Below are 72,089 nucleotides of genomic sequence, written 5' to 3'. Positions count from 1 at the left end.
CCTCATGCCAAGCTCCCCCATTTCCCACATTCTGCACCCAGAAGCCAAGCTTTCTGTGAGGTTTGCCCTGGCCATGCTATCTAAATCTCTGTACATCCTCCTGTCTCAGACTCTGTCATGCCAAACTCTCCCACAGTGGAATCTTATCCTATCTGTTTCATCCACTGTGCTTAATCTACATGTGTTAATTGTCCTCTGCACCCATACCCAACCTTGAGATATAAACTTACTAGGGAAAAGCCTGTAATCTACTTTGTACCTTACCAGCACATAGTAGGCCATCTATGAAAGCAGTTTCACAATTCCATGTGGTCCTAACAGGACAAGTCTCTAAGGTGTGTAATAACAGGTGCGGCAAGGCACAGCTTTGTGGCTTTGTACCCAAAGCCCCCCAACAAAACTTTGCAAACAGATACTCAGCTAAGTAAATGAGCACAGTAACAATGTTGATCCTGATATTCAAATGAAATCACATATTCCGTTAACTCATAGCCAATAGAGACATGTGCTCCTCCCAAGCCTGGGTCATGGCTTAAGTATCAGAAGTATCCAGAGTGAAAAATTATATGGTTTCCCTTGTGAAGCTTCAGGGTGTGAATTGTGATGGCAGCTCAGAGGACTGACAGCATCTTCTTCAAACACAGGCATGAGACTGAGGGGCTCCCCATTGCTACAGGGAGCCCTGCGCTACGCTGAGGATGGATGGTGTGTGATACCCTAGCTATGCTGAGGATGGTGTGTGGTGCCCTAGCTATGCTGAGGATGGTGTGTGGTGCCCACGCTATGCTGAGGATGGTGTGTGGTACCCTAGCTATGCTGAGGATGGTGTGTGGTACCCTAGCTATGCTGAGGATGGTGTGTGGTACCCTAGCTATGCTGAGGATGGTGTGTGGTGCCCAAGCTATGCTGAGGATGGTGTGTGATACCCTAGCTATGCTGAGGATGGATGGTGTGTGGTGCCCACGATATGCTGAGGATGGATGGTGTGGTGCCCAAGCTATGCTGAGGATGGTGTGTGGTGCCTAAGCTAGGCTGAGGAGGGATGGTGTGTGGTGCCTGAGCTAGGCTGAGGAGGGATGGTGTGTGGTGCTCCCACCATGGGCATCTTATTGCTTAGCCTCATTAAACACTAACATGGGGTCACCATCCTTCCTGGGTGGGCAGTCCCTTCTAGGTGACTCTTCAGTTTTCATCTGAGGCAGATCATAGCACAAATGTTGAGGGAGGTAGCTGGTCCTGCAGTGATGACTCCCTGGCCACTGGTCATTCACAAGCTCCAGTAAAAATTAAAGATCTAAAAGCGTTTAGAAATAAAATGTTGCACTCCTGACTTGGCACAGTGGACGTATGCTATTGCCGATAGTCCTGATAACAGGAGTTCAGTTCCTGGGACGCTTCTGAGTGAAATCCCTGAGACTCACATGGTAGAGAGGATAGACTCCCACAAGTCACCCTCTGACCTCTGCTGGTACACCATGAATTGTGCATTCCAGTAGACATACATAGACATGCACACACGTAAAAATATATCTTTAAATGAAAGCTGATGTCCTATCCAAGCGAGCACACTGTAACAAAGTAAACAGTATGTGTCAGTATGCCCTGCATTTTTTTTCTCACCCAAGGGCTGTGTCCCTAGCGTCCCTGTCAATACCGTCTTGATGAAGAAGGTGCCACATTCATCTCACCGTCTTTCCACTGCACAGACTTCAGCTCGGTGATTTTTCAATCACCTTGTCCTAATGACAGGACATTTATTTTTCTCCTATGCCATTTCCTCTATGTTGAATTTCAAAATATGTCAGCTACTTCCCACCATTTGTCTTCTTTGACACCACGGACCTGTGAAGGTTTGCCTTCGTTGCTCTGAACATAAGAGCGTTGCTTGGCTGAGTGACCTCCTTGGTCTGCCTAGTAAGAAGGCTAAGTGCATCCTTCACACCGTTCCGACTGCGGTACAAAAAGAGGTAGTCAACAAAGACTCCGAGCTCTGCCCTCAGCCTAACAATTTCCAGAAGCATGGTGTTGCAGAACTCAAGTCCTTGAAATTTGGCAGAAGGAAACCTGGGCTTTTAAGGAATTATGTCCCCAAAGGATAAAGTGGCAGGGCTGGGAACGAACAATGACAGCGGGTTGTTCATCACTGCCTGGCAGAACCATGCCAAAATCTGTAAGGAGAGACCTGCAGAACTTCCCTGGGCGACCAATTCCAGTGCCTGTCATTACACTCAGGAAAGATAGATGCTGAACACTGGATTCCCTGTGACCTCAGCCTGTCCTTCCACAGCTACAGCTGGACGCCTGCATGTCAATGGATGAGCCTGGTCTTTCATGCCCTTCCCTGCTTCTGCAGCTTAAGAGTCCACAGTGACTTCTGGGTTCACGGAGAACCAAGTGGTTGACAGCTATTATTAACCCCGTGAGAACAGAATGACAGCATTACATGCTAATGATATTCAGAGCTATTTTATCATGGTGGCTTGTTTTACCCAGGCATGGGGGTGCATGCCTGTGATTCCAGCATCAGTGGAGAGGTAGAAAAGGAAGATCTCCAAGTTGCAGGTGACTCTGGGCTACACAGAGAAACACTTCCCAAGAGAAGGATAGGGGGAGGGAATACAGAGGAAGAAAAGGGCAAACAGAAACATAAAAATGTTCACACAGTTTCATATCTCACGGCTTCAGAATGCTGTCGGTTTTCACGTTTTGATTGGCCAAACCTTTCTGTGAGCTCCTGTGGTTGTTCCATGTGAACACCCCATCACCTCTTGGCACCTAACTTAGTGACTCCAACCAGAACTCAGGTTTTCATGGATCCTTGCAGAGAGACGGCATCGATTTGAGAATGTACCAGGAGCTTATAGCTCTTCCTTTCTTATGATGTAAACATTGTGTGTTTAATGTTGATGCGATACTCACGCCCCCACTGCCAGTTTCCCTTGGGTCCCATGCCATCCTCACCTCAGACTTTGTTTAAAATGTGATGTATAAATGTTAAGGTCTAAGCTCATTAGATCTGAGGGCATGTGTGTGGTGTAGACTTCCTCACTGGGTAGATCTTATCTCTCCCTGTGTTTTAATTTATTTTTACTTAATATCTGGAAACAGCCCATTTTATAAATGATCCTCAGGGGGTCAGATACCTCAGCAGCCTCTCCTAAATCGCTATATAATGACTACTGTATTCAAAGCCTGGTTACTAGGGGCATCAGGAAAAGATGCCAGAAAAGAACTACACTTCCCTATCTTCAGTTTCAAGGCTCAAAATCATTGGCTAAATCATGCAAGTAAATTAAGTTTATAGGCACAAAAGTAATGTTTGCTAACGGTAAAAAGACTGTTGTTTTGTTTTGTTTTGTTTTCCAAAATACTGCTGCTTTGTTTAAACTAGTTGGTAGGGTATGCTTGGGGCAGTCTATGCTGAGGGGGAGATCATCCTTAGAGTACCAATTCCTCAGTAAAATCACAACTTTGGGGGGCTGGAGAAGCTGTTCAGCTATTGAGAGCAGTGCCTTCTCTTGCTGTGGGCTCCTGCTTGGCTCCCAGCATTGACATGGGAGCTCACAACTGTCCACACTCCAGTTCTGTGAGTACAAGGTATGCACACACTTCATCCACATACATGCAGGTGAAATACACATCAAATATATATAAATAAACCTGCAAAAATAAAAACTATGGATTTTTCACTTCAGAGCTGTGTGACTCTAGGAAAATTACTAAATCCTGTGGAAACTTCAAGGTCCTCATAAACAAAATAAGGAGACCTCTGAATCCAACAAAAATTGAGGATGGAAAAGTACACACTGCTTTTAAAATACTTGACTAGCCAGCCAAGTGAGGTGGTACACACCTTTAATCCCAGCAGAGGCAGAGGCAGGTGGATCACTGTGAGTTCAAGGCCAGCCTGGTCTACATGGTGAGTTCCAGGACAGTCAGGACTACACAGAGAAACCCTGTATCAATATCCTCCCCCCAAAAAACTTGAATAAACTTAAACTTGAATCAGATTTCTCCCCTCCGAGTCCCCTCCACACCCTGCCCAGACACATTCTGCATTCCGCAGTTCGAATGCACTTTAACCACATGCTTGTCTTTGCCTTCAAAGACTTCCAGACCAGCCCTTCAATTAGTCATTGTGTGTCCCAGCTGGCCTTCACCTGCTGCCTCAGATGGCTGACAGCTGCAGATGCAGTGTGGTTCTGTCAGCTGTTGCCTCCTTTTGCAGACACAGTGTCTTCAGGATGAGTAGTGTCCCTTCCTCTCGGGAGCCTCTAGTGGGGTTTGAACCTTAAACTTCAGCTTCATCCAGCTGACACTGGCTGTACATCCACTGGGCATCATAAGAGGAGGAAGGTGTAGACAATGGGAGTTGATTTGCAGAAATGGAAAAGAACCAGAGTGCAGAAGAAAGACGGAACATGGCTGAGGAGAAGAAGGGCTCGGGGTAAAATGAGAAATCAAGCCACAGTGGACTAAGGTGTGGTCTCTTCCATGATGGTGACCATTCTCCTATCCTAAGACTCCTGAACCTTTTCCTTTCTGACTCAACCTCTCTGTCTTCAGTGCTTAATTTTCTTCAACAAACAATTTATATCTGGTCAATGATTTTCTAAAACATACATATGGTTATCTTTCTCCTATTTAATGGGGGAAAAGCATCTCTCAGTTTTCCATGACTGATTTTACTCTTTGTTTGCCAAATATAGAATTTTACAGCATATGATAAAACTTCCCCATGGCCAGTGTCACCCCCTTCTTGCCCATGCAAAGACACTCAAGAGGCCAGACTAAGAGTTTCTTCCTGGGTAGGCCTTAGTGTTCCTGTTCCTATGGAAAGGCAGTGGGCCGACGATGTTTGTTAGAGAGCTAAATACCATTTGTGTTTAATATTTCGACCCATGGGCACTGAACTCTGTGTGTGGCTTCTGTGTGGTTAAAGCTATTTGATTTACTATTAGGTTAAACAAATCTAGTTATCGCTCGTCGCGGCAACCCCACGTTGAGTTGACGCCAGCAGGTTTATTGTATCTGCTGACATCTGCTAAATAGATTTCAGAAGAATTTCTTTGCTATTCCCCAAGGCTTACATTTCATACAAATTTTAAAACCATTTATCCAATTGGAAGACAAATACATTCTCTTGAAAGTTTGACTCTAATGTTATTAGATTCCCATGTTTAGATAGAGAAAACCAACTATTGGCATATGGATACTGCTTGTCTTTGTATCTGACTTTTTGAAATGTCAGATACATTTAAATTTCCTTACGAAAAGCCTTATTAGTCATTTTCCCACACAAACTTAACAAAACATAGTAGCTGCTTGGGCTTGGCAAAGCTATTTTGCTTTGTTGTTGTTGTTTAGATCGTGGATAGAAAGATTTTGAAAGGAAATATTTGTGGCCACCGGGAATTGGCAATCATTTAAATCTCAGTCATTGTCCGTAGCCTCTAAAACACCGTGTGCGCCACCAGCAAGAACAAAGAACATACGTAAGTGTGCGGCTGCAACATAAGTACCACATAGTGTGACATACAACAAAAATACACGACGAAGCCGAGATCGGTGACTACAGCCAAATCGGTATTTCCAATTTGTCTCACGCAGAGTCAACTTCACTCTACGTGTGTGAGTCATCTTAAACAAATAACTCAGAAGAACTCCAGGATCTACAAATACACACAGAAGGAAAGAGAGCTGATAAGAAAGTCAAGTAGATGACCCCGACCCTAAGATGAAGCTCAGGCACGATTATCAATCAGAAATAGTAAATATGAATTTCCATAAATGGTTCATATTTAGACATGGAGAGTATAAAGACACACGTGCCAACCACCACACCAGCTTCTCCAGAAGGTAAGAGCTGTGGGGGATCCAGACAGGGCAGACATACAACTCAGTGCAGGCAACGTCCAAGTGTAAGAGGAGACATGGGACATTCGGGAACCAAAAGGTAATTCTAGACAGGTCTCTTCTTTTCCATCATAGAGAGTAATTCATTGTATATAAAAGAGAGAGAGAGAGAGAGAGAGAGAGAGAGAGAGAGAGAGAGAGAGAGAGAGAGAGAATAAAAAAATAAAATTCAAAAATTGGGGGAAAAATTTCCTCAAAGGGGGCATGTCTGAGTGACCAACAGTGAAGAAATTTAGAGAACAAAAACCTATAAGGGCTGGGAGTGGCTCAGAGAAGGATTTGCTTCACAGGTTGAGGCCCTGAGCTTGATCTCCAGACCCTGGGTAAAATGCCAGAGGAGGTAAGATGTGCTGTGGAGAAGGGATGAGTGGATCCCTCAGGATCCCTGGCCTTCCAGCCTAGTCAAAATAGCAAGAACCAGACCAATGAAGAGAATCAGTCTCAGAAAAACCAGATGATAATATTCCTGAGGTACAACATTAAAAAGGTTGACTTTTGGCATCCACATGTATAAAAATACAACAGCTCACAACAGCACATAAATGCATACATGCACACACACACACACACACACACACACACACACACACACACACACACAAATAGTATTATAACCCAAATATCCCCGAGTCCATATGCTCTAAATATATACATTAACAACACAATAACAAATACTGGAGAAAAGATCAATATACCATGTGGAAGAATTCCAAACAGTTAAGTAAATTCATCCACCCTCCAGGAGGTGCACTGTGTCTCCACAGGCCTGGGCAGCTGCAGACGGTGGCATCCTTCACAGCACTCAAAGGAAGCATCAGTCATAAAGCATCATACTTTTTCTATAAACTCTGGATGTGATGTGCTAACTGCACCTACCTATGAGTCCCCTGTTCTCATGAGAACATCAGACAAAGCCCAGCAGGCTTATGCTGTGAGGTACCCAGGCTTGTCAAGGTCCTGACTCACAAGGAAAGCTTGAGACCATCCCAAGAGGCCATCAAGGAGAAGGGATGATAGTGAGTGATGTACTGTACTTGACTGTTTTCAGTTAGGGTTGCCTTTAGAGATCATGTCAAGAGACTCTGCTCTTCTGAATGGGCTTATGCTACTGCTGTCCAGATGGGTTACCACTGGGGTACAGCCTCTTTCTTATTGCTGCTTTCTGCTCATGTGGTATCTTCCATCATGCAAGGACCCATTGTAAAGGTCCCCAGTAGCTGTGTCCTCTCAGTCCTGGACAGTAAGCAAGCACACATGTGTTCACTATGGAGCATGCTGCCTGAGGTCCTGTTTCAACAGCACAATGTGGACTGAGACAAGAATGCTCTAGGAAAGACGCATTAGGTAGGAGACAGGACAGCATCATTGTGGCTCATCAATAGCTGAAAACTGTATAGAACCTATGAAAACCCTACCCGAGTTCTCTCCCCAGGTTCCCCATGGTAGAAGGGGAGCAGGGGGAACTGACACCCACAGTTGTGCTCTCACTACCTTGTGTGCCTTGTTAGGTGAGTAGCCTCCATCCCCAACACTAAACAAGTAATAAATATTTTTTAAAAGAATCAAGAGAATAAAACTTTAAGAACTTTTAAAAAGTTTGACTTTGTCTGTACATAGTGGTAAAAGCCTGCAATTCCAACACTTCGGAGGCTGGGACAGGAGGATTACAGTGAGTGTGTTGTCGATATAGGCTACATAGTGCTTATGAGAAAACGCAGGGCTACATACTAAGACGCTGTCCCAGAAAACACCAGAACCAACCAACCAAACAAAAGTCCACTTTGCACAAGGCTAAATCTCAGATCAAATTTGATGTGTATAGTTTTAGGATTGCCTGGGCTATGGAGTAAGTAATTTGATGAATTAGGAAATAACGAGATGCAGTCAATGTTAGTAGCATTAAGTACTTAATCATGCAATCAGAGTATTAAATAGCAAAGCATTAAAATAAAGAGCCATCCATCCGTAGGGATGCAGTGAGCACTATAAAGTACCATCCATCTAACCAGATGCAGAGTGTCTTTCAGTTGACCAGGCTGGGAGGCAGGAGGTCATGGCATCTGTCTCCTCTCATTCTTCCTTCTCAGCCAAGTTTAGTGAATGAAGTGAAGTCCCTGCCTCCCCTCTCCTCACACATCTCTGCATCTGCTGCACTCAGCTTGGTGCTCCTGTTGGGGTTAAATCTGCATCTTTTCAGGCATGGTGACCCCAGTGGCTGAGATGGACAGCCAAGGAATGCTTGCTGATGTGTCACAAAAGCTTCTGAACCAACCACAAGAGATAGCCAGGGCTCCAGAGGGATGGAAAAAAGAATTGCAGTATAAAGTGAGGTTGTTTTTACTTGAGCTTGCCGTGAATTCAGGAGAGGCACACACTTGATGCAGAGACACAGCAAGACCTCAGGTGAACATGATGGTTGCTTGCCTCCCCAGGTCCTCATGTGTGCAGAGGACCTTCTGGGTTAAGCAAGGCTGCAGGGGCCAAAGAAGCCAAACCCATAGTCACACTGATAGTTTTTAATTGGATGGCTCTGAAGGAATACCACAGTCTGCAGTAGGTTATATCCAGCACTCTGGGTTATGTTCTTCCTATGGCTGCTTCCTCTGAGCCAGTAGCTTGAATGTAGTCTGCCTGCTACTCAAGGCCTCCTGTAGTGCTTTCTCTCACCCTGACAAACCACCCACTGCTGGGAAGTCTTGATAGTCTTACAAGTCCAGGTTACATAACAACCTATGTTCCTGTTCAAATAAACCATTCATTTGCTCCAGCTACATCTAGCATGAAGGTTAAGCCAACTGAGCCAGCAAGGACACAGCATGCAGACAGCATCCTGTCTTCTCCAGGCTGACTTGCTTTATCTGAGGCTCCCTCCTTCCATCTCAGTTCCTAATCCCCTTACTAACGCCTCACCACAGGGTTCTGTAAACCCCTTTGCATTCAGGAATAGAAAGATGGCAGAATTCAGGTGTTTAGTTGGGTATTAAGAGTTTTAACCTCAAGAATTGACTCAAACCTCTCAGAACACTTTAAAATTATACGTGTTTAATTTTAAACGAAGAATACCTTTGGCAGAGATACTTAGCAAGTTTCAACCACGTGTTTATTAGAATAAGATTTGAAGAAAATGCTAGATTCCTGACCTTAAGCTCGCAGACATCTCCACAGGAGCAAATGAAGAAATATCTAATCCTCAAGTCATGAGGGCAAGAAAAACAAGTAAATTATGTTTTATTCACAGGAATATTTCTAACTACTTCCAATTTATTCCTTGTATGAGTGGGCCATAGGAGTGTAGAAACTACACTCCCTGGCCTTTGAGCAGGGTTTTCACAGGGGTCCTCCCATGGAGAACACTGGATGCAAAAAGTGAGGATTAGCCTCATGGAGAGCAGGCCAATGTGTGAGCTTCACCAACCACTGGAAATCTACCGCTAACCTGTGTCAGAGACAAACCAGCCTCAGGCCCCTCCTTCCTAAGTCTAACAACTATGTTTCTTCCTCCTGGCTGCTCACTGGAGGTCTCCGGGTTTCATAGCATGAGTTTCCTATGTTGGATCGTTTCAGTTTGGAATGTTTATGAGAAACCTCTGCTTCCAGAATAAGCTTTGTTGATCTTCATTAGTCTGCAAGGGCTGCTTTGAAACCTTACCGACTGGATGGAGGAACAATAGTGAGTGGCTCTCTACAGTTGAGGAGGCCAGGCGGTCAGTCAGCTCAGCATGCCCCTGCCTCCTTGGAGGGCACGCAGGCAAGGACTACCCTGTGTTCACCTCTTCAGTGGAGATTCATGCCTTGCTCACATGGTATTCTCCCCACGCAAGGCCAAGTCAAGATCTACTTTCCTCATCTGTCCAATGAAATTGAGACTCACCCTTGTGAATGCAGAGTGACTTGAATGTTGCAACACTCGTTTCTAAATCTCTAAACTTGATTGTGCCTTCTTTCGGAAGACATAAAAAGTATCCCAAATGCTGTAGTCAGTAAAAGATATTGTTCGTTACTGTATAATCCATGAAAACCAGACTACAGCTTGCTCAGGAGTCCAAAGAGCCAAGCAAGCCCTTACCTCTCAGCTGAGAATGGTCGACTACCTCAAATTTGCCTTACACAGTTAAATCCTGAATTTTCCAATCTGTTTTCCAATCAGCCACTCTATGTCTTAAGATTAATTTATTTTAACTTAATTGTTTGGGTGTTTTGCTTGCATGTATGTAATTGCCCCGTGTATGTGCCTGGTATACACACAAGTGAAAAAGTTATTGGTTAGATCCCTTGGAACTGGAGTTACAGACAATTGTGGGCCTTTGTTGAGGTGCTTGGGGCTGAAGCCTAGTCCTCCTCGTGAGAGCAGCCACATTCTTAATCATTGGGCTGTTGCTCCAGCCCTAAATCTGTCTCTTAATTGAAAAGATTTGATGCCCCTCTATGACCAGCCCACAACAAATGTCTTTTAACAGCTGTAAATAACTATGCTTCAGACCTAAATTATCTTGATGGAAAAGGGTAATTTTTCTTTCAAGCAGTTATGGATGTTCACCACATTTAAAGTGTGAAAATTTAAGAATTACACTTTTTTTTTTAATGAAGTTCATAGTCAGATATCATCAGTTTCAGTATTTTAGAAACCGGAACCCCTAAGGGTGACCACAGCTTTTGGTCTGTCACACTAGCTCCACTAGCTCCACGCAATACTTAATGCTAGGGCCCTTGTTGTCTCAGTCACATCAAAGAAGCTAGAGAGACACCTCAGCAGTTATGAGTCCTTGCTTCTCAGGCGGAGAGTTGGGTCCCAGTACCAGGTCAGGCAGCTTACAACTATTTATGACTGCAAGCTAACTCTTCTGGGTATTCCACATGTACATATGGAGAGAGAGGGGAGGGGGAGGGGAAGAGGGGTGAGAGGAGAGAGAGAGAGAGAGAGAGAGAGAGAGAGAGAGAGAGAGAGAGAGAGAGAGAGAGAGAGGAGGGGCGACATACAGAAGCGAAAGCAAGGTTAGGTCAGTTTGTATTTCTACAATTCTCATCAAGAATGTCAGGTCCTAAGTGCCTTCCAAAGGCTTAGTTTGTCTTTCTCCTGCTTGGCAATAGATACACAGTATCAGAATGAATCTCTGCTTTGCAGTGTTAGTGATCAGGTCTCTGGTCTTTGAGATGCAACACTGTTGCTATGCTGCCCTTGTTCATCAACACTCTCCCTATGTCTTCTGCTCTGCCCTCAGCACCGCAGGGTGGCTGTCTTCTGCTGCAGCCCCTGTGAAGGGATGAACAACGCAAGAGAGTGAAGAAGGTATGGGGCCAGGCAATGGGCTTTCCCTAAGCAGAACAGGTGACATGGAGGAAAGAGGTCCCTGTAATTAAATTCAATTCCTCTTTCAAAGGGGCTGCTTACAATTAGCAGAAGCATTCCAGATTGTGGTTCCTCTCTATCTCTGAGAAAAGCTTTCTATTCTTAGATGCTCTGTGCAGAAGCAGCTGCTGCGCTGCCCCCACCTAGTGGCAACCACTACAAAGCCTTTTATGCTCGACATTGAGCCGCTGGATGGGACTGAAGCCCAATTTCCTCATGGTCTTAATCTTTCCCAGTAATAAATTAAGCTGCTTGAAAATTTACATAAAATTTTTAATGATGAGAATATGATCTTGTGAAGCTTTAAACTTGTGATTAATAAAGTGTTTCTTGTAACATTAAAATTACAGGAGACATCATTTTCAAAGGACATTATCGCTCATAGTGAGTTTAAATAAATAAGAACTCTTTCTCCAAGCCTTGCCTCTCGCCTGAGAAGAGGGGGGGTTTCACACAAGTTCCTAATACTAGAAGTGAGTTTTATCCTCAAGGGTGTTTGCTCTGAGCAGCTCTCTCTCTCTCTCTCTCTCTCTCTCTCTCTCTCTCTCTCTCTCTCTCTCTCTCTCTCTCCTGAACTAAACCCAAGTTTCCCTAAGCAGCCAGGCCAGTCAGTAACTCTACCACTGAGCCATATTCCCAACCCCACTTAGCATTCTTAAGCAAGTAATAGAGCGCAGGGAATACCCTGACAGCTGACAGTAGGGAACTGTTCTGTATTCTGTTTTTTCTCACAAACACCATAAAAATGACTGATCCCTGAAGACAATCTCTCTAATGGAAGAGGATCTTTAAGGCTGCTTCAATTAATTGCTAGTAGTTACAGAAGGCTCCGTATTAAGAAATAGCATCTGATTAGGTTGAAAGCAATTTAGCCAAAGTAATTTGGCTCACTACAACTGGGGTGAACATGAGACATTCCACTTAAAAGCCTAATTGAAAATGAATATTTAGCAAATGATTTCTCAATCATAGTGCTTCTTAAATAAATTGCTAAAATATCTGAGACTACTAAGTATTTGGAGGCCAGAACTCTATTCACTCTTTGTAAACTTATCATTTATTCTGGCTTTTTTTTTTTGTTTGTAACAGCAAATATATTGACAGATGCAGGTCCCCAAACTTTGGTAATTGTGACACTCTGGATAGTCTATGGGTATTATTCGGGAGATAATTTTTCTACTTCAATATATTACAAAGATTTAAATCAATTATAAAAATGTGTTTAATAAATTGTCAAAGATATGGGAATAATGCTAGATAAGGCATTACAGACCAGTAGACTGAAGGAAGTGTGTCATTACAGAAGTGTGTGAGTGCTATTTTACTTGATTGTCCTGGGGCAAAGTGTACACTTGGTTAAACAGTATTGATCCAATCACCTGTACCCATGCATCGATGGATGGAGAGGTCTGGAGATGGAGCTTCAGAGAGCATTGGCTGGATGAGGAGAATGAGGGGCTTCTAGAGGGACTGCCCTGGGAACAACCCTTCTCTGAGTAGGTTAGTTTGTTCAAACATTAACAAGCAAATGATGTTTCTATAAACTAAAGAAACAGTGTCAGCGCAACCCTCCACCTTTCTGCCACAGTGAAACAAAGATGTCATGAAGGAATCCCTCAGGCAGCATTTGTTAAACCAAATTTCCATCTGCACCCATTCTGGAAACAAGTAGGTTTTGTTACTGTGTAAACATTAAAGCAGGGTGTGGCTACTGCATCCAGTTCTCAGCTGCTTTCTTGCAATGGTAGACTGTATGCTTTTAGACGGAGAGCTTCAGCACAGTAACAAAGCAAAACTGGGACGGATAAAATGCACTCCGAGCTCTCTGCTTCCATCAGGGAATTCTCGACACAGTCTTCTCTGCTCTTGTCTCTCCTCATCTTTCTCCGGAAGACAGCTGCCAGCTTCTGCAAAGTCGGAAATGCTTTAATGATGCTATTCTTACACACTGCCACTTATTAATGATATGATGTGATCTGTCATTTGTTGGCACACGTTGTGTAGACAGTAAAGCATGTGTGTGTGTGTATGTGTGTGTGTGCATGTGTGGTGTATGTTGTGTATCTGTGGTCTGAGTGTCAGAGGGTAGGATGGTGTGTGTGGTGTATGTTGTGTGTCTGTGGTGTGGGTGTCGGGGCATAGGATGTGTGTGTGTGTGTGTGTGATGTGTGGTGGTGGTGTGTGTGTTGTATGTGTGTGTGCACGTGTGCGCATGTGTGTCATTTGCCTTTCATTTATAATGGAGGATGGTAACACAACTTTGGGGAAAATCTTGGGTGGGAATATAAGATATTTGGTCTGCATTCCGGAGTCCAGAAAGTTAGGAAAAGTTCTGAGAGCAGAGTAGCTCAGCTGCACTAGACGATAGCTGCTTAGTCTCAAGAGAATATAGTGTACAGTGGAGAAATGAGTGCTGTTCAAGATCAGTGATGTCTCTCTCATCTTACAAAGTCACTCAGCTAACTTCCTCGAATGCTGACCAAAGATCTTCATCTCTGGTCAATCCCATGGCCCCAAATTTTAAAACATCAGTGCATCCTTTCTTTGGAGCATATAAATATGCACCTGCAAACTGTACAAGCTGCCTGTCAGTGTGCTCTACACAAGAATGTGGCTATAGGTTTGCCTGGAAGCAAGCACTCTCTCCTGCTATCCTTCCTTCATGTCACTGTATGTGGTGGTAGCAATAGGGTGTCTACTTTTAATTATTAGAAACCAAAATGTTACCACAAAGGGTGGGACCACCATTGTGAGGTACCACAAGCATCCTCGCCCGTGTCCAACAGATGCAGCCATGTCTTAGAAACTGTCTAACCCATTGGACAGTTAGATAACAGGCTGTATGTGCTGATGTAGAACATTGAGGGAATACAGCTAAACTCAGAAATGAAAGGCAAAGCCTAAGCGTTTCCCAGGAGAAGTGCGCTAAGCATTCGTAAATGAAATACAGACACATAGGGACGTGGAGATAATTTCATACATTTTTAGCCCACAGGAATACAGAATGGAAAGTTAAAAGGATAAACGTGACTTTTCATTCCTTTAAAGATGCTTGCTTTAGAAAATAGAAAATACATGAATAAATTTAGTATATTTCAATATAAATAGTTGAAAGTACTTGAGTCTACAAGGCAGACAAAATTATGAATTATACATAAATTATTCTGTCCCTAACTGACCCAAATCTTTATTGCTTGAAAGTAGCATTTCTGTGTGTCAGCATTCCAGGATGTGGGGGTGTAGACTAGAGGGTTGGGGTGATCTATGTACTCGTTACAGCTGGATCAGATCTGTAACCTCAGTTTCTCAGGATTGTCCCAGGTCTTACCTCTGTAGACACTTAGACCTTAGCTTCTGAGGGTTGGATCTGCCCTCAGCCGACTCTGGACTCAGCCATGGATGCCCACAAGTAGGTTTGGAAAGTGTATGTGTCTTGTAGGGTCCACTAATCCCCCAAGATCCTACCTTATTGGTTCTTTTCTGGTTCTGCAGAGTAAAAAGAAAAAAAAAAAAATCGAGGCATATTCCTACCCCAACAGAAATGCACATATAGAGTCAGCCCTATGCAAGAAGACTTACCTTTGTGCCCTCATCCTCGGAGCCCCCATGTGCAATGTTTTGTTTTCTTTGTTTGTTTGTTTGTTTGTTTGTTGCTTGCCCAGGTTCAGCTCTTCAGAACATTCCCCAAGAGTAAGCGTACTTCAGTAATACTGTGACAGGGTTTGCTGGGGGTGGTTTTCCAGCTCTGCCTTCAGAGCTCTACTCCCATGGGTATTACAGATCACTAAAAGATGACATGAGCTCTGCAGGTGAGTGAAGTGTGAAGCGCTCACAGGCAGATGCTCCCATTACTCTACCAGAGCCCCGTTCTGTGATGCTCAGATCCAAGAACGGGAGTGGAAGAAATAGTTGTCCTTATTAATGCAGATGTGAATGTTGTTTACATAGCCATTTCTCAAGTATGAAACAGGAACTGAAGGCTCTTCTGAGCCAAAGCCTGCACCGGGCACCAGAGACAGTGAGAGGAGTAAGCTGGAACTAGCCTTGGCCCTGACACACCCCAGTATTTTCAGAGGAGAGCTGAGCAATACTAAATGAAGAGGTCTGCAGAATCTCCATGGTGAGAACAGGGAGTGCCTGTACAGCAGAGATACTGGCATCCTATTGTAGACAAAGAAGACAAAACAGAACTCCTTCCACTCCCACAACCATGCTACATATACATACATTCTCTATAATTACCAGCGTACAGCTTGTGGGTCAAGGCAGAGTGTGTGGGCGAAGATTTACAGAAAGCTTTTTTGTAACTCAAGATGTTCAGGTTTCCTGAAATACAGCACAGAAACTGTGTTTTCCCATGGTTATGCTTTGGTATACTCATCGAGAACTAAGTTAGACTCCAAGGTCAATGCAACTGACACATTAACATAAATCTACATGTTAGTAAGGATCACTGAGATGGCTCTAGTCTATGTCAGTTAACAGCCCAGACTTGTCCTTCTGCCCACCTGGCTGGTCTGTCTCAGTCACAAGTGCATTCTATACGACAGCTTCTGAGGCTCAGGGACTATTAAACATTATTCATTATTATTATTAAACCCAAAGGCTCCTTATAAATGCATAAGAAGGAAGTGCAGATGCACCTTCCACTATAAATGAAGACAGATTGTTTTAGGAAGTAAAGGCAAGACCCTGACCACGCATAGAACACCACAGTCAAGAGCTTCAGTGAGACTTGGGGATTTGGTGATTTTTGCCAATTTGACACAAGCTAGTCACCTAGAAAGAGGAAGTGTCAGTTGAAAAGCAGTCTCCCTCAATTGGTCTGTGGGTAGTCTGTGGTACAATGACTATTCTTGAATAATTATTGATGTGTGAGGGCTTAGTCAGTGTGGACAGTGCCTCGCTGGGCAGATGCTCCTGAGGTGCACACTGCGCATGATCCACGAGGGCCACACAAATTTACAACAGCCCTAAATGCCCTCTGCTGAGTTCCTGCCTCTAGATTCCTGCTTGAGCCCTGCCCTGAATTCCTGTCATGATGGACTATGGTCCAGACACATAAGCCAAATAAACCCTTTCCTCCCCAAGCTGCTTTTGGTTATGGTGCTTATCACAACAGAGAAATACAGTAGACAGGAGTCAGCATAAAGAAAATGTGCTGTCACCTTCAGAAGGCAGAAAGTAAGGCTGTGAGAAGCTGTCCCTTACTGGGATGAGCACACAAGGGCAGAGGAGGGAGAGGATTTGGGTTGCTGGACTTAGGTGGACAGCTAGAAAACTGCTATATTATACCTCACTCTTCTCCATTCATATGTGATCATTGTGTGTGCTTGTGTGCATTTGTGTGTGTGTGTGTACACTTGATACATCTATATAATATGTGGCCAAATAGGATAAACAGGTATTCCAATGTCTCTGTATAGATCAGTTCTTGTGTTGGAAACATTAAAAAAAAATTTCTGGGTATGGTGGTGCACATCACCTAATCCTAGCACTTGGGAGGCAGAGACAGGTGGATCTCTGTGAGTTCTGGTCCACAAATTGAGTCCAGGAAAGCCAGGACTTGATTTATTTATAAGTAAACAAACAAGTATATAAAAATTATTTTTCTTTACTGTAGCTCATTTTATAACTAATTGTAGAATTTGGTTATAAATTCTTTTCCCTTTTTACATTATTATTATTTATTACTATTTTACCATTACTACTCTTACTGTTACTGTTACTACTTAGAGGGCATTGTCAAGGCACAAGTTTGAAGGTCATAAAGCAACTTGGTGGAATCTGTTCTCGCCTTCCACCATATGGGTTTGTAGATTGAACTCAGCTTGTCAGGCTTGGCAACAGCTTTACTCAGTGATCCATCTCTCTGAGCTCAGCTTGTCAGGCTTGGCAACAGCTTTACTTAGTGATCCATCTCTCTGCTCCCCCTTTTTATCTTTTTTTTTTTTTTTTTTGAGATGGAAACTCATCAGCTTTTCTTTTTTACTGAATATTATATTTACATTTCAGATTTTATCCCCTTGCCCCATCCCCCACCACCACCCAGGAACCGCCTATCCCATCCCCCCTCCTCCTGCTTCTTTGAGGATGTTCCCCCACCTACCCCCCCACTCCCACCTCCCCAACCACGAATGCCCCCCCAGTTGGTGTCTAGCCTTCATGGGACCAAGGATCTCCTCTCCCACCTATGCCCAACAAAGCCATCCTCCCCTACATATACAGCTGGAGTCATGGGTCCCTCACTATGTGCTCCCAGGCTGGTGGTTTAGACCCTGGGAGCTCTGGTTGGTTGGTATTGTTGCTCTCCTCATGGGGCCACAAACCCTCTCAGCTCCTTCAGTCTTCTCTCTAACTCCTCCATTGGGAACCCCTTGATCAGATCAGTGGTTAGCTGTGAGCATCTGCCTCTGAATGTGTCAGATTCTGGCAGACCTCTAAGGAAACAGCCATATCAGGCTCCTGTCAGCATGCACTTCCTGACATCCACATCAGCGTCTACATTTGGTGACTGCACATGGGATGGATACCCAGGTGGAATGGTCTCCAGACGGCCCCTCCTTCAGTTTCTGTCCCACACGTTGTCTCAATATTTACTCCCTTGAGTATTTTGTTACTCCTTCTAAGTATGACCGAGGCATCCACACTTGGTCTTCCTTCTTCATGAGCTTAATGTGGTCCGTGAGTTGAATATTGGCTTTTTGTTTTTCAAAGGACCTTCACATAAAACCAGATACACTGAAACTAATAGAAGAGAAGGTGGGGAAGACCCTCGAATACCTAGGCACAGGGGGAAAGTTCCTGAACAGAACACCAATGACTTATGCTCTAAGATCAAGAATTGACGAATGGGACCTCATCAAATTGCAAAGCTTCTGTAAGGCAAAGGAAACTGTCAATAGGACAAAACCACAACCAACAGATTGGAAAAAGATCATTATCAATCCTACATTTGATAGAGGGCTAATATCCAATATATACAAAGAACTCAAGAAATTAGACTCCAGACAACCAAATAACCCTATTAAAAATGGGGTACAGAGCTAAACAAAGAATTCTCAACTGAGGAAACTTGAATGGACAAGAAGCACCTTAAGAAATGCTCAACATTCTTAGTCATCAGGGAAATGCAAATCAAAACAACCCTGAAATACCACCTCACACCAGTCAAAATGGCTAAGATCAAAAACTCAGGTGATAGTAGATGCTGGTGAGGATGTGGAAAAAGAGGAACACTCCTCCATTGTTGGTGGGGTTGCGAGCTGGTACAACCATTCTGGAAATCAGTCTGGCAGTTCCTCAGAAAACTGGACATAGCATTACCTGAGGATTCAGCTATACCACTCCTGGGCATATACCCAGAAGATGCTCCAACATATAACAAGGACACATGCTCCACTATGTTCATAGTAGCCTTATTTATAATAGCCAGAAGCTGCAATGAACCCAGATGCCCTTCAACAGGGGAATGGATACAAAAAAATGTGGTACATTTACACAATGGAATATTACTTAGCTATTAAAAATAATGAATTCGAGAAATTCTTAGGTAAATGGATGGAACTAGAAAGTATTATCCTGAGTGAGGTAACCCAGTCACAAAAGAACACACATGGTATTTACTTACTGATATGTGGATATTACCCCTTCTTTATCTTATCTGGGGTTTTATAGCCTTTGCTCTCTTAAGGATATTCCATTAGGTACAGTAGTACTGTGTTCAGCCTGTGTACCTGCTAAAGTCCCACAGTGACTGCACCATGTCCTGTTTCCATCAAACTGCTTGAAAACCTGTCCTTTCTGTCATCCACCCATCTGCTACCAAGTGCTTCTTTGTCCAAATCCCTGCACAGCCCAGCTTCTGCAGTATGTGTGTTCCCTGGCTTCCTTCCTCCACCTGAGTGCACTTGACAACAGTTCCCAAGCCTCCACCCTGGGCCGTCTCCATGTCTCACCTCGGTGCTGAAGCTGAGCATCAGAGTCTCTGCAGCACCCATATCATGGCCATGTGCCCGTCTTATCCAGATGCTCCCACTGAAGGTGACAAGTCCGATTGGGTGCCAGGTCCCCTAGAAAAGGATCCCTCTGTGTTGTTAGAAGGAAAGCTGAGCTGTGCTCTCTGAAGCTATGAAGGACGAAACTCTAGCGATTGTTTTTGCCTTTAATTGACACACAGTAGTGCCAGTGTGAGGGTACAATGGAAACATCAGCACTCATACACAATGAGTAACAGCTGGGCGACCTGCGTTTCCAGCTTCCTGCGCACGCACCATTTCTTCGATCTGGAAGTTTTGAATTCCTCGCTCCCAGTTCTTTAGAAGATACATAACAAACCGCCGTAAACTGTTGTCACTTCAGCATGTAGCAGAACACTAGAACTTGCTTCTTTCTAGCTATATTTTAGTGCTTAGCCCCTCCTCCTCCTCCTCCTCCTCCTCCTCCTCCTCCTCCTCCTCCTCCTCCTCCTCCTCCTCCTCCTCCTCCTCCTCTGTCCTTGGATCACTCTGTTGCTGTGCTGAAACCTCTGCCAAAAGCAACTTGGGGTCGCCAGGCAGTGGTGGCGCACATCTCTAATCCCAGCACTTGGGAGGCAGAGGCAGGTGAATTTCTGAGTTCGAGGCCAGCCTGGTCTACAGAGTGAGTTCCAGGACAGCCCGGGCTATACAGAGAAACCCTGTCTCGAAAAAAACCAAACCAAACAACAACAAAAACAAAACACAAACAAACAAACAAACAAAAAAACCAACTTGGGAGCAAAGGGTTTATATGGATTATACTCCTCAGTTATAAATATTCATGTGGCAAATAAAATATTTATCTCCTCTTGACCTAACTATAGTCCAACATAGAAATATCTCCCATTCAGTGTCTTTTAAAATATAAAGTTTGTACACAGTTATGTAGAGCCTGTGTTGTTTTGTCACATATAATCATTATGAATGTCCAAGTCCGTCTACACAAACCTATCGGTCTACGTGTTTATCTTTCCCTTGTGGTAAAAACACTCAGTTTCTGTTTTGTAGATTCTTTTCAACACTCCATAGAACATTATTAACCACAGTCACACTAGACTTCACACCACAATCATTCCACTATGCACACCACAGTCACACTAGTGTGCACACCACAGTCACACTACTATGCATACTACAGTCACTCCGTTGTGTGCACACCACAGTCACACTAGTGTGCACACCACAGTAAGTCTACTGTGCACACCACAATCATACTAGTGTCCACACCACAGTCACACTATAGTGCACACCATAGTCACTCCACTGTGCACACCACAGTCACTCCACTGTGCACACCACAGTCACACTACTACCACATGTGCATACCACAGTCACTCCATTGTGTGCACAGCACAGTTGCACTAGTGTTCACACCACAGTCACACTACTGTGTACACCACAGTCACACTACTATGTACACCACAGTTACACTAGTGTTCACACCAGTCACACCACTGTACACACTATATTTACACTACTGTGCACACCACAGTTACACTAGTATTCACACCACAGTCACTCCAGAGTGCACACCACAGTCACTCCACTGTGCACACCACACTTTCTATTGCTCTTGTCGGCCTGTAGCTCATTACTGGGCAGCTCAGTACCATGCAGCAGCCTTTCCCCATGCCTAGCTCTGCTCTGCTCCAGCTTCTGATAACTGTCATTCTACCCTTATCCTTGAGCATGATGAAGCATTAAATTCCACACATGAAGTGAGTGAGGTCATGTGGAGAAATACTTCCTATATAAGCTCATATCCATGGCAGGAGAAACATGTTTGACTGTCCAGCTGTGAGTTCCTCAGGTTGTTTTTCTGTTGTACAATGTGTATAAATGGGAAGTTCAAAGTTCGTTATAATGGGAAGCTCTTTGTATCGTATTTATTTCTTAGAACAAAGATTATAAGTGCATTTGCCCAAGTCTGAGAGCTTTCAATAACCCTAGACATTGTCTCTGTGTGTCTATGAGGAATAAAAATCTCCAAACAGATGTATGATGGAGAAACTCAGGAAAAAGAAATAATAATCCATGGGCACCTCAAGTCAGAATGAGCCCGGCATTGACCACAGACAGGAAGTGTGGACAAGAGCCTTGGCTTTCAGGAAGTGCGGCTTCTGATGTCATCTGCATGTCCACGTCTGCAGTCACTGTTTACCTACAGGGCAAAGATGAACCGACTTCAAGATACATGGAGTCCAACTCAAAACAAAACCAGGACGACCACAAATGTCCTGTTGCCTACAGGCTAGGCTCATGGCAGCCTTTTCCATACCAAAGTGTCTTTAATACTATTTGCTCACTGGAGATGATGTATATGTGAAAACATACTTTCCTTCCGAGATTACTGATAGAAACTGGAAGAATCAATCTCATGATACATTGCAGAAATATTTCTGGTGCAAAAAAAAATGTGTTAAGTACTTGATGGTTGGATACAGAGAAGAGAGCATGATGAGGGTGATATTGCAGGAAGCTAGCACTGTCTTGGATGTCCTGGGTGTCCCCGGTGTCCTGCGTGTCCTGGGTGTCCCGGGTGTCCTGGGTACTGAAACAATGAGGAAGGGTGGGAGAGAGTACATGAGGCCCACATGTTCATAGGTCAGACTGTAATAGGTGATCTCGCTAAGCTTTTAGAACATGGAAAGTTGAAATGTCAAGGGAAATGGACTTTCAATTGAGCATGGAGTTCACAGGACTCACCACAGGTCTTACAAGCCTTAATGGAAGCACAAGAGAATTAATTATGACATGCAATCTGAGCGTGGGCTGCAAGTATTAATTTGGGTCATTCCTAAGGACGTACCCCACTGTGGAAGTGGTTACACAAGACGCTGTTAATTACCAAACAAAGAAAGGAGTAAACCAAGGCATTTACAAACCAAGGCATGATGGGAGGAGAGGCCTTTGGTCCTGTAAAGGCTCAATGTACCAGTGTAGGGAAATGCCAGGGTGGTGAAGTGGGAATGGGGGAGGGGGGAACCACCCTCATAGAAGCAGGGGATGGGAGGATGGGATAGGGGAGTTGCGGAAGGGAAGCCGGGAAAGGGGATGACATTTGAAATGTAAATAAACAAAATATTCAATATAAATAAACAAATAAATAAATAAACCAAGGCATATGCCACGTGCATCGGTGGGGACCACAGGTGGTAGGGCAGCCACAAAGGGGGGGAACTGCTCTAGGTCTCAGATGCTGCCTGACAGTATCCTCGGCTTGTTGCTGGTAGAAGTTTAAACTCTGCTATGAATGCACGTCTAAGGATTTGATAGTCACGAAAGGTTTGGTCTGACATGGGAGTGAGCAGTGAATTTTTCTGCGTGACTGAAACAACAGAAGGTCATCCGGCCCCAGTCTGCAGAGTGTTAAATGCCAACACTCACAGTGTTTAATCTCTCAGCCTTATCGACTCGTCAGCAAAACAGCGTGGCTTTTGTTTCTGGAAGCTTTTGCTACACTTCTTTTGCACTGGGAGATCTGCTTGTGCAAGGTCTTGGCGTTGTGAGTGGTTTGATACGACAGAACTTCCAGCTAAGATGGACTGTAGATGCGGCGACATCTCGGACTTTCAGCGCCCGTGAAATCTACCTTAAGGGAACACGCATGGCGTCTGTCCGGTAGCTTTTTGTTCCCTTTCTTAGTCTACGGTTTTTACCATTTTCCTAACGGTAGTTAATAAAGCAGACGGTTTCATTAGTGTTCCAGTGCTTCCCTCTAGTGGTTGCCTGTGTGAGCAACAGGACACAGGAAGGCAGGACTTTGATGAGAAAGATGCTGCTGTACTTGTGTGGCACAGCTACACTAACTACACACACACACATGCACATATGCATGTATATATGCATGCACATGTACACATACACACACACACACATACACACAGAGGAAAATAAACAAATATGCGATACCTCACCTACTCTACGAAACATCCCACCATCCCTCCTTAACATTGTCAAGCTGCAAAAACTAAGGAGAAAGAGAAGTATTGTCACTATCTTCTTCTCTATCCAGGCCTATCCTGTACTCTGATCTCAAGTTCTAAATGTTTTAAAGCAATAATATAACATTTCAAGTAACAGTGTATCTACATTAAAATTATATTTAAAATTAAAATGTATCAAAATGTAATGGAATTTATATTGTATCCCAACAAATAGTCTAAAAAGAAAAAAATTAAAAAAAAATCCAAAGGCTTTGCCTTCTACTAATCTTGCATTCAGTTCTTTTCACTCCTTAAATTAATATTTGAAAATGCTTTTTCTTCTTCCTTCTCTCCTCTCTCTCCTCGCTCACTCCCCTCTTCTTCTCTCTGGATGTCTTTATTTGGACATGATGAGAGTATAAAGTGCCTCTAGTCTCATGTTTGAATACTGGCCACAGCTTGCAATACTATTTTGAATGCTGTGGGGACTTTAGGAGGTTCAGGATGGCTGACAGGAGCAGGTCACTATCGAGGTGTTTACAAGCTACATGCCACGGCTGTGACCAGGCTCTCTGCTCCCAGACCCATGTTGTGGGAGCACCAGTCACCTAGCTCAGGCTCCTCCTGCAACACCTTTATCAGGATGGGCTGAAATTTCAACCCAGACTCAAAATGAACTATTCCTGTCTTAAATTGCCTCTGTCATATATCTTGCCACAATGCTAACACAAGTAACTAATACAGAAGAATTATATCAGAAAAGTGAGGTTATTGCTAAATCAAGCGTGACCAAGAGATGTTTGAACCCCGGGAAAGGATTTTCAGGAGGGATTTGGAAGAGATTGGAACTGAAGACTACAGATGTCCTAGGATACACTAGTCTCCACTTAATGGGGGATTCTGCTGTGAGGCTGAAATCCCAGAATGCCTGAAGAATGGTGGACCACAAAGACAGCACCCATAAGGTTTCAGGTGGGAACTGAACTCCACTGGAGACTGGACTGAAAATGTACAGTTTGAAAGGAGAGTGGCTGAATATTGTGGACAAAGCAGATGTAGCTAAAATGGCTTTAACAGACAAAGAGATCAGCACCATTAAACAGAAGATACACAAGGCACACAGAGGCCAGCGTAGCCATAGTCCAAGGGGCCGGCCACATCTTGGAGTCTTGAGACTCAGAAGAGACTTTGAACTTTGGATATTTGGATGAGTTGAAGTTGTTGTTAGTGTTATGGGAACTCTCAGATTTGAACTAATGGAACATCTCGTCATAGACAACCGTGAGCCTTTGTGGGCAAGGGACAGAAGATTGTGATTTGAGTCTGAAATGCATCCTACCAACTCATATTTGGAATACTAAATTCCCAGCTTCCAGTGCCATTTTTGAAGGCTGTGCAACCTTTGAGTGAGGCCTTCAGGATTGGCAGAAGTCATTAGAGCCTTTGATGATTCTGGTTGAGACCAGTCCTTTGCTTCTGCTGGACCACACATCAGTAGGGAGTAGAACATACCTCTCCTGCTCTCCATGATAAATGCAAATCCCTCTGAAACCAAGGGCCCAATTTCAGTTAAGGTCTTTGCTTGTACACACTAGAAAGGGATGCACCTTTCTGAAGGTTGTACCACCCTGCCTCCATGTATGATGAAAGTTCTCTGAAACTGTCCCCAGAATAAATTTGACCTGCCTTATTTTCCCCTGTGTTTGCATCACAGCAATGCAAAAGCAAGGGCCAGCACAAGTGGTGGTCCAAGGTCCTCCTCTCTCCACACACTGGCTTCCAGGCACTCTACACTCTGTCACTGGACAGTTACAAGTTTTTCACTGTCACATTATTATCTCTTAGACAAGGCTGAGTACTTGAAGAAACTCTGTGTCCCAGAGCTGAAGTCCTTTTGTTTCTAGTAACATGAAAGAAAGCCACTGCTGCCTCTTGATTAGAAATGGCAGAAATAAAAGAAATATGATAGGAAGGCTGACCTTAAACTTTGGACGCAAAATCCAAACATCTACTTGTTACATGATTTCAAGATGTTCGGCATCTAAGTTCACATTTCAGCCTGTTTGGCATCTGGCGTCTGGGTCTGGGTCTGGGTCTGGGTCTGGGTCTGGGTCTGGGTCTGGGTCTGGGTCTGGGGCTGGGTCTGGGGCTGGGGCTGGGGCTGGGGCTGGGGCTGGGGCTGGGGCTGGGGCTGGGGCTGGAGCTGGGGCTGTTCAGAACACTCCCTTAGCATGAGGGAAATCCTGGGTTCGATCCTCAGCAGCTCCCACCACTGCCATGTGACCTCTCACCATGCTTGCCTCAGCTTTGGCCTCAGTCTCAGCTCTGTTTCTGGCTGGACCACACACCTTCTCAGAAGAAACATAGGGTCAGCATATGTCTTTCCAATCATCAAGACAAGTTACACATTTGAGGTTTTTCAGTAATACTTGCCCTGTCCTCAGTATGAGATGTCTGTGACACCACTTTGTATACTCAGCATGTATCCGAAAGCACACACTCACATGCACGTGCATGCACACACACAAACACGCACTGTAGAATTAGTAAGGAGGTTTTTCAGTAATACTTGCCCTATTCTGAGTGTTAGATGTCTGTGATTCCACTGTGCACACTCAACATGTGCACATACATGCACAAACATGTAGAACACACACTCACATGTATACACACACCCACACACACTGTATACTTAGTAAAAAGGTTTTTCAGTAATACTTGCCCTGTCCTCAGTGTAAGATATCTGTGATTCCACTCAACATGTGCACATGAACGCACATATATGTATAACACACACTCACATGTGCACATACACATGTAGAATACATACTCACATTTGCACACATACCCACATAATGTAGAATACACACTCACATGTGCGTGCCTGCACACACACACACACACACACACACACACACACACACACACACAGACTGTATAATTAGTAAGAAGCACATAAAGACACAGCAGGACCTGGGACATGGCAAGATTTTAAAACCCCAAAGATGCCAACCATGTCTGAGTTCCCACCAGAGGATAAGGGTTTTCCTTGCTGCTTGAACAGATTGACTTCTGCAGGTCTCCACACTGACCCTTGACTTCTATGACAGGCCAAACAAATTCCTTGATGGATGGTACTTTGTTTTAGAAATGCTTTGTTTGTTTTTACTGTGACATTTGGAAGAGGGTCTGGAAGCCCTCTTAAGTTTGTGGCTTCTACTTGGCAAAAAAATGAACCACTTCTCTTTAATTTCCAGGAGTCACACGAACACGTTGTGCAATAACTTTATTGGAAATGAGAAATTAATGTGGATGAGTTAACTTTCCCACCCTCTCTGCTGTGCTGCTCACATTGAGCGCGTCCCCAACTCCACTGGTGAGCTGGGCCCCAACACAGATTCTCTCCCTAGGGAGAGTCACAGAAAGACCCAGGGGATTCCTCTTATCTGCCGAACAGACTAGGCAAGGGTTACACACAGGCATCCAGGGCTATCCACATTCATATGGTGATCCAGTATGGACATTGTTTAGTCTCCAGAAGACCCTTTACCTAGATGCGTGTTCCTCATTCAGCCCCTGATATACAACAGAACCTGTCTCATCATGCCAAAATCCTGGATCCTTTCTCTTAGACTACATTAAATGCCAAGCAACCTTTGACCTACACATGAAGTCCTTGACACATCTGGACAATCACAAGAGATGGGGCCCTCAGGTGTATTCACATCTATTCACATTTGTACATCTGTTTGGAACCATGAGGATACTCTACCTCAGTTCCTTCCTTTCCCCCATCATTCCCTCCTTCCCCCCATCATTCTCCTTCTCCCTTGATCCCCTTCTTACTCAAGGTGCCTAAGGACAATCTATTATTCTATTGCTTACTTTTCTGGTATCTATAACTGAATTCTTGACAGGAGCAAGTTAGGGGAGGGAGCAAGGACACATTTAGACTCATGTTTGAGAGGGTACAGTCCATCACTGACATGTGGAAGAGTTCTTGGCAGCTAGAGTGTGTGGCTACAGTTTCTCAAGTCTCAGCATAGGATATTCTGGCCAGAATCGGTGTAGGACAAGATGCAGTGACCCACTTCCTATAACAAAACTCCACCTTAATGGTCTCACAAATTCCCTAAACAGCACTACCAGTTGAGACCAAATATCCAGACATAGGAGCCTGGGAGGGATCAGCTCACATCCAAACCATAAACTTCAAATTTCTGTAAATTTTACTACCAGATGTCTTGCTAACATAAAACCAGACAATTCATTTCTTTCTCTTTGGCATTACAGTTTTTTTTCTTCTGCATCCATGGGTATAGATACCAGCATGCTGTCCTTTTGATTATCATAAACAGCATTCAGGGCATTATTCCAATAACTTGTACATTTTCATTAAGTTTTCCAAGCAATGATAAGCTTTAGTACTATTGAAATAATGAGTGTCTCTGTTATTAGGATATTTAATTTTTAAAAAAAAAAAAACCTAACATTACAACAACAACAAAAAAACTTTGGCTCTAAACCATTATTCTGCCCCACAGATGTCCTATTAGACCAACTCCTAATGACTTATCATTATGTCATAGAATAAGGCATCTCCAGGCCCTCAATAGAGAAGCTTCTATTTGCAGTGAGTGATTAGCAGAGAAGCCCATACCTGGCTAAGGTGTGGGAATAAGAGGCCAAAATATGCTCAGCCCTAAAATGAATTAAAAGAAGAACATTGGAGTCTGAATGGGGATGGCATTGTATCTGTAGACTGCTTGCTCTGAATGGTATAGCCATTTCCCAACACACCAGTTCATTCAATCCACAACTACAGGATCTCCTCCTGTCTCAATGTGCTCAGTGTTTCACAGGGGTTCTTGCAGAGCTGTCATCTGCTTGTCTATGCATATGCTTGGGCTTTGTTCTTGATTTTTGGCAGTTGAGAATAGAATTGTTTTTATGATTTGTTGTTGTTGTTGTTGTTGTTGTTGTTGTTGTTGTCAGTGTGTTTGCCATTGGTCTGCAGGAAGTCTACTGAGTTTTTGTCTGATAATTTTGTGTCTTGCCCCTTTCTTGAAGGAATGCATGAACCCCAGAAATTGTTGAATATTTATGGTTTTGTGTAGAGAATTATATCATCTGCAAACAGGGATCTCCTGACTTCTTCCTTTCCTACTTGCATCCCCTTTATTCGCTGTCTTAATTCAAGTACAATATTAAATAGGTGTGGATAAAGTGGGCATACTTTTTCTTAACCACAATTTTGGTGGACATGCTTTTACTTTGTTTTTTTTTTTTTTTTTTTTTTTCACTTAGCATGATGTTCACTGTAGGTTTGTTAAGTACAGCCTTTATTATGTTGAGACCTAAAAGTCAAGCTGATAGAGGAAAACTTGAAGAAACCTTGAAATTCCAGCACAGGCAAGTACTTTCTGAACATGACTCCAGTTGCTCAGGAAATGGCCAATCAATTGAAAATAGGATTTTGTGAAATTAAAAGATTTCTTCATGGCAATGAAATTAGCATGTCTAGTGAATGAACAGCCTACAAAATAGGAGGGAAAACTGCTAAATATCTGACAGAGATTTGATGCCCAGAATAATAAGAACTCGTCATGGGTAAAGATCCCTAGTAGTGAAAAGCTCCAGACTCAGAATACAATATAAGAACTCAAACAAAATAAATGCATAAGTACTAATAAACCAAACATTCTGATAAATAACTGGGCTAGTGAAACGAACAGCCGGTTCTCAAAAGATGAAGCCGGCCCAGCCGATAAACACATGAAACTTACTCATCATCCCCAGCCGCCAGAGAGATGCAAACAGAACTGACACGAGAGAGATTCCATTTCACTCTAGTCAAATTAATCTGTCATCCAAACAACGGGTTACAGCAAGTGCTGTCGGGGCTGTGGGCAAAGAGGAACTCCTATTGCCAGCGGCGGAAATGTGAACCAGTCTAGAAACTATGGAAATCAGTGTGCAGGGTATGGAGAAAACTAAAAATGGGTCTTCTTATGCCTCATATGTACCATGGCTGGGTTATTTCCCCCAAAACACTCCTATTCAAATCCAGTGTTTTTGTTGAACTTTATTCTCTGAGCAGTAATGATAACGTGTAGACATAAAAAGATCCCTTGGAGATGTATAAAAGATCCAGACTTTATAATTACTGCCCCAGCACTTGTTACTTTACCTGAAATGATTTTCACCTGATTTTTCAAAGTTACAGTTGTATAGAGAAATATCAAAAGTGGATGTCTGCGGACCGAATGGTCTTGGCAATGGTCAGAAGGCACAGCGCTTTTATTTGGCAATCAACCATAACAGCAATGCTAGGGAGAGCACTAGCCACTCCTGATGCAATGCTCTTCTCCACCTACCACTTCTGAGACAGGATCCTCATGGGGCACACATGTGTGCCCCAGCTTGACATCAGATGCTAGGAAGCTTGCTTAAGCCTCAATTGTCATGGAGCAAATAGGGCAGATGTTTCCTTCTAGAACCCATTACCTGATCTGAAATGGCAGCAGCAGCCACACACTGGACATGGAGGAAATCTCTGCCCCACCACAAACACACCCTCAAAGCAGGGCTCTGTGAGTCCGACTACATCTCCACGTTAGTGATTTCTATGCAGATCAGATGTATCTACGGTACCACTTAATAAGGCAACTATAAGTTATCACAAAATACACCTATGACCCAAAATGAGTGAATTCTTTCCTTCTGTGAAAAATACTTTGATATCAGAAACAGTCGCCAGCTTGACCCAAACCAAGAAAACTTCAACAGTCAGCTCTTTTTTTTTATCTAACACTTAAACATTTTAAAGTTTATTTTACACTTGAATTTATAAGTATTCTTGTCTATAGCCAGTTCAAGATTCCTAGATTTAAAAACAAACAAACAAAAAAACCTTTTCATAGTTTTACCTGGAAAAGAGGAGCGTGTACTTAGCATGAGAAGGGAGGGTAAATCCTGAGACTTTGCGTGAATGCTTCAGTGACCTGCAGATGTGGACCTTCTTCTCATGGCGAATCACAAATCAAGGAAATCTCCCTGCTATGTGTCTCCCAAGGTGAAAAGCAAGGTTGCAGTGCGTGTTGGCATAGGACTGGAGAAAACACCCTTCCTTGTCCTGTCTTTGTGAGTGTGGGCTCCATTTCTCACAACTCACATGACACACTTAGGGTTATGGTTGTCTATTATATTTCCTGCTTCGGACCAGATTCAACAGCTCACGGGAAAACTTTTGGTGATGACTTTCCCCTCTTTTGGTATCTCCAGTCATCTGTTTCTCCCTTGGAGGCACAGAGAAGAGGAGGAAAAGGGTCACACACGCCAGCAAGTGGGTCACAGCAGTTTTAGGGCACCAAAGAAGGTGTCATCTCCATTCCGTGAAATCTGGGCATTCTCCCGAGGTATTGCAAGCTGAATCTCGTCCCCTTCTTCCAGCCTTGCGATGCCTGGGAGAGAGGGGGCGACAAGAGTTTTCCATAGTTGCTGTTCACTAGAGGTTACATTAGAAGATGCATTGTAGCACATCAACACAGCAGTCACACTTTGCTCAAGGACTGCTCATAATCCTGTTAGCTTTAAAATTAAATGTGTACATCAAGAGGAGAACTGGTAGATTCCAGCAGATGTGTGTCTGCTATACACAGACCCGGATACCAGTGGCAAATGTCACTGTCAGGTAGATCAAACCTTGTTCTTTGAAAGGATATGATATAGTCACTCAGAGAAGCCCAGACTTATGATAATCTCCTTTTATTGATTTATTTATATTAGTTATTAGTGTGTGTGTGTGTGTGTGTGTGTGTGTGTGTGTGTGTGTGTGTGTGGTTGGCATGTGTGTATGTATGTATGTATGTATGTATGTATGTATGTATGTATGATACGTATGGATACACGTCAAAGCACATGTGTGGAAGTCTGTGATGTACAGGTCAAAGCACATGTGTGGAAGTCTGTGATGGTTTGAATATGCTTGGCTGAAGGAGTGGCACTATTAGGAGGTGTGGCCTTCTTGGAGGAGGTGTGACCTTGCTAGAGGAAGTATGTCACTGTGGGGGTGGGCAGCGAGACCCTCCTCCTAACTACGGAGGAGCCAGTCTTCTCCTAGTTGCATTCAGATGAAGACATAGAACTCTCAGTTCCTCCTGCACCATGCCTGCCTGGATGCTGCCATGCTCTGGCCTTGATGATAATGAACTGAACCTCTGAACCTGTAAGCCAGCCCTAAGTAAATGTTGTCCTTATAAGAGATGCCTTGGTCATGGTGCCTGTTCACAGCAGTAAAACTGTAACTAAGACAAGGTCAGAGGATGACTTTGTGGAGTTGGTTTTCCTTCCCTCTACAAGGTTCTGTGATCAAACTCAGGCTGCCAAGCTTGTATGGCAGGTATCTTATCTCAGTGAGTTATCTCACCAGTTTGTGATCGTACTTTAAATGCATTTAAACCCTAAATAGTTTTGAAGGTTTTAGAAAATAAGCTGGGCATGGTGGCACCTACCAGTGTTCAAGTCCAGCCTGGGCTGTACATGAAATGAAAATTCAGCCCAGGCTATCTCAAAAAAGCCAAAAATAAATATCTAAACACGAAAAGCTTATTTAATAATGACCCACACTTTTTAACAGATTTTCTTTGAGTCCATGCTTTTGAGTTTCTTCTCCCAGTTTTCTATATTATGGAGTTCCTTAAATGACCAGGATTATCTTTATGATCAAAAGAAACAAAGTAATACACTCCTTTAGATGTTAGTTTGTGCCGAATTTAATTTATAATGACGTATTCTGTGACTTAGAAGTATAAAGTTCTGTTCAGGAACCACATTCTATCAGGTAAGCAATGCAGACAAGCAGTGCTCCACAGACATGCTGTACAGCTGTGCCTTGAAATTGGAAAGCATTAAGAGATTAGTTACCTTATGTAGTCAGAAAAGAGATGTCATAGCATATGTGCTGCATGGATTGGTGGCTGGACACTAAGCATGTTGTAATACCATGGCCAGGACGGTGGCAAACACTGCAGGCTCGAGAAATGGGTGTGAAGCACTGTAATAGAGGCGCTCAACTTTCCTAGTGCTCAAACACTTGAACACATACAGTCCCTCGTGTTGTGACGACCTCCAACCATAGAACTGCTCTTGTTGCTACTTCATAGCTGTGATGTTGTCACCATAAATACCTGATATACAGGTTGTCTAGGGTATCCGACATGTGACCCACAAAGCAGTCATGACCCATGGGTTGAGAACTGTTGCTTGTACTATAGGCGTCTACTTAAAATCCCAGCACTGAGTTATTGGCCACTTTCATTCTTCTAGGCTGTAGCAGTGAGCTGTGACATTTTTGCCCACGAGAATCCTGCTCAACTTATCACTCATCTCTGTATATACGAGGGTTCCTCGGTGCCTCATGTCTCAAGCTAACCACTTGGGTTTGGAAGGATTAGTGAGGGGTCATAAAAACAAATTCAAAATTAAAGCAGCGAGCCTGAAATTTCTTGGAGCTGGTTCTCCTGTACAACTCTGACCTACTGAGACATATCTTCAACGTCAAACGAGTCATCCTTTAAAAAGAACCGGCACCTGTGGGAATCCACCCAAGGAAGAGAGCTGAGGGAAAACCCAGTGAGCGGAAATGTCAGGAGCGTCAGCTTTGTCGCTGTGACATCCTATTCCAAATGTGAGCAATGGCGTGGAGACGCTTTGCCGTGGATAAATATTTCACAATACAGAAATGCTGGTCAGCACTGGGCACAGAGGCAGACTCCTTTATAAAAATTAGGGACTTTCAACATGACAGAATTTCTCCTGGCCACAGAAGTCACTGGGGCTGCAAACCTAGTGTGCCATGACCTCTGCAGGGGAACTGTGTTCTCTCTGAGCGTTTGTGTATAACGGCCTTTGAAATACTGTAGGGGTGATTCACAGTCCTGGGTTTTACGTCCGCTGTCTGTGGCAACTGTAGCTGAGACTAGAGAGGTTATTTGGGTCCTGAATAGATTTGTCAAAGGCATCAGAGAGATACACACATGTGTAAGGGAAATAGTTTTTTTTTAACCAGTGCTGATAATTTAAAATAAAATGGGGAAAGTGTTGGGAATTCCAGCGTAGGCTGGCTGGAACAGATACAGCGTGCCTTCCCTTATGCTTCAGGGTCCCTGTGCTTGACACTGCAGCTGCCATTCTGAGCTCCCAACTAGTCAGGTATCTGAGACTACCTGTTTAACCATGAGAACTAACCCAGCCATTCTGCAATATGCCTTTGCTTGCACTCAGGACCAACAGGAGCTATTTTTTTTCCACCACATGCTCATATTGTGGGGCCAGGTATGCTGTAGCTTGAGGCTGAGGGGCTGAGGGGCTGAGGGGCTGAGGGGCTGAGGGGCTGAGGGGCTGAGGGGCTGAGGGGCTGAGGGGCTGAGGAACTTGTGTTGTGTTGTGTTGTGTGGTGATGTGTAGTGTTGTGATGTGTAGTGTTATGTTATGTCAAGCCATGATGTCATGTCCTGCATGCCATTTCTGTGGCTCAGATTCTCTAGAGATGAGGAGATTACAAGAGTAAGGAAGCATGATTGCTAGATGGTGAAGCTGCCAGAGAATTCAACAGGAAAAGAAACCCCAGAGGACTCTCAGGTTTTTGCATCTGACAGTGAGTAGACATTGTTCCTGCTGCTGTTCTTATAATGGAAGGGCATCTACCTTAGACTTGGCCCTCTCCTGGACATTCTGCAGTATCCGTGTGGTTACCTTCACGGACCCAGAGCATCTATGTTAGACTTGGCCCTCTCCTGGACATTCTGCAGCTGTAGTTATCTGCATGGTCCAGAACAAGATAGGGACCCTCAGCTTTGCTTCATGGCTCATAAAGACACATCTCTCCATGAAGCACTATTGACAGTTAATGGCTTCTGGGAGGAGTGCCGTTTTCTCCAGTGGTATAACTACTAAAACTTGTCTAGACTCTAGCAAATAACCTTCCTCCCATGCTCAGGAAGCAACCCTAATTAGACTCAGTGGGGCTAACACAGAAAATGATAGGAAAACAGAAGGGGCCATGTTTAGATGGAAAAGGAACACTGCAGAAGTGGAAGGCAATGACGAGTGTGGCCACGGTAAAAATCATTATAATCACCTATGGATGTGTCAGAGAAAGAGTAGAAGAAAAATAAGAATTGCTCCAATGTCAAATTCTGTGACACTCATTCTTAACTTTTTTAAAAGCACATTTATTTAATATAATTATTTTTATGTGTATTGGTATTTTTCCTGCATGTCTTTATGTGCACTATGTATGTACAGGGCCCAAGGAGGCCATGAGAGTGTGCCAGGTCCCCTGGGACTAGAGGTACGGACAGTTGTGTGCTGCCATATGGGTACAGGAAATGAAGCTGAGGTCTTCTGGAAGAACAGTCAATGCTCTTCACTATTGAGCTGCCTTTCCATCTCCATCTCCATCTTAATTTTTATAAACATGGTATGGCCAGTAGTAATGGTATCAGTTTTCTCAGTTAACAAAAATTATTGCAACATAAACAGCACAGTCTATGGCAGAAGGTCTTTCCATTAAGATCACAAAGCAGCGAGCGCTTTTGCGGGAATCAGATTCCCCAGCATAGTCTACATCATCTTGTTTAGCAGGTCTTAGGATGGCTACATACCAGCTGAGTAGCAGGAATTGTTGGGCAGTGTTTTGGGCATATTCTGGATGCATCGGAACAGGGTCACCAGACTCAGCTCATCCCCAAAGACGTGCACTTTCTTCCTCTGGATGACATGACCCATGGCAAAGATGGGATCTGTGTATAGAACCTGAGAAACAAGCCAAAATGTCACCAGACGTGAAGGACAGTGAAAGCATTGGACCGGGGTGGAAGAAAGTCTGACGCTACCTGGCTGTAGATGAAGAAATAGCCTGTTTGCCTCACCACTATTTTGTTCTCTCTCTCCTCCAAGGCATTTCCTCTTTTAAAGCTGAGAAGCCATGGAACAAATGTGTAAGTTCCTGCAGCAGAGAGAGAGAATTACTCATGAGACAGTAAACCGAGAAAAGCAGTTTTCCCTCCCACTAAATTTTAAAAAGCACATCATCGTGTGTTCCAAAATATGAAAGGAGGGGGAGTTGGAGGAGTTGGAGAAGGAATAAGAGGAGGAGGAAGAAGAGGAGGAGGAAGAGTTGGAATAGGAGAAGTTGGAGGAAGAAGAGAAGGGGGAAGGGAAGAAGAAGGAGGAGGACTATTCTCCATTGAACTTTCTGCCATACACGTTTTAACATGGGGAACCTTGGATGTAGGTGCCTAAGAGACCTCATTCCACAGTTGCCTACATTTTCTTTTCTTGTTCTGCACACTAGCTATTTCCTTATAAAGGCTGGGTTGTAGGGAGGATCTGAAAGAGAGAATACCCATTCCTCTGCGCGGCACACAGGGAGATTGTCTTCTTCCATCTCCTGAGTGATCCCATGAAGAACTTAGCAAAATGTGTCTGGAGGAAGTAAATTCATCCCCAACTTGGCTGAAGAACACAACTAGGAAAAATGCAGACAGTGACTGGGATGTGCCCTGCACTGGAAACTGCTCAGCCAAAGCTACAGTGTTCAGAAGCTGAAAGGGCTTTCAGTGCAGTGACATTTCCTTAATCCGATGGGAGTGACATGAAGACACTGTGCTCAGAGTTGACAGGATGGGCAGAAAGATCAAGAGGCAAGGGAATCAAGCCACCAGGCCAAAATGGAGCAAGGTGCTTCCTAGAGCTTGCACCCAGGAAGAGAGAACAAATATGCATTTCCCAGGAAGAGTTTATCATACACAAGTGTGAACAGATGCAGGATGCAAACACTGGCATTAGGATGAGCCTCAAGGCTAGACAATGAGAGAATCTATACACTAAGGGAAGGGAAGCAGCTGGCAGAAGATTAGGGCCACAGCACAGTGAGCACAGAATAGCAAGCAACACTGTGGAAAGTCTAAACATGTCAGACCCTTCTTGTACAATGGGAAATACTAAGCCTGTCTTAAAATATCACCTCAGTAAGCAAAAAGTTCCAAGACCAATCAAATGAGTCCAAAAGAGATAGTGTGGTGACATTTATATTTCTGTGTCTGCCTCAGGTTCATCCAGTGCTCCATGCCCCATGTCACTATTACCCATTCCTCTGGTGATGGACACCAAGTTGATTTCTTGGCTGTTGTGATCAGTACTGCAGTGAACTTGGGAGTCCAGTTGTCTCTTTAGAGTATTGATTTATTTTTATCTGTAAACCCAGAAGTGGAATTGCTAAATCATACTGCAGTTCTACTTCTAATTCTTGGGTGGGAGAGGCTCTATATTTTTCTACAATGTAGAATTTGTTAGAAATGTACTAATTTATATTCCTGATTAAAATAAAGCTCTTACCAGAACACTAAACAAGAAGCACATGTTTTCCGAAGTAAGGAATTAAAAACATCAGCAGTAAAACAAAGCAGAGACCAGTGTGAATTCAGGTCATAGAAAAGATCACTAAGCTGGCTCCTCAAGGAAGCATCAGCATAGAAGGATGGGGGCTGGGGGAAGGTCCTGAGGGGAAAGTAGGGGAAAGGTGGCTGTCTTGGGGATGGGCAGACAGATACAGAAGCATCATGAGTGCTCTTTCTATTCAGCCTATGTCTTGTGTGCACTCACTCCCTGGAGCTACTCCCATTGCACGTGCTCCAGAGAGAGGTGTGGCCCTGGGGTGGAACAGGGATGGTCACCACACTTTTCTTCTCAAGTAGGAATTCCAAGAATCTTCTTAAATAAAAATTTTCCCAGTGCTCAATAGGATAATAGGCTTAGAGAAGCAGGTCACATCAAATGCAAATGCAAATATCAAGGGCAAGCCCTCTTTACTATCCGTGTGCAACATGATCCTAGTGAGAAGTCTCCGATAAGCCAGGGTTTATTCTGTTTAAGTGGCAATGATGTGCCCAAGGTATGTTAGATCATTGAGGACTGAACAACCTGTGAAAGAATTAATCTAAAGATTGTTGAGTCTGGCATGATGGTATGCACCTCTAGACCCCATGCTGGGAGTTCAAGGCCAGCCTGGTCTATCAGCAAGTTCCAGGACAGTCAGGGATATAGAGAGAGATCTTGTCTCAAACAAAACAAAGCAAACAATGGGAGAAAAGTGCTGCCATAAAGTTTAAAAACAATGATTATGTCAAAGGTGATTATGCTTATGGTTTATTAGAAGCGAGTTGAAAATTTGAACATAGAGGACATTTTTGCCCATCTTGGGGTGATTACTCCTCTGTGGTCAGGTCAGCTTGTTTCTCTGCCTGCCATTTCCCAGGACGTTTTGTCCCACAATTTTCCCCAGCATGTTTTATCCCACAGCAGATAGGCATCCAATAATTGCTGAATTAATCAGTTCTACATTAAGTAAAACAAAATTCAAGCCGATGACTGCTGTGGTAATCAGCCGCAGGCAACTGTCTGCAATTGTAAAACATTTGGCAAAACATGCTACTGAAATTCTGGAAAATGAAACCCCACCCATTACAGAGTTGGCAGAGATACCCAAAGTGAAGTAAAACATAGATTTCTAAAAGTACTTTTTAAATATTCTGGGGCAAAGAGTTTACTTACTGAATTTTGTTCTACATTAATTTAAATTTATTTGCTGGCTCTTTACATTGTAGCTATTTTTTGTGCGTCAAAAACCCTTATTAGAAAGACTGAGCTCATGCATGTTTGATTACATTCACTCTACATGTTCTTCTACTGTGCACATGAGCACAGGTGCACACAGCACAGTGCACACAACACAGGTGCACACAACAATACAATACATAGGCACACACAATCACAGGTTACAAACCTCCAATACCAGAATTGATTAAAGTCAACTGTGTTTTCAAATGCCACCAGAGCCTGGCATATTTGCTGATGAGTTAATTCTAAATTCCTTAAGCAAGCAAACCAATTGACATGTTAATAGCTCTGGGAGTTATAAACTTAAGTATAAATATCACAGCCCACTTAAAACATACTGAGAACTTCAGGAGAGTAGACCACAGATAAACAAAGGCACTACCATTTGGGTTTTGTCAATGCCTGATGCCTCTCTATTGAGAGACATTCTAAGCTGACATGCCTCACTCCCTTTGACCCTTATTGTCAGCTAAAAGCAGACACTGATACATGCAAAGTGTGTGACCTCGGTTTTAGGTCATTAATGTATTAAAGTGCCTGAAAATAATTATGTTAACATAAAATAACGTGAATAGACTAAAAACTTCAGTATTGATATGTAAAGATAATTCACACGCATTGTGCAAGCACATGCCCTAAAGTGCACATACACACTCTTCAGAGTCTATTGGGAGTTAAAGTTCTCCTTGACCTCTGTGAAATGCCCGTGCTGAAAGATGTGAGTACACAAAAGACTTCAGGTGCCACTGAGTGAAAATCCTTGTCCCTTTCTACTCTGGAATGATATGAAGAAAGCACGTAGCTGCCTGACCTCAAAATCGCTGCAAAGGTTGTGGAAGTAACTGAAGACCCCAAGGCTGAGAAACAGAAATGGGAGGTGTGGGCTGGAGAGATGGCAGTGAAGAATATTTCATGCACAGCTATAAGGGGTGAATTTTGGATCCCAGTACCCAGATGATAACTGGTCATTTCTCAAATACTAGTAATCCCAGCTCTGAGGAAGGCACAGAAGAAGGGCCACTGGGCTGACTTATGTCTTATAGTCTGACCAAGAGAGAACTCAGGAAAGTTGAGGCAGAGACTCTGTCCTGAGGGAATCAGGAGAAGAGTAATTTGGAAGGACAGCATCCTCTCCTGACCTCCACATACACACACAGGTGCATACACCTCATATATCTACACATACACACACAAATTAACCAACAAATACACTCATGCATACATACGTCATTTTTAAATGAGACTTGTCAATGACAAACCTCACGAGGCCAAAGACTACTTCAAAAGGTAAAGAGCCCTTCACACACATATGCACTCCAAAGTATTTTACAGACAATCCAGGAAAAAAACCTGCTGTTAGCCCAAGGAATCTGGAAAATTGGAAAAAGAAAACCTCACTTAATTTATACAAAAGAAGTTTTAGAAGAAAGAGATTTTGTGTGAAACATAGGTAGATTGAAGAAGTGAGCAGGGGGATTGTTTCCCACACCTGTAATCCCACAAAACCCACAAAAGCAAGGCTGAGGCAGGAGGATTGGGAGTTTGAAGCCAGTCTGGTCAACCTACCTGTGCTCAGTTGAACAGCATAGACAAAGAGAAAGGAAGAGGAAGGGAGGGAGGGAAGGAGGGAGGAAGGGAAAGAAGGAAGGAGGGAGGGAGCTAAGGAGGGAGGGAAGGAAAGAGAGGGAGGGAAGGAGGGAGGAAAAAATCAAACTAGAACTAGGAGGTGAATGATTTCCAGCATGTATAAAACTGAACTCCTGCCTGATACAACTGTCTCCTGAGAGGCTCTGCCAGATTCTGACCAATATAGACGTGGATGATCGCAGTCAACCATCAGACTAAGCACAGGGACCCCAATGTAGGAGTTAGGGAAAGGACTGAAGGAGCTGAAGGGGCCTTATCTGGCATCAATGGGAGAGGAGGTCCTTGGTCCTGTTAAGTCTTGATACCCCAGTATAGAAGAATGCTAGGGTGGTGAGGTGGGAGTGGGTGGGTGGGTGGAGGAGCACCTTCATAGAAGCAGGGTAAGGGGTGATGGGATAAGGGTGTTTGCACAGTGGAAACTGGGAAAGGGGATAATATTTGAAATGTAAATAAATAAAATATACAATTTATTTTTTTAAAAAAAGGAAAAAGAAATGTTAAAAAAAACAAACTGGACTCCTAAAAGGTGAAAGAAGAGATCAGACTGAGGAACATCCTACAGCTTCTGTGCACTATGGCATTCTGGGAAGGTTGACGCAGGGTAGCACTGTGAGCTTTCCATTGTCACCACAACAAATCACCATGAACTTAGTGACTAAAGAATACCATTTTGTTGTACATCACCTACCCATTCATCCCAGTAATCTCCCAACCCCCATGTCTACCTGAATTCAGTTCCCAGAACTCACAGAAGAAGAAACTAACCAGGGGCCTCACAGCCTGGGCTGTGGTCTGTCTTTCACAGCCATTATTCTCCTACCGTCATAGTCTACCCAGAGACTTATAAGAAGAATAGTCATTGATTTTTAAAAGGAAAGAAAGCACATCAAGAGGCAATGAACTTGAAAAAAAAGAACAATGAGGGGATATGGGAGACTTTGAAGGAAGAAAAGGCAGAAGAAATGCACTTATATTATAATCTCAAAAAACAAAGGAAATTATTAGTAAATGGAAAGAATCGCTTGTAAAGTCAGGTGGGAAAGTAAAATCACTTCTGAGAAGAAACTGATTTTTCCCTTGGTTCAGTGTGAAGAGCAGAGAACAGCAAGACAAGACGCGAGTCCCTACAGTGCAATCAAACTCCCTGGGCTAAGAAATGGTAAAACTTAAAATTAAATCCAATCTTGTGCCCTTTAAGTACAAAGAAATAGCCCCATTGAGGCTTGAGAGATGGCTCAGATATTAAGAACACTTGTTCTTGTGTAGACCAGGATAAGTTCCCAGCACCCATGCGGAAGACAACCACCATCTGTAACTTCAGTTCTAAGGGATCTGATGCCCTCTTCCAACTTTTGCAGGCACCAGGTATACATAGGTATACATACATACATACATACATACATACACACACACACACACATACAGGCAAATGTTCACATACATAAAATAAAACAAACATTTAAAAATGTTTACAAAGGAAATAGGCACACTGATACACACACAGAAGAGCATTGTCTCAGTAGCCCATTCTGCTAGTCAACACAACACAACTCAAGCAAACAGATGTGTAGGAGAAAACCACAGCCAAGATTTGTGTGAATATATTAACCTATAAAATAGAGACAGAAATATGTAAGAGAGAGAGAGAGAGAGAGAGAGAGAGAGAGAGAGAGAGAGAGAGAGAGAGCTGGCTCATTAGAGAACAGGAAGTGTATAATAGAGTAGAAATAGAAGTGAAGATGTGTACACTAAGCCAAAACAGACTAGATTATATAGCCAATGTGTTGGTAAATGGAGATGAAGGTTTATTGATCTTAAATTTACCAGCTGCTTCAAATGTGATGAGAGGTCAGGTAACAGAACTTTAAATATCTCAACAGCATATAAATCAACATTAAGAAGTATCACATCACCATCCAAAAATGCATGGTGGAGGACTGGAAGGGCAGATGTCAAGACCAACAACTTTATCTAAGATAGGAAGAGAAGATGGGAAGATACTGGAAAGAATAGCTGGATAGAAAAGTCCAGGATCCAGTCAACAATGGGGCTGGCAAAATGAACAGACTCAACTTCTTAGGTGTGTAACTCCTAACCGAAGCTTACACCAGCTAGTGGGGGCAGTGAAGCAGTACAGGCTGCAGAGCCTCAGTGATGAAGAACTGTGCCACTTTCTTTTTACTCACTTAACCATACTGTCTTTATTTTGGCAGGAGCCATGGAGACAGTGTCGTGAGCTCCTGGTAGCCACTGGCTTATGTGAAGTTTACTGTACTCACCATAGTGATAAAACAGTATCTCTCTCTCTCTCTCTCTCTCTCTCTCTCTCTCTCTCTCTCTCTCTCTCTGTGTGTGTGTGTGTGTGTGTGTGTGTGTGTGTGTGTGTGTGTGTAAGCATACATGTGTGTACATGTATATGTGCACGCATGCGTACATGTGTGTGTTCAGGAATGTGTAACGTGTGTCGGGGAACACACGTAGAGATCAGAAGACAACTTGTCGAAGTTGGTTCTCTCCTTCCACTGTAGGTTGTGGGGATTGGCCTCAGGTTGGTTGCAAGTGCCTCTACCGACTGAGATAGCTCATCCCAAGCTGTACATTTTGATGTGTCTGGAGACTCCACTCAGATAGAAGAAGCACCTTAGGCTGGAAGCAGACAAAAGAACTCCAGGAAACTTACAACCTTAGCCACCAGAAGCATGAGACAGAAGTTGGGCAAGCAGCTGACTTATCAAACATCCTGGAAGTAGGAGGCAAGGACAGAAGCCTTTGGGAAAATATACCTCTGAAAGATACCACACACAGTCAGTGAGTCTGGAGAGCAACAAACACATTCAGGCCCAGACTCAACTCAACAATACCCTGAGAGGATGTTTGGCTTACACTTTATATGAGTCTCACTTTGGCTGCTGTGATAAAACACTCTCACAAAAAGCAATTTAAGGGAGAAAGTGTTTATGTTAGTTTATAATTCCAGGTTATCAGTCCATCACAATGGCAGGAGCTTGAAGTGACGGGTCACGTTATATCCACAGTCAGGAGAAGAAGGCAATACATGTATGCATGGTTTTGCTTCCTTCGTTGGATGCTTCAATTTCTTCATTCTTATTCTGTTCAAAACCCCTTGTTTAGGAATGGTGCTGCCCACACTGAACTGTCTTTCTGTATCAGTTAAGCTAGCCTCCCACAGACATGCTGTCCTTCCAAGGTAGGAAGTACCTCACTGAAGTTCCGAGGTGATTCTAGATGTTTCAAGTTGACAATTAAAGCTAATTACCCCACAACTCTAGCTGACCTTTGGGTTCTGTGCCAGGAAGAGGTGACAGCTAAGGCCAAATTATTAAAACGAGAAGAATGCTCAAGTACAGAGCCAATTTGTAAAGATCTGGGGGAACAGTTTCTTTTTACTTTGGGCTTCTAGTGTTTATGATAAATAACTATGGAAGTTAGGACTACAGAGAGGGAACTACTTACCAGGCTGACTGCAGAGACAGCAGAGCAGACTTCATGAATGTAATGTGTATATAGATGTGTAGATCGATGCATAGATGGATACATGGATGAAGGGATGGATGGTGGATCGATAAAAGGATAGATGATGGGAAAATGGATGGATGGAAAGATGGATGAATGGGTGGATAGATGATGGGTGAATGAAAGGATGGATGGATAATGGACAGATGGATGGATGGATACATGGATGATGGATGGATGGATGATAGATGGATAAAAAGATAGTTGGATGTTGTGATAATTTGTATATGCTTGGGCCAGGGAGTGGCACTATTAGGAGGTGTGGTCTTGTTGAAGTAGGTGTGTCACTGTGGGTGTGGGCTTTAATACCCTAGTACTAGTTGTCTGGAAGCCAGCATTCTGCTAACAGTTTCAGATGAAGATATACAATTCTCAGCTCCTCCTGCATCATGCCTGCCTGGGTGCTGCCATATTCCTGCCTTGATGATAATGGACTGAACCTCTGAACCTGTAAGTCAGTCTCAATTAAATGTTGTCCTTTATAAGAGTTGCCTTGGTCATGGTGTCTGTTCACAGAAGTAAAACCCTAAGACAGATGAAAAGGTAGATGGATGGATGGATGGATGGATGGATGAAAGAATGGATGGATGGATGGACAGATAGATGGATACATGGATAGATGGGTGAAAGCAACTGAACAAGTAAATAATTATGCTGACAATATCATAGCCACCCACAGAAGACTATAGAATAGGCAGGGTACCTAATTTCGAAAAGCACCACAATATGTTTTCCAAACTGTTTAATTTTCAAGAAAAAAAAAAAAAGGTTAGAAGCCAAACAAAACTATAAGTAAATCATGGACCAACCCCAAGAGAAAATAAAACCTTAACAGATACCATCCCCCTAAAATGCCAGACATGGAACTATTAAACATGTTTATGCAACTTAAGGGAACCAGGATGGTGACATATAAACAGACACTTCCAATAACTTCCTCAAATTCTTCTAGAAACCAGAATAGTTACTAACTCATGCTGTGAAGGCAGAATCACCCTGGTCCTGAAGCCAGAAACCACAAGAAACTCTGTATCACATGTTAACCATGTAAGTGTAAATGCAATGCTCCTTGGCGTGATCAGGAACAGGGCTTTTATTACTGCTCCCCAGTGCTGCACTGGAATTGTAGCTACAGCAGCCAGGAGACAAAGTGAATGGGAGGAAAGGTGTCCAACCGAAAGAAGTAAAGCAGAACCATTTATTGTCACACAGAACAGTGATCTACGGAAGAGATATAAAACCCAGCAAAACTAACAAATGGATTTAGCTAAGTTGCTTCACAAAGGGTCAACTCCCGAAGTCATTTTCATTTCAGCCAAGAAGGAAAAAAATGTAGAACTGAAGTGGACAATTCCATCTTTGGATATTATTTGTTATGCAATGAGCTCATGACTTCCCAGAACCCACATGCTAAGTCTTCTCATGTTCCAGTGATGTTGTTCAGAGATAGACCCTCCAGGAAGTATTATGACACATACATATTTACATACGTATAGACATTTAGTTAGTTAGGTTTTTAGAGACAGGGTTTCTTTGTGTTGCCCTGGCTGTCCTAGAATTTACTACATAGACCAGGCTAACCTCAAACTCACAGAAATCCACCTGTCTCTGCCTCATGAGTGCTGGAATTAAGGGCATGGGTCACCATTGCCTAGCTTGGTATGGGTATCTTTTAAAGAAGAGATGTGAGGTAATCTTGGCCCTGTTATCCATTGTTCAAGGTCATAATAAAAGGACAACCACCACAAAATACAAAAAGACCTCCTGGCAACTGACCTTGGACTTTTCTGGCCTCCAATATTGTAGGAAAACAACTTATTGCTTAAATAGTACAGTTTACAGAGATTTATTATAGCTACCTAAACTAACACTAAATTCAAATGAACAAAATTGCTAAGAATGAATTTATTCAGTGTGTTAGAAGATGCACGTGATAAAAGTTACAAAATATTGTTAAAATTACCACAGGAGGCATAAGTACATGTGAAGACGCCTCATGTTCATGGACTGATAATACTATTAAGATGGCAATATTACTTGGTAATATCTGGAGTCAGCACAGCTTCTCTACAAATGCAGTGGTCCTTTTTCTAAATACAACCTTAAGCTCATTTATTGACAAGGATACTTAAGGCTCCAAAACAGTCTTTGAAACGACACACAATGTTGAAGAGTTAACTCTCGCAACTTTAAACTTCTACAGAGCTACACTTGGTGAAGTACTGCTGTGTTCTATCACAAATGCATGCCTATAAACCAATCAAACACTGAGTACAGAAATAAAGACATGCTTCTTGTGCCAACTGGGTCTTCACAAGTGTGCCAAGACGATACAATCCTCCCCAACAAATGACACTAGAATAACGAGGTAACTACATGTTATAGGTGACGGCATGACACTGTCCACACTATATAAAAAAACTGACAAAAATGACCCAGTGACTTACATATAGGTACAAATGTCTTGAATAAAAAAATGCAATCATTGGGAGAAAGTATAGGTGTGGATTATGCTGCTGAGTTTGTTGACAAGTTCATCAGTAATAGTAACCAAAGTGCGAGAAACAATAGGGAATCAATAAAGAAATTTGATTTCCTCAAATTAAATACTTCTGAACAACATGCTAACACCATGGCTGTACTCCCAGCACTCAAGTGTTAGCTTGAACCTTCATGAATAAACCCTATATCTAAAATAATATAAAATAAAAAGCAGATATCCTCAAAGTAAGGGGAAATATTTACAAATCAAACATTTTTGTAAGGGTTTTGTCATCTACACTATGGTTTCATATCACAACAGAAAAGAGAAAAATAACTCAATTAAGAAGTATAGAGTATGGGCTGGAGAGATGGCTCAGTGGTTAAAGAGCATTGACTGCTCTTCCAGAGGTCCTGAGTTCAAATCCCAGCAACCACACGGTAGCTCACAACCATCTTTGAGATCGGATGCCCTCTTCTGGTGTGTCTGAGAACAGAGAAAGCATACTCACATACATACAATAAATAAAATCTTTAAAAACAAAAAAGAAGAAGTACAGAGTAGTCAAGGATTATAATAGAAAATTTTTCCCAAAAAAAGGGACCCAAAAATTCAGTAAAATTTAGAGTGACGCTTAAGATCATAACCCAAAAGGGAAATGTCAAACAGTAGCCCAATGAGGCCATTCACACTGGACAGAAAAGCAACAACAACAAACAAACCACACTTTGCTTAGCCCCTTTCTATCTATCTATTCATTGCCCCTTGTCTGTGTTTAAATTCCATCCTTGTAGCTGTCCAGCAAAACCTTTAGAATGGGTTAACACATGTTTCTTTGCACCAACCCAAAAGCTGAGGATGTCAACAGCTAATTCTCCCCTCTTTGCCACCACCTACCTGTTACTTGTAGAAAAGCATCTGAAAAATGCTTTGACACACGACTGACTGTCTTTTGTTCTGCTGCTATAAAAATGTGATGGAGCTTTCTGCATTGGAACGTTTCCTCAGGGCAACCTGAGCCTGTGCTCATGAACCATCACCCCCCCATACTGGGTAAGAATAAAGGTGAGTTCTTTTCGAGGTGTTTTGGATCAGCAGAAAGTGGTCATCAATGAGAGTGAGCATGTTTCATATCAAATGCAAATCATTCCTCTCTTTGTGCTCTGGAGAATTTAAGACACTTCCCTTAAGACTCCAGATAACAGGCTAAGCAGTAAGATAAAAACATGTTATCTGTTTGGGAAAGTTGTGTTGCCCTTTGCAAGGGGCAGTAAGTTCACGGCATGCAAACTTTCTTCATATGTAGGTCTGTTCAACTCCTCCTAGAATACCAGTGCATGTCACAGTTAGATACTGTTCTCACAAGTGTGTTCCTGTCCTCAGCTGGCTGGCCAAAATCAGCTCACACAGAAAAGCCACCATGGAGTTCTGGCCTTTTGCAGCTCAGGCCTAGGCCTGCACCCATGGCTCAAAAACAGAGGATGTGGTGTTTTGTGTGGATCTAGACTTGTTTTCCCTTTTAACAAACATGTCTCGCAAATCTTTCCCAAGCATCATTTTAAATGCTGTCTCCAGTCCATAGGCAGTTCTCTGGCTTGAGTTCTATTCTTAGAAAATCAGTTGTTGATGTCTGAATGCCGCAAACATGGTTTCTGGAAACAAAAAGCTATACGCAATCATAGCTTTTCAGATGGCCTGGTGACTGTTTGGCATTTAACACCATTAAAATTATGTACAAAAGTATAAATATACTCACTGCAAAGGCCAACCTGTACTTATTATCTATCATAAGTTGTTTCTCTGGTCATCAAGTGTAGTCTAAACTCCAGCTGGGGGCCAAAGCCTCAGAAATCTTCGTGCCCTAGCTGGCTCTGCTTCCCTTACTTCTCAGTTGTCTGTGTTCAGTCCTTACTTGTCACTTCATGGGCTTTACTCTTTTTTCTTTTCTCCCCATTGGTCATTAGTGGTCAAACTCAATCGAAATAAAACCCACAAACATTTTCTTCAATACAAACATTCCAATATTCTCAGTGATTCAGTTATTGTATGTAAACTGAATAAATATGTCAACAGATAAGTAGGCAGTGTGGTACGTATTTATAGTTTAATTTTATCCAGCTCTAAAATGAAGGAAATTATTTACACTCACAGGAAAGTGGGTGGGATTGGAGGTCCCTGTCTGGAGTAAGACAGAGACCTAGAAAGACAAATACAGCATGATTCTCTGTTTGTGTGTGTGTGTGTGTGTGTGTGTGTGTAAGCATGTGTGTGCATGTGTATTCACGTGTGTGTGTGTGTAAGCATGTGTGTGCATGTGTATTCACATGTGTGTGTGTGTGTGTGTGTGTGTGTGTGTGTGTGTGTGCATGCATGCCAAATGTAGCAGACTATAAATGAGAAGGAGGTCTGTAGGAAGTGAGAGAAAAACCTTTGGGAACACCTGTGGTCATCTGAAGGGAGGAAGCAGATCCTCACTCAAGCAGGAGAGGGAGAGCAAAGCAACGAAATACAATGTTACACTCATAAGAAAAAGTCACTGCAACAAAGTACAATGTTACGCTGGTTTATGAAAAAGTCACTGTGACTGCTCATTTCTTTGTGCCCCAATAAAAAGACAGCTGCAGATAAAATATGCAGACCAGCTGGATCATTCCTTTCTTAAACATTTTTGCTCACCAATTATTTTATCTTGTCAAGGACTACAATGCATCAATGTTTCCCAAATATTTAGTTTTCAGAGCAAGCGAGAGTGGCATGGTTATGTGAACCTATGAGAAACTGGACTAGATTATGGAGAGAAAAGGTTTTTCTAGAGGAATACAGCAAGGTTAGCAATGTGGTAATGAGCCTCAGGAAGCCTCTGAAACTCTGCAAGGAGAAGCAAGCTGCTGGGGGTGGGGGGGGGTGTTATCAACCAAGCCCTTGTGCTGTGACCCTTCCTCTGGCTCAAAACTGTGGGTGGTGTTATTTGGGAAATGGGGTGAAAAGTGTATTTTTGTGTCTGGCTACTATGAGAAAAACTACTTTTTTTTTTCTTTCTAAAATTAAAACTTGCAAAGCTTAAAGAAAGCAAAATCAAAATGAAAGCATTTCACTCTGATGAGGAAATAATCCATCATTAAGTTCTCACTGGACATTAAAAACTGATAAAATTACAGCTTTTAGGACATGGCAGCCTCATTCCTATCCCCTGAGGAGATCTCCGGCCAAGGAGCACAGGCAGACACATGAAGATAGCCATGTGTCTCTCTAGAAGCCAACACTTCCCCGAACAATAAAAGCTAAGCTCAATGTGATTCGATTATCTAAAATTTAATCTGAGGTCATATGTTTACTGTCTTATACTATTCTGTGTGCTTATTCCCTGGTCAGTTTGAAAAGGCTCTTGTTAAAAGAACTCTGGAGGGTGGCTGATGGGAGCTGCAGTTCAAACACTATCATAGACTGGAGACTTACAAGCATCAGCCATGCTGGACTGAATCCTAAGTGGACAGATGATGGCTGGTCATTACCTTTTCGTATGGTCGGCGTGTCGCTGTCTGCAATCAGCTGCAGACAGTCTTGAATGACTGAAAAGTAAAAAAGAAACAAAACAAAAAACCACAGTGTTTTAGTTATTGGCAGAAGCAAGAAGACCACGAAGAAGAAAGAAGACATAGCTAACCCTGTGCCCTAGGAGCAGTAACAGCTTCACACTGCTTGCAGGATGCTGTTCTCATGGTGTCTTTGTGAAACTGCCCCCTTTAAACACACACAGTTCTTGACACCCAAGGTGAAGCTTCAGTGTTTCGAGAATACAGTGAGAGGCTATCTGTGACATTGTCTCAGCTCCACTGAGATATTTTGAAAGCAGATTTATTTATTTTAATTTTTTATATTTTATTATTTAAAATAAGACAATTAATACTTTTAAATATATGTCAATCATAGTCTTCCCCTCTTCTAAGTCCTTCCAGATCCTCTCTCCCTCCCTACCCACCAAACTTTAATATCTTTCTCAAGAGAAAAGAACAAAACAAAACCCAAAAGCACTAACCCAATATAATAAAACTTTTCAAAACCAAGAAAACAAAACAAAATAACAAATAGAAAACAACAACAACCAATCAACCAACCAACCAACCAACCAACCAAACAAGCAAAAACCCCAGCAAGCTGTAACCAAACAAAAGAACACAGAAAAGTTGTGGTGCCCACTACGCGTTCATCAACTACTCCTGAACTTGAAGCCTACCCTGAGTGGGTGATATACCCAGTGCTGCTTCTTTGGAGAAAACTGACCTTCCTTCTCCCAGCAGGCATAAATGACAGCTCAGTTGTGAACCTGTACCCTAGTGGCTAGGTTTTTGTTCATTAATTCATTCATTCATTTTTTAAAAAACAAAACAAAATAAAATATAATAATATGAAGCAAGAGCTATCACATTGACCTTGGACAGGATAAACCAACAGAAGAAGAGCCCAAGAGAGGGCACAGGAGTCAGAGACCCATTCATTCACACACTCAGAAATCCCATGCTAGACTGAAAGCCAGAACATACACTGAGGAGCTGGTATAGACCCAGGTAGGTCCTTTGGTGTTTACATGCACCATATACTTGAAGAGTTATGTTCATAAGAATTTTCTAAAATAATTTTCACTTAAGAAAAATCTAACATCAAATAGCTACTTACTACAATATATATATATATATATATATATATATATATATATATATATATATATATAACTTGTGCCATGTCTGAAAGTGAAACTAACTGCCAGAATTTACTGACAGACAGGAATGGTAAATACCATCCTAAGGCTTTTTGTGTATTTTGTCTTGATATTGACAAGAACTCGAAAAATCAGGTTCTGGAAGGCTAGCTTTAAAGAGTATAGACAGGGGCTGGAGAGATGGCTCAGCAGTTAAGAGCATTTACTGCTCTTTCAGAGGTCCTGAGTTCAATTCCCAGCAACTACATGGTGGCTCACAACCATCTGTAATGGGATCTGATGCCCTCTTCTGGTGTGTCTGAAGAGACTGACAGTGTACTCACCATATTTATGTATATGTATATGTATATGTATATATATATATGTATACATATATATATATGTGTGTGTATATAATAGATATTATATATACTATTTATTTTATAATATGTATAATAAAGAAATAAATTTTTTTTTAAAAAAAGGAGTATAGACAACTTTTTCAGAGCCTTAGAGATGCCAGGATGAGACCAGAGTTTAAATTTTACTCTATTTTGCTCTAGAGTCAAAGTCAAGTTTTTTCAGCAGAATATTTTGGATAGAAGAGAAAACAAAAACGGAACAAACAAATAAAACCTTAAAATAAAATGTAAGGTTTTCTGGGGCTGGTCAGTCAACAAGCTCTCCTGAAATGATCAGGTCAAAACACACATATCCAGGGAGCAAAGAACAACTGTTAAAGAAAATAGCCCAAAACAAATGCAGGGCTTTCTGCTGATGTGTAAGGAGAACCACAAGAAGCAGTAAATGCCTGTGCAAATGCAAATGATAAATCTAAGCATGCATTAAAAAATAAAAATTAAAAAGTACTCAGGAGGCAAAGGCAGAAGCAGAGGGATCTCTATGCATTCGAGGGCAGCCTGGTCTACGTCGTGAATCCCAGGCCATTCAAGGCTGCAGAGTGGGACTCCTACTCCCCCATCAACCTCTTTCAAAAACTAATAATAAATCTTTTATTTAGTATATATTCATTGTACAAAGTGACAACTGTCATGAAGTCATTTTTCTTCAATGTACTATGTATTCTAACCACATTCACTCATTATCCTCTCCTACCCTCTTCTATGAGGCCATCTCCTCTTCCCAATTAATCCCCCTTCTACTTATGTGTGTGTGTGTGTGTGCCTGACAATTAAGTGAAACTATGCTGATGCAATCTTAGAATCTATACCCTTGTAGGAACCCACAAAATAACACTGTTAGTAGTGTTTGCACTGTTGGCTTTAACACAATGCAGTCGGATGGCTGGGAACATACTAGGAGGGCACTGGTAAAGTTAGTTGGTGTCATACTAACTGAAGGTAATAAAGGCAAGATGCAAGAACTTCCTATTGGAATTACTTTCTGACTGTTTCTTTAAGCTCAGTAGGACACTGCCACAAGCCTCATATCTGTGTCCTACCAACGAAGTCTGTTCAAACTCACCACCAAGCTGGTAGGAAAATATCATAATTAAATTTCAGCTGAACTAAAACTTGGCTCTAGCCTACACATTGAATAAAAAAGTTTTGGCATGTATCATGAGAAATATGACCCTTAGAAGAAATATAACCCTTAGAAGGGAAAGTTTGTTTCAAGAAGTGCTCCTCGGAGACAAAAACAGGCTATCAACTGGCTGCTAAGTACCAGCATCTCAGGTCGCATTCACCAGTTCATCACTAGCACTGGGTCTAGGAAGTCTCGGGCCTTTTGGATACATTTTTTTTCTTTTAAGAAATTTAAAATTACCACTAAACCTTTTCCAGTTTTTATTATAGGAGTCATCCAATGAGGATCTTATTTTATCTATAGCAGTGCAACAACAGATTTGCTGCACAGTGAACCAAACTCAGACAACTGTAGTGTTTCCCAATAGTGTAGATATCTAGCCATCCCATTCTAGAGATCCATAGTCTAATGAAAGAAACAGCTATGGATAACAACTGTGAACTTCATTAATAGTGCTTAGTATGTCATGGGTTTAAAAATACCTTTCCATCTCCCACAACTGCAATTATATAAAATGTTGAACAGAGTTCTCTTCCCAGCTAAGTTGGCAGTAGAACCCATCAAAGATTGAGACACAAGAAGGTATCTTTAGAAATCATGACACAGTGATATATAAAACCATGAAGAATCTGAGAATGGTCACATTCTTAGACCTCAAGAATATTCACTCATTATAAACTGCATAATGTATCTAAAAGAAAAAAGATTGACTCAGCGAAGTAAGTAGTTTATAAAGTGAAATTCCTGAAGGATGAACACAGCTGCCCTCACTCAATATTGGTGTGAGGAAAGCCAACCGTCCTGTCCTCACAGTGTTAGCTGGAGCTCTTAAATGTTACGCATATGGAAAGCTTGCCTTCCTATCTGAAAGCTATAACTTACACTGTAATACCCATACACGTTTTAATCAAGAAAATTTGAAGCACGTGATTTGAAACAGGAAGGAAGCCACTAATGTGTGCTGTTGCTTTCTGTATCAGAATCAAAGCCCTTCGAGCCGAAGCTGGTTGACTGTATAGTATTTCAACAAATCGAAGTCCAATATAAACAAGTAACCATTATGTAATTGTGGATGGTTACGTCTGGCTCACGAGGAAAGAATGTCACACACAGAGCTTTTCTCCTGCAGCGCAGTTTCCCAGTGTGCCCTGACAATTACTTTGGCAATCATGTCAAGGACAGAGAAAAGCCAGACTCGAAAAGACACTGCAACAGATGAGCACCCACATAATTCCCTGTTTACAAGATTGAGGGGTTGGTCTCCACACCTATAAACATTAGACAGCTCAGAAAAATCCCTTCTGCTTCCTGTTTCTTTCTAGTTCCCATTAACCTTGGATCTTGAGTACATTTTCCCAAATCTATACAATCCTCAAACCCAACTGAACTATTCCTGTTCATGGTGGGGACAAGTACAGAAGCAGTTTGTTCCTGCTTGGGAAGTAAAAGTCTATATTTGAATAATTACTGGTTCCCCAAATAACTAACTGGTCCTGTTATTGTTATTATTACCAAGGAGACAGACATCACACAGTAGAATTATGGCACACTGTCAATCGTGGAGAACACACAGTTTCTGCAAGCTGAAATGGACAGCCGACAGATAATGAAGTCAGACCATACTTCTGCCCCTGATCTCATATATATTTTGAAGTGTTATCAAAACCAGAACATATTGGAATTTACAGGTATTTTGTAGTAAATGGAAGGAACTTGTTTATTTGCTAAATGGTTGTTTTATATATATAACAATTTTATATATATATATATATATATCATATATAAAACAATTCAGTATATATATTTATTATTTAAGAGTTTATTATTATTTATTATTTTATTATTTATTTATCATTTTAAAGTTTATGCTAACTTTGTTTCATTACTCCAAATGACCCTGGGCTTCCCTTGGCTCATCTAAGATGTGTTATCACCCCTGGGAACATTCACAAAGAAGTCTAGTGCAGCATGTGATCCAGAGATCTGCATTTTCATGTTTATTGTGCATCTATTTACAACAGTTAAGTTATGGAACGCTGCTTACATTGCACATCTCATGAACATTTAAAAAGTAGAATGCATATATGATAGATATGATACAGTGCTATTTGGGCATAAAACAAATTATGTCATTTTCAGAAAGTGGATGGATGGTAGATCACCAAATTAAGTGAAATATGACAGAATTGGGAAGATAGATATGTATATTTGCTCACTTATGTAAAATCTACATTTATATATATGGCATGATATATGCAACACATATATATAACACACAGTCACAGAAACACACATGACACAAAAGTAAAGAGGGAGTTATTTGGAAAGAGAAAAGAGCCCACATACTGTTGTGTGACAAAATTTTTTCTGGGGAGATATAACATACACATCTAGTTGACCCAGGCAAAGGACCCATGACAGATCAAAGTATGGATACCATCAAAGTCCAACTTGGTGAACCATGAGTTGTTTTTATTGGGGTTACTTATAGAGCAGAAATGACTCAAAGACAGATGCATCATCACAGCCTACCCCCAGCATGGGTGACAGCTCACAAAGCTGGGAACCTGGAGCTCACTGCACAGCCTGCAGCCTGCTCAAGAGATTGGAGACTGTCCTTTCCAGATGCCTTAGTTGGTCTAAACCTCTTGCAGGCAGCTGGGTTAGTTTCTGCTTCTTTCAGGCAGGTGGTCTGGTCTCAGAGTTTTCTCTGTTGGCTTTCTCCCATGAGAATCTTCTTTGCAGGCCAGCTTCTGTCTTAGTTAGGGTTTGCATTGCTCTAAAGAGACACCATGACCAAGGCAACTCTTATAAAGGACAGCCTTGAGGTTTGGTCCATTATCATCATGTTGGGAAGCATGGCAGCATCCAGGCAGAGATGGCACTGGAGCAGCTGAGAGGTCTACATCTTATTCTGAAGGCAAAGAGGAGAAGACTGTCTTCCAGGCATCTAGGAGGAGGATCTAAAAGCCCACTCCCACAGTGACACACTTCCTCTAACAAGGCCACAACTTTTAATAGTGCCATTCCCTGTGCCAAGCATATTCAAACCACCTCATTCCACTCCTTGGACCCCATTGGCTTGCTCATGGGACCCATACCTAAACACAGCATAATGCAAAATATATTTAGTCCAGTGTCTGGGATCAACATTTCTGGTCACTTCACCAGCTCTGCCCTCTGTAGCACACTATGCTCTGGTTGACTCCATTCTGCTGTTGCTGCTGTTCTTGATCATCCCACGGTACTGGTGTCTCCAGTAGGCTGGATTTGTCCACTGCAACTAGGCTTCACCAATAGCCTTCATGGTGCCAAGCCTCAACTTCTTTGCATAATTCCTTCAGTCCTCAGCCATCAACTGCAACTGAGGCTGCACCTTCACCAGTGGCCTTCCGTGGCCTCTCGGAGTGCCAAGTCTTAGCTGTTCTCCATGACCCCTTTATTCCTTCAACACCAATACCACCTGGTGATTCTTACACATTACCGAGTTCAGCTGCAGCATGAGGTACAACCTTGGCTATCTCTGGAACATAGCTTCTTTGCGTGCTCAGAAAACACTTTCCAGAAGATTTTACCTCAGTGATGCTGGTCTCTTTTTAATCACTGCTAATTTCTTAGCTCCAGCTAACCAGCATCAGTTGTCCCAGTAGTCCCTTCTATTCTAGACAGTAAGGCCAAAGCCACATGGCCAAAGCTGCTGAGTTCTGCTGCTTACTAGGGCTGGACCATGGTCCCCTTGTTCTATTACGTCATCACCAGCTTTCTGTTTTTCAACCCTTTCCCTGCCTAAGCTTGGCTGTCCTGGAACTTGCTCTGTAAATTGACATTGAACTCAGAGATCGGCATGCCTCTGTTTGCTGAGTTCTGAGATTAAAGGCGTGTACCAGGCTGACCTTGAACTCAGGGATCTGCTTGCTTCTGTCTCCTGGGATTAAAGGCATGTACCACCTTGCCTGGGCCTAAGCTTTTCATGGCCACTATTCCTCAAGATCTGGATCAAAAGCGTGTGTGTCTTCTGACCTGCATATCTGTTATCACAGTTGTGTTCTTCATTTCTGGAGTGTGGTTCGTTCCAGATTAAAAGCCCAGATGAAAACGATCACCAAGTCCCTTGTTCAACTGCAAAAGCATAATAAACTTAGCAGGGTGGGATCTTTCCTCAAGAACACAGTCCCTTGATCTATTTATCTCCTTGAACGTGGGCTTCAGCTCCAGTCTCCTTCCTGGTGCCTCTTTAATACTTGAAGCACACATTTTTTATTTTTCTTTTCTCAACTTGTTCCTTTTCATTCACACATTCTTTATAAGAGTAAACTTTAGTAACCACACAACAGAATTTATACCAGACTGTTTAGAGACTTCCTCTGTCAAAGCAATTAATCTAAATTTCTTCTCCTTAGCCTCACGTAGACTTTTCAGACAAGGGTAAAAGGCAGACACATTCTTCATCAAAATATCACAAGAACAGTCACTAGGCCACATACTAAAATTCTTCTCCATTAAATCAACTTGAGCCAGGCCTGAACAGTTCAAATAACCCTCACCACTAATGTCTTCCATATCCCTACTAGGATGGTCCATTAAGCCTCACTTAAAGCATCCTGCTACTTTCCAAAGTCCCTAATCACACATTCCTCCAAACAAAAGCATGGTCAGGCCTATCACAGCAATACACCAATCCTTGGTGCCAACTTCTGTCTTAGCTACAGTTTGCATTCTGTGAACAGACACCATGACCAAGGCAACTCTTATAAAGGACAACATTTAATTGGGGCCGGCTTACTGGTTCTGAGGTTCAGTCCATTATCATCATGTTGAGAATGGCGGCATCCAGGCAGGCATGGTGCAGGAGGAGCTGAGAGGTCTACATCTTGTTCTGAAGGCAAACAGAAGACTGGCTTTTTAGGCAGCTAGAAGGAGAGTCTAAAAGCCCACCTCCACAGTGACACACTTCCTCCAACAAGGCCACACCTACTAACAAGGCCACACCTCCTAATAGTGCTATTTCCTGTGCTAAGCATATTCAAACCAGGATAGCTTCCTTTGGTCTGAGAAGGGCTCTCAGCTTTTATTGTGTACTCTAGCAGGGAAGGGCCTACTGAATTTGGTCAGTTTCTGGGACTTCCTGAAGCTATTTTGAATGTTTACCTTCCTGTTTAGGTAGTCTCCTGCAGGATGGACTGTTCCAATCTTAGAGGAAACTGTTACATGATGCATAAAAAAGATGGTAAAGGGCAGCGGGGGTGGGTATACATAGGCCCAAAGTGTGTGATATACTGTATGAAACTATTATACTGAAACCTCTACTTCTTCTAGGTAATAGACATCAATTCTTAATTTCAAATAAAAACCATGTTTTTGCCTAATGAAAGACTTTATTGCAAGGTGAAGTATACCATTCACAGGTCCACAGGGAGCAGACTCAGCCATGTTGGCTCCTCTCTCTCTCTTTCTCATTTACGTCAGAGTGACTACACAATGCCATCCAATGGCTGTCTGCCCAATTGGATAGAATCTAGCTCTTTAGAGACAGTTGTGTGCTTTAAAGGACACCACCACTCAGATGAACTTGCACTTGCCCAGAGGAGCTCACCTGTAAAAACAACAACTAAATAGAAAGACAGATGTTACCAGCTCTCCTGGGTTGCTGATGGTGCTGTGTCAAATGCTCCGACAGAGGGCCACACAGAGGAGGCTTACAATTACATGGAACCAGCCATTGTTTAGAGGAAATCCAGGTAGGAACTCAAGCAGCTATTAGCTATTACATCATATCCACAGTCAAGAGGAGAGAGAGAGAGAGAGAGAGAGAGAGAGAGAGAGAGAGAGAGGAGGAAGAGGAGGAGGAGGAGGAAGAGGAGGAGGAGGAGGAGGAGGAGGAGGAGGAGGAGGAGGAGGAGGAGGAGGAGGAGGAGGAGAAGGAGAAGGAGAAGGAGAAGGAGAAGGAGAAGGAGAAGGAGAAGGAGAAGGAGAAGGAGAAGGAGAAGGAGAAGGAGAAGGAGAAGGAGAAGGAGAAGGAGAAGGAGAAGGAGAAGAAGAAGAAGAAGAAGAAGAAGAAGAAGAAGAAGAAGAAGAAGAAGAAGAAGAAGAAGAAGAAGAAGAAGAAGAAAGAGAGAAATACTTCCTCCCTTGCTGGCTTGTAGTCGGCCATCTTTCTTCATTCTTCAATAGTTCAGAGCCTCCTACCCATGGAATGGTGATCCTCAAAATGGTTTTCTATATAAATTAACAGCCAAGGCACTCTGCCGGAGATATGACCACAGGCCAACTTGATTTAGACAATTCCTCAAAAGATTCTCTTCTCAGGTGATTCTCAGGCATGCCGATCTGACTTAAAACTCACCTACATGTTGGCCATCTGGAATTATCAATACAAACAGCGCATTGCTTGAAATCATTTTGAAAATAAAAGATCACATCTGAAAAGTACAAAAGCTAACATCATGGGGAAATATTGACGTTTCAAGGAGAGCTGGAAAGATGTCTCCCAGCATCCTGCATAGTTCTGATACTCAGAAAACTGATTTATCTACTTTTTTTCAACATACTATTTTCCAGTATTATATCAACTTACATGTATCATTCATTTGTTTTCTCTGTATGCCTCTAATGACTCCAGAGAACAGACTCACTGCTGCATTTGGCTGCACTGACTCCCTTGGCTTCTGGCTCCTTATTTCCCAAAACTTCTAGTTTAACCAGAACAGGGTTCAGATATTTGGTTATCAGATTAGTATTTCTAATTTTAAAGACATTTTTGGAAACTGAACAGATGCCAGTTCTTGCAACACATACACACACACACACACACACACACACACACACACACACCCACATGGCAGGGTTCAGGGGAGCCTTAATACAGAAAAAGAGAAGGGAAAAAAAGAGTGAAGACTAGGTCAAAGATCACCTAGCAGCAGCCAGCTGTTCTAGGAAAGGACCCACCCATGCCCGGTGGGAGGCTCAAGTTCACCTAAATGGCACAGAGATCTACATCGAATTCTTCACAGACATGGTGCAGCCTACAGATCAATCTATGCCAGAAAGGCTAAGGCAACTTTTCCAATTTGGAAGACATCACAACTTTCCCTCTCTTGGATTGGATTATGGAGATCAAGAAAGGCCACACAAATAGTATTGGCATTTCTCTTGATCCAAGAAAAGCCTTGTGTTACAATAACATTAGGTATTAAATCTGTGTGTTATCCTTTAATTTCTAAATTTTACTGTTGTGAAATGCAGTGTAGCATCCCGGATGGAACCTAAACTCCCAAGCTGCAACTGGTACCGATGCTCATCAGCCTGGATTTCCTCTTGGGGCCTCGTGCCACTTAGTTAAGGGAGGCTGGGCAGAGGGATTCCCAGAAGCTCTGAACTATCTTTGCAACCCTCTATAGTTCAAAACCGATTCCAAACTGAGAAGTCTGCGTGGATAAATAGATAAAAATAAGGCAAAGTGACCCAAGTTGTCCAATAATTATTTGGAGATAAAATAGAGATAATTCTTGCATGGTTGTGAATCTTAAACGATTCTGGTCCTTGTGCTCTTGTAATCTTTGGACCCCTCTGCCTTCCTTTATGTCTCATAACTGTCCCTGTTTCCATCTCTGCATTGCCACTGCTACTGTTGCAGGAGCTTTGATAGATGTCATCCACAGAATGATCGATACAATGTTGTTGTTAAAAGAGTTTTGTCTTTCTAGAATCAAAAACAGGTATTTATTTCTACTTTCCCTGTTCACTAACAAGTGAGGAAGCTGAAGCTTGATCCTGGGGTCCTGAGCGTTTGAGGCAGAAGCTGGACCTCTGAGCTGGCTCCTCTTCCCTCGTTGTATTTCATTTTAAGGCAGGAGTCACTAAGCTGTCTTGCGCAGGGACTGACTTCATCATGTGATCCTCCTTCCTTGGCTTCAGAGTAGCTGGGAGGGCAGGCTAATTTTGTTTGCCAGTTTGAAAGAAGTCACCTTCTTAGGCTCTAAAGATGTTCTTATTTGGATTGTGAAACGAATCCTTTGGTGAAGGCTCCAAGCACAGGCCAGTGTGATGGCAGTTTTAAGGAAACTAGATTATGTAATATTTTTCAGATTATGTTGCTTTAGTTTTCTTTATTATTATTAAGAATCTTTCCAAACACATTTAAAGGATTAAGAGTGAATTGTTGGTTATGATAAGCTATTTGGCAATTCTTGAATCCCGGATTTCCCCCACATTTCTGTTTATTATACTGTAATAAAATGACCTTATAAAATTCACTAAGTTAATAAAATATAATTCAAATTCAAAATAACTAAAAAAAAAAAAAAAAGTATGCCAAAATGCTAAGTTTTGAAATTAAGTAAAAGTACTAATTGTCCCTGGAAGACTCGAGGCTAGGCAGGGATTTGCCTCTTCTCTCTACTGTTATCAGATGAGATAGGACAGAGATACTCACAGCTCAGAAAACAGATACACGCAGCTCCCAAGTAAGAGCCTTAGTGGACATTTTGAAAGTAAAATAACACCCCAAGCTTATTTTAAGTGCAAGAAAACAATCAGAACAACCAGATGAGTAATAAAAATTTACAAAAATGAATAAATTTTTCTCAATTAAAAAATAAGACTCTGGGCTAGAGAGATGGCTCAGTGGTTAAGAGCATTGACTGCTCTTCTAGAGATCCTGAGTTCAACTCCCAGCAACCACATGGCAGTTCACATAGAACTGTCTGCAACTCCAGTTCCAGGAAATCTGACACCCTCAAACACCAATGCACATACAAGAAAAATAAATTAGAAAAAAATAAGATTCTATTAAACCACAATACAAGATTTTTGTGTTTCATGTAACTTTTGTGTGTTAATAGATAATCACAATGGTCACTGATAACAAAATAAAATTTCCTGATTCAAAAGAATAGTATATAAAATAAGAGTCAATACTTTAATTGCCCAGGAACAAGAGACATTTCTTTTCCTTGAGACTCATATCTGCAACTTTCCCATCTTGGGTTTATGAGTTTTAGGAAAATACATGTGAAGAAAAAACAAAATGTGTATATCATACATTGACAGTATATTATTCTTCAAATTTTACAAATTATTAATTTATTTCCCTTTCCCAGTTGTATCAGTCTGAAATATTTGGATGCATAAATCACAAATCTATAAAATATGTAAATAGAAAAAATTTTAAATATATTATTCCAGGATATTTAACCTTAATATTCCTGTCTCTGTCTCTCTCTGTTTCTCTCTGTCTCTCTTTGTCTCTCTGTCTCTCTGTCTCTCTCTCTCTCTCTCTCTCTCTCTCTCTCTCTCTCTCTCTCTCTCTCTGTTTCTCTCCCTTCTTTTTCTTCCTATGTAACCCTGTTGGCCCAGAACTTTCCATATAAATCTGACTGGATCTTGAACTCACAAAGTTCTGCCTGCCTCTCCCTCCCACATGCTGGAATTAAAGACGTACATCATCATTCTCTGCTCTTCTTTATTCTTAAAGCTCTTAAAATGAGTCTATGTCCTCTTCAGAACGGCAAAGCTGTGGTTTCTTTCTGAAACCACCCTTTAGAAGCCTGGAAGTGTAGCAGGCATGACTTAAGACCTCTCTGGCATCCCGCCTGACTATGCATTGATATCCACTAAAAATGTAAAACTATTTAGTTCATCTGAAGCAAATGGGTTGAGGGATAAGCCGGTGATAAAACTATCTCACATAAATTCAGTCTTGTACAAAGAACTCGACGCCACATAGAGAACATATTTTTGTTTGAGACAATAGCCTGAAGGGGAATGGAGAAAGGAGGAAGTCGTACCAGTGTGAGAGGCTCTATCAGAGCAAAAGACACAGGGATTAACAGGTTAGGAGCAAAGGAACACTTAGTCAGAACAAAAGACAAGTAAAGGGAATTGTAGCTTGCTAGCTGGGGAGCCAGATGCAAACATGCTTGGTAAGCCATAGGAAACAAAATCTCTTTAGGAAACTCGCAACAGCTCTATACAGGTGCGAAGAAAACACCAGATGCAGCACAAGTATTTACATCAATGTCAAATGGTAGAAAAGGAAAAGATAAATAACCAACCAACAGACAAAACTTAAAAAATATATAATTGAAAATAAAATAAAAACACGTGAAAATATTTATAATTAGTGACTGAGGCTCACACTCGAACTTAAGAAGCTATCCAAAGTTATAAAAGTATCAAAATGAAGGTATAAGAATGAAATGCTAATGAACATATAGAAACCTGTCACCCCAAAAAGTTCACAATGAGAAACTTGAATAATAAACTGTGATTCCATCGAATACATAATTCCTCAGAAACAAGAAATGCACAAAAAATTGTGTATCTTGTATCAGTCACAGTAATAATAAAACCATTATTTAAAAGACAAGTAGTAAATTAGACTAAGAGAATTACTAAGTAATCAGTGAAATACTTATTGTAAAATAAGAAACAGAATATAGCAGGGTGTACTGCTTATACCATTAAATGCGCCATGATTATGTCCTATTATTATACATGATGTTATTACATGCTCCATAATTATGTCCTATTATTCCATCCACTGTGGTATGTATACTGTTATTGCATGCACACCGTGGTATATGTGCTATTATTGTATACATTGCACTATATATGCTGTAATTATTTCAGAAAAAAAGGTAGAAGGTAGCTCACACTACATACAGTAAATTTCAAGTCTGTGCAAGATTTTTGGTACTGCAGTGCATGGAATATCTCCATACTCTTGTCATATAGCTTAGAAATTCAAGAATTTCTGCTGTTTATATGGCTTTTAAGTTATTTTTAACTCAGGCTATCAGGTAAAATATTTTTATAAGAATAAAAAAGCAGACAGCAAGAGGAATATATTAAATTGTATTGTTAACAAACAAGTATTGCTACTTTTTTCCTCATGAAGCAAGAAGAAAAGTTCATGTAGTAACTCCCAACTCTGTAGAACGCTAGGGAGTGGATAGAAGTCACCGAAGCCACAACAAAATGATTACAGGGGAATTAAGTTGCATATGGAAACGGTGCATTACAGTCTTTGCCATTTCGGTGTGTTTTGCACCTTCCCCCACCGTGTGTGTGTGTGTGTGTGTGTGTGTGTGTGTGTGTGTGTGTGTGTGTGTGTGTAAAAAAAAAAAGAAAATTAGTAAAAACTCATTATGCATGGTTTATCCACATCTGAACTTGGCTGGAACATGGGAAATCTGCAAATGCTAGAGAAGGGCTTCTTGACCGAGATGCAGGTGGTCACGTGATTCTGCGGTGACAGGAAGCGCTGCTCTGCCGCTAAGTCCTTGAGCACACACCATCATTGTGAGGGATACGTGCACCCTAGTCCTCTTGTCACTTCCCACAGACATCCTCCTATCCACACGCTCTACTCAGTGTAGGAGAAGGCATGCCATGCATCCTATTGCCTTTGCTACAAAGCCACACAAAGTGCTTTGCTCACCGCGGCTGGGCGGCTGCAGGTGTGCACAGCACAGCCCAGCTCCTAACTTCTGTGCCCCAGCCATACCTGTTTCCTCAGGTCCCTGGAAAGCGCGTCTGTTCCTGTGGCCGCGGCTGGAGTTGTGGGGTCGATGAGCTGCCGGGGTCAGGAGCTAGGAATAGAGACAACCAGTCTGTTACTGGACGGCAGGAGAGTGGCATACCTGGGGCTTCTGCACAGGCAGAGGAAGGGTGAACTCACTTTAACTCCCGCAGTCAACCCTGGAGCCCCCTGGGCGGCGGGTGTTGCTGAACCTCGGTAGCTCTGCAGCTCCATGCGCAGGCTCATCAGGTCTGCTTGCAGGGCAGCCAACTGGTACAAGGACATCGCTGTGAAACTGCTGGACAACAGGGCCAGCAGGAGGGTAGCAGCCAGCAGCCTCCCATCCCTGCAGAACCCAACCCAGGCACCCTCCTTCTGCGGAGTGATGGGAACATATCCCACTTTCATATCTTCGCCTTTCTCAGGGCAAACACAGAGGCGCGGTGGTGGCAGGGTCTTTGCAGACTCATCCATTCCACGAGGAGCACTTTGAAGGTCTAGGCCTTTGGAGTAAGTGACCGCAGGGGTGGGTCATTTCCTGTCATCTGTGTCTCAGGAGGCTGCCCGCAGAGCATGGCAGGGCTGGGCTCCCCCAGGAGCACTCTCCTGACTTTCTCTCTTCTGCATCTTTTGCTACCCTGAAGAAGGTTCTCTGGCTCTGGCCTTCCATGGATTGCTCAATCTGCCTTCCGCATTTCACTTTCAGTTTTTGTAAGATTTTTTTCATTCTATCTCAATACAGTCCTGTTTGTGGGAGATGCGAGGCCTCTGACACAGCGGCTGGGGGCAGCTTGGGGTTCAGACTGGCTCACGCCAGACAAGTTTATATCGAAGGTGCTTTCCCTTCTGTATGCTCTTAAGAACTGTCTACTTGGAGCCACATGGCTTCTAAGGAAGGGGAAGGGGGACACTGAAGGCCTAGTGGTGTAATAAAGGATAATTAATGTGCAAGTCAGATAAGCTCAGTGCTTGAGCCTGAACGGCATTTGGCTGCAGGACAAGGAAGCTAACAGCTCCCCAGTGGAAGATGAAATGGAGTGCCATAAAGCCGAGTGAGTGAACTCCGCCCGAACTTCTCCGCTGCTGTCTTAACGGGGCAACAAAGAGAACATGCTCGAGATCTATTTAAGGCCACACTGGGGATTGATCAATGTGGGCTGGATTACAGGGAAGCATGGCTTCCTCTTTGCCTTTGAGACTCAGTGTCAGAGAGCTGTTAGGCTCAGACCATCCGCGCACCCCATTCTCGACCCATCCCCAGCCCCATCCCCGTGATCTGTGTTAGGAGCTGACGCACAGTCTCCACATGGATGGCATTCATTTCATAGGTATGGACACAGAGTGTCCTTGGTCTGTACCTGGGCTTGGTGACATGCAGGCATTGTACCATTCGTTTCAGTCTTTCCCAGTCTGGAAGGCTGGCTGGGGACCTGATAACCTCAACACCCCTTTATCTTTCAGCACAGGCCGTTGAGCACTTAGCCTAGTCACCTTTGTCTAAACCTCAGGCTGCTGAGCAGTGTTTTAGCCTCATGCTGCCTTCCCCTCATAAGTTTAGGAAGAAAATCTCAGAAACAAGGATGCACAACGGCAAGGACTCCAGAGAGAAGCTTCCTAGCCACCCATCCTGCTCCTGCCCCTGGCCCTATCTCAATTACAGAACCTCTGTGTGGGTCAGTTTCTTCTTTTTCTTTTGCGCGACAGGGTTTCTCTGCATATCCCTGGCTGTCCTGGAACTCTCTCTGTAGACCAGGCTGGCCTTGAACTCAGAGATCCAACCCACCTGCCTCTGCTTCCTGAGTGCTGGGGTTACCGGAATGCACTGCCACCGAAGCACAGAGGAAGGATTCTCGCTCTCGTAGCCAGCGCTGAAATCGGTATTTTTGTATGGGTGGCCCAGTAACATTCTCATTTCCCGTCTCTTCCCAGGTGATGCTATGAGTCTTCTCCACTGGGACTGCAGCTTTTCCTCCTTTCAGTTCCGTGAGTTTTAAAGAGCTTTGTAAACCAGTTGCTGCAATCTTTACCCCCAAAATGAGCTGTTCTCTAATGAAAGATGCGTGTGACTTTTCTTTAGGTCTGGCATCAAAAAATATTTGCATCACCTTGCTCCAGTCCAGCATCACGGATACAGACCCCTGGTATAAATGGAGATTCCCGTAAGACCTCCACACTCAAAGAGACTAAGACATTAAGACTCACTCACTCGTGAGACTTACTGGTAGGACTAGAATTCCACCACCTGATAGGCTGAGACAGGGGGAATACTGTGGGTTCAAGGTTAGCCTGAGCTCTAAAGTAAAACTCTGCTTCAAAATTAAGCACACATCTCAGTCATGTGTTATTACCAAATTACATATGGAAATTAGATGACTCGAAGGAGTGCAAGACGGAGAGATGGCACCTTCCTCCTGTTCCTCTGTGTAGTTATCCAGAGGGAATTATCTAGCCAGGCGAAAGGATACCCTTGGCCCCCTTTACTATAAGGCAAAGAACTTCACAGCCAAGCTCCTCAGGTTAAAGCCCAGACCAAACTGAGTGCAAGCCATTTTAGAACAAGCCTCCAATGTTGGTTCAGGTCGTGCTGTGCTATGCATCAGTGGCTACTGCTTCTTAAAAAAAAAAAAAAAAAAAAAAAAAAAAAAAAAAAAAAAGATTCCAGGAAACCTCCCTCTGGCTAGCAGGCACCACTGTTTGTACAACCTCCACAAAGTTCACACAGAAACAGCTCCTTTAACATTACGGCTTTTGGATTTCTTACAAGACAAAAGTTATCTGTCCCTAACTCAAAGGTTTGCTCCCTGCACAGGAAATGGCTTGACGGTTCAATCAGAGCTTTACTAGACGCTGAGTGCGCTCTTAATTCTTGACTACCGCACAGCACTGGTGTTTTCCTTGTTCTTAGGCAGTTTGTGGGTGTTTGCCATGTAAGGCACGTCTCTTGGAATATCAGATAGATCTTGTTTTAATGCAGTAAGTTAGTCTGCATCTTGGTGCCGAGGACGTTTGCATTAGGTTTTGTTTTTGTTTTTTTTTTTTTTTTGTTTTTTGTTTTTTTTTTTTTTTTGAGACGGGATTGCTGTTTCTTGTGGGTTTGTTGTTTGGGATGTTGGGATGTTGCTAATTATTTCTTCCTCTCCTATTAGTATCGTGTTGTGTTGTCCATGAGGAATCCCAGATTTCCTTTGTTCCCGCATGGCTCTTATGCATTTATTCTTTCCCATGCTTCACTGAACGAGCCTCCTCTCATCCATTCCCCCTCCTCTCTGCATAGTATCAGACAGATCGTCTCTGCAGCACTGCCTCCACTGTCATGGACTGCACTGTCATAAAATGTTCCTTATTTCTATCAATCCTGACTGGCAACACTCACTTTAAGGTCTTGAAATACAATATTCCTATTCCGTACTTTCCTGGCTGTTATTCCAGTGTTTCTGCCTTCAGAGAGAACTGGTGTTTTCCCTTTATAGTTTTTAATATTGTTTCTTTGCAACGTATTTTTGAAAACATGACTGAAACACGGGACAGAAATGTTCTTCTCTGGTGACTTATATTTGGGGACCCTCAATGCCTCTTAAGGAGTGTATTTCCCTTTGTTTTGGGAAAATGCTCTAACTCCATTGCCTGGCATTCCTAGGCTTCTTGGCATCCTGGCTGTGCTCACTCCCATTTGGAGGTATTACTGTCTCAGCTTTGGCTGCTACTCTGTAATGTCTTCTTTTGCTTGGTTATGTCTGTTATAATTCTTCCCACTATATTCTGATTTGATTAATTGACTCTTTGCTTCTAACATTGCTACCTGCTTTTTTTTTTCCAGCCTTGATTTTCATGGTTTTGGTTATTTTACCCATTTGTTCACCGTATTGATAGTTTTTTTTTTTCCTACACGAATAAACTTGTAGAGTGACTATATATTATAAATGAAGTCTTGTTAGATTGGACTACACAGGTGACTATTAGACAGGCTGAAAACCAGGTACCTGCTTAGCCCAGGAAACTGGATGCCTCACAAGTCCCAATTTGTGACTGAAACCCTGGAAGATTCCACTGTGCCAAGTCCATGATGAAAGGGTGAAGATGTTGGGTGCTGAGAGAAGTGAAAGGCAGCAACAGCAGCAACAAGAGGAGAGGCACTCATCAGCAAGAAGCAAAGGGAGGCAAGAAATACCGTCTCCCCATCCCCCAGGAGCTATTGATCTGTGGTTCACTACTCAGGTGTCACTCACTCTGGAGGAGGGCCTTCTGTCCTCAGTTCATCCTTCCTGAGAATGCCCTAACACCCATCCAGATGTGTCTCTTTGGCTATGCATCTGTCTTTATGTTTATTCTCTCTACTTCACTTGTTTATTTTGTCCTTTATTATGGATCTTCATCAGTGTTCCTTGGTCACCCTTTTTCTTATTTGTTGACAGGAACACATAGGCTATTTAAGTGCCATAAACTGCTTGGTAAAATTCAATTCTGTCTGATAGGTTTCTTATTATTGATGTTTTGTATGAAAAATATGAAAATTTAGTTTGGATTTTCATTTTGACTAAGATGTTATTTCAAGGTATTTGGTGGGGTGGGGGTTGTTTGAATTTTTAAGAGTGTTTATGACCTTTCTCATTAATTTATAGCTCACTGTATTTCATGAAGGTAATTCCTCATACTGCTTTCCTTGTGAGGTTTAGACTTTAGATATTTGAAGACAAGACATATCCTTGATAATTTTGTTATTCTAATCTAAAATATCTCATTTAATTTTAATCTAAAATAATTAATTAAATGGGATCATTTAATTAATTAATTAATTTGGGTTTATATGATCAGTCAGACTAAACAATACGAAAGTTTCCTATAGGTAATTATTTTTATGCATAGCTATCATGTTTTTCTGTGGTTTTTCCTTGTGGTTAATGAGGGCATTTTATGTGGTATTATAGTATTATTAATTACTGGTTATATATGACTACATACACTATTCCATATATATTATATATACTGAATGCAAAGCTATTCAAAATTGAGGCTAAAATAACTTATGCCTGTCCTAAGAACAATCATTTCCCAAATGTGTAAATATAATAATTTAAATGGTGACAACAACTTATTTAACGAGCCGACTGATTTACAGAGTTTTTTTTGTTTTTTTTTTTTTTGAGGGATAATTTGTAAAATTTTGGTGGCACATCATCATTTGGCAATGTGAGAGTATGAACCTATAGCTTGTGTTAGACCCTGAATCTGAAATAAATTTCTAAGACACCTTGAAGAAAAATATTGCATGGAAAACAAAATTATAGCAAAAAAAATGTGTTCAAAAGAATTAATCACACATGCTGGCTAAATCTTCATCACTACAATCACAATATAGGATAAAAAAGACTTAAGAGAGAAAGAGTTTACTTTGTCTCAGGACTTCAGAAGAATCAGCCCACCATTTCCAGTGGACAAAAAGGAGCATGGTCAGACTGGGCGACAGGCAGGAAGCCCAGCCCCTCAGCCAGCTTCTATGCTTCCCTTTGTATTCTGTCCCTGTATCCCTGGCCTTATCCCTCAGTCAGTGTCTGCAGATACCTTCACAGACACAGCCTGGACATATCACACCAATCTCCTATAAAACTCAACTTGACGATAAAGGTTAGCCATCACAAATACTAGTCGGAAAGAATTAGGAAATAAGCCAACATGACCAAGTAATAGAATTGTAACAAAGACAGCCAGCATCAATGACTGATGGATTACCCATCCGCTATGGATTGAAGTTGTCATTGCTCTGGATTGCATATGTTTTGTCCTGGTCTTCATGGTGAGTTTTGCCATGAGTGACATGTGGCACAGGATAGAAGCCTTACGAGGTGAGGCCCATGGGGAGGTCCTCAGTTCATTGAGAGTAATGCTTTCAGAAGGTGTTAAGGTTTACTTCCTGGAGCCCTGACCTATATGTAGAGAGAAGAATATGTTGTATGAGTGAGCCTGAGCTCTGGGTCACTCGCTGAATTCTTATGTGAGATGTAGTTCTGGCAACCTGTCTTCTTGGCAACAGAAATCTTTAATGCTCTATGACAATTATATACATATAAACTTTTTTCTGTATAAATTTTCCCAGGCTTAAATATTTTGTTATGGCAATAAGAAACTGAATAATAGAACCTTTGAGCAAAAAGTATTTTGATGATACATTGAGTAATAGTTGTTTAAGAAACCAATGTAGCAATATTAGAAAACAATAACATAGCTATATATCATATGAGAACTGTTGCTGAGAATTTATCCCTAAAATGAATTTTAGTTACTTGAAGACATAAAATATGTGTAATACAGCAGTAAAAAAAAAAGTTTATGGCCAGTTTTTAACTATTTTTAAATTTACTAAGTATAAAATGAATTTATGACTTTTTTGTATTCTTTTAAAATATAAATTTCTTTATTTCAGGCAATTGTGATGATACCTGCTTACAACCCTAGCACTCAGTGCAGAGGCAGAAGGAGGGGAAGTTAGAGGCTAGCCTAGGCTACATATTGAGATCCTATCTCAAACAAACAACATAATAAAATTCTTTGTACCCTATCACTAAGTTAAAACAGGGATTTCATAATTTTAACCAAAAGCATAATCTGTTATCTCATAACTACAGCTGTTTATATATTTCAAATTGAATAATGATCTTCCAACAATTTCAAAAATTAAACACAGTTCAGATCCTGGATAGTCACACAACTGGGACAAGTTGTCAGAATACAGTGCAAAGTTCATAAGAAGTTCAATCAGCCATTGTCCACTTCCACACAATGAGTGACATAAAAGTTACTACCTCAGCCATTTTTAAAGTAATTTTCAATTACTTTTTCAATCTTTTTTAATTTTCAATCTTTGCTGTGAGATTTATGTATTTACAATTCTCCTTCTCTCCGGACAAGGAAAGTTATTTTATTTTACAAAAACAAAAACAAACAAAAAACCCCAGAACAACAACAACAAAACTGCAGGTGTGACATCTATTCAAAGAATATACACAAACACACTGGCATGGTTTGAATATAATTTGTCTTTAACCAAACTCATGTTACGACTTAGGGGTGGAGAGATGGTTCAGTGGTAAAGAGAACTGGCTGCTCTTGTAGAGGACCTGGGTTCAACTCCCAGCACCCACATGGCAGCTTACACTGTCTGCAACTGCAGTTCCAGGGGATCTGGCTCCCTCACACAAATATACATTCAGGGAAAACATCAATGCACATAAAATAAAGTAAAATTGTTAAAAATAAAACAACTTGGTCCCCCATAGAGTGGTGAAAAAACAGACCGAGGTAGTAAGAATTGTAAGCCATTAGCAGGAGCTGACAGAGATGCAGAACTGGTCAAAGGGCTGAGAACCAGGGATGAGTGCACAGCATGAAATGGGATTTTTGTCTCAACACCCCCACCCACTGAATCCAAACCCTGCACACACTAAGGCTCTGGGAACATTCTGAAAGTACAAAAAAGAAGTAAGAGTCAGAGGATAGGGAATGCTGGGAAATGCTACTGATAATCACACTCATGAACTCTCAGTACCTGTGACTGTCTTCTCAAGACCTGCAGAAGTTCAAGCCAGCCAAAACTCTGGTGTTGACTTGGTAGGTGGCCCCCCAGGTCCTACACCTTACTGGGGAGCTATTGGTTGTCTCTGGTGGATGGAGAATCATTCTTTTGGGGGGATGTGGCCATGGATAGGATTCTCGTGCTCTGTTTCATAGGTACGTTTCGTGTACCTATGAGCATTACTAATTAGACTTAGTGTCTTATAAAATCATAGCTGGGATGAGGACATGCTGAGAGGACAGAAAATTGCAGGGGAAATTAGAGGTAGATATAATTACATTTTGTTATGCATGGGTGTCAAATTCTCAAGTAGAAAAGATTTTTAAAAAATAAAAGAAAGTGTATGTCATTAAGAAGGATTACAGCCTTTCTTTTGGTAGCACATTTTTGTTTGGAGGGGGAGGGAGGACTGGATTGGTTACACCAAAGTACATTGTATAGGGTGATACCTCCCACTGTACTCTCATGTAAACACCTGATTACAACTATGACTCTACTTTCTACCATCTGATCCTCATCAGAATCCAATCCTTTCAGTGACATTCCTGAATTTCTCAAACTGAGAGGCAAAATAGGCTTTACTCCTTCACAAATTATACAACCATAAAGCCTTGGATATGCTGTTATAAGAAAGGCTTGAAAAGCTATCATTATCTATGGGATCTGAATGTGTCTCTCCAAAGCTTGCTTTGGAAAATCACTCCCCAGTGTAACATTGGCAGCTGATAGACTGATGGAGACACCCCATTCTGACAGGGAGAAAAGAAATAGTGAACAGAACAGAGTCACACAGACACAGTAGGACTGTCACAGAGTGGAGAGGAATGAGCAGGAAAATATAGAGAAATAATGACTGGATACTCACTAGTGCAGTGTGGATACTGGGGCCTACATAGGCCAGGAGAATTCCACACCCATGAATGGATCAATGCCGATTATAAGTGGGCAGGAGGCTGTGAATTTCCATTCTGATTTTATTTCACATACCTTTGCTTTCTGCTGTAGGATGATGCCTCCAGAGGGACTCCTGGTAGGTAAAGCATCTTGACATTGGAGTCTGAGCCTTTAGAACTGCAAGTCAAATGAGTGTCCTTCCCTTGAAGATGACTAAGGCTCTGGCATTGTGTAGTATCAAAACATCAAGTATTAGGACAGGTATCTGTTGGTTAGCTCAGAAAAACTGTGTTCTAGTGGAGCTGAGTAAC

At 42.3% G+C, this 72,089-nt stretch overlaps 1 protein-coding gene and 1 long non-coding RNA gene across 5 annotated transcripts; one reads left to right on the top strand and one right to left on the bottom strand.

The window, feature by feature from the left end:
• Positions 1-27,014: 27,014 nt before the first annotated feature.
• On the bottom strand, positions 27,015-63,976 carry Tnfsf13b (TNF superfamily member 13b). 4 transcript variants are annotated; one of them, XM_034520609.2, is made up of 7 exons: positions 63,477-63,957; positions 63,303-63,387; positions 56,580-56,672; positions 49,065-49,121; positions 35,105-35,217; positions 34,874-35,024; positions 27,015-30,670 (listed from the first exon to the last, which is right to left on the bottom strand). In XM_034520609.2, exons 1-7 carry the CDS (start codon positions 63,789-63,791, stop codon positions 30,558-30,560), a joined length of 927 nt encoding a protein of 308 aa, XP_034376500.1. In that variant the 5' UTR covers positions 63,792-63,957; the 3' UTR covers positions 27,015-30,557. The 4 variants fall into 4 exon arrangements, with proteins under 4 accessions (XP_034376500.1, XP_076769908.1, XP_076769910.1 ...); XM_076913793.1 differs by lacking the exon at positions 56,580-56,672 and having other exon boundaries at positions 63,477-63,956; XM_076913795.1 differs by lacking the exons at positions 49,065-49,121; positions 56,580-56,672.
• A 254-nt stretch (positions 63,977-64,230) lies between these two features.
• On the top strand, positions 64,231-65,889 carry LOC143434635 (uncharacterized). Its single transcript, XR_013104253.1, has 3 exons — positions 64,231-64,369; positions 65,247-65,300; positions 65,395-65,889. It is a non-coding gene; the product is annotated as an uncharacterized LOC143434635 (long non-coding RNA).
• The last annotated feature ends 6,200 nt before the right edge of the window (positions 65,890-72,089 follow it).

Source organism: Arvicanthis niloticus, chromosome 16 (genome assembly GCF_011762505.2).
Source record: "Arvicanthis niloticus isolate mArvNil1 chromosome 16, mArvNil1.pat.X, whole genome shotgun sequence".
NCBI lineage: Eukaryota > Metazoa > Chordata > Mammalia > Rodentia > Muridae > Arvicanthis > Arvicanthis niloticus.
The sequence above is the reverse complement of the archived record's forward strand: the minus strand, read 5'-3'. Positions and strand labels throughout refer to the sequence as shown.

Bases quoted from the DNA above. Each gene is read 5' to 3' on its own strand.
- Tnfsf13b (XM_034520609.2), bottom strand. From the start codon at position 63,791: ATGGATGAGTCTGCAAAGACCCTGCCACCACCGCGCCTCTGTGTTTGC. The intron at 63,388-63,476 runs GTGAGTTCACCC...CTCTATTCCTAG, and splicing joins GGTTGACTGCGGGAGTTAAA to CTCCTGACCCCGGCAGCTCA. The intron at 30,671-34,873 runs GTATGTAGCCAT...CCTCTCTCCCAG, and splicing joins CAATTCCTGCTACTCAGCTG to GCATCGCAAGGCTGGAAGAA.